Source organism: Talpa occidentalis, unplaced genomic scaffold (assembly GCF_014898055.3).
Source record: "Talpa occidentalis isolate TD23 unplaced genomic scaffold, MPIMG_talOcc4v2.1 talOcc4.2, whole genome shotgun sequence".
NCBI classification, from domain to species: domain Eukaryota; kingdom Metazoa; phylum Chordata; class Mammalia; order Eulipotyphla; family Talpidae; genus Talpa; species Talpa occidentalis.
Genome location: NW_023602073.1, coordinates 64,798,620 through 64,859,283, shown reverse-complemented (window position 1 = coordinate 64,859,283; position 60,664 = coordinate 64,798,620). Strand labels below are relative to the sequence as shown.

Here is a 60,664-nt window from a genome sequence, read left to right as displayed (position 1 = left end):
GAAATGTACAGCTCTGGGAGAAAAGTGGGAGACAAAGTTTTAAATGAGTCCTACCCAATCCGCCGATCAGGAATCCCAAAATGGCGCTCTCAGAGTTCGCCGCCAGCCAGGAGCGGTGAAGCCAGGAGGCGAGCGATCGCGAGCCAGAGAGAGCCCAAGGCCCACGTGTTTGGCTTTTTATATCCAACCTGGCTGCCCAACTCCACCCTCAGGTCCCAGCCACCCTCCCTTGGTGGTGATGGGATTTGTCTTTCCCAGAGTCTTGATGGCTTTAGTCTGGAGTGGGGTGGGGTCCACAAAGCCTGTATGGGATTATCTCAGGACATCATTTCCCCCTAACATAAAGATTGCCATCATTGGTCTCCCCGGTGGCGCAGCGGTTGAGCACTGGACTGCGAAGCTGCCCGCAGCCTCTGCAGCGCCGGTTTGATCCCCGGCCACCCGGTGAGGGTCCCACATGGCGCGCAGACCTCTCCTGCCGCCCGCTGCTCCCCTCAGCAGTGTACTTCAGTCCTTCTGCCTGCTCTGCTCCCCACTCTGGCTCTGGTGAATTCTCTCACCCTCCCGTGCTTCTGACTGTACCCAGTGCTTGTATAAATAAATAAATAAATCTTTAAAAAAAAAAAATTGCCATCATTTTCGTCCTCCCACCACTTGGCACACAGCTTCCTATAAAGCTACAGCCCTAAGCGGAAGTTTGGCAATAGTTTTGTTCAGCTTGCATCTATGTGCAGGGGTAGCCCTGGCTTCAGGCTAAAATCTGGACTAGGGCCTCCGCCTTCTAGGAGGTACTTACATATCTACTTAGATGAGTTAACTCTCTGACAGCTATCTTTCTGGATTTATTGCAAGTTCCAGGAGTTCTGTGACTTCAACATATTCACAGAAGGACTTATTTTGTTTCAGAGTCTAGGTCTCTTTACTTTTTTCTAAGTACCTGTGATTGCGATATGTCTGCTCTGTGTGTGTATGAATGTGTGTGTGTGTAAGTTGTAATCTACCTCTCCATTTTTGTCAGAAATCTACTGAGAGTTTCTTGGATTGATAATAGACCACAATTGTTCTCCGGAATAGGACAGACTGCATCCAGTCATGTGCTGGCCTGTAAATTCTCTCTCTCTCTCTCTCTCTCTCTCTCTCTTTCTCCTCTCTGTTTTCTCACTCCCTGCAAATAAATTCTGATAATTTTGTTTCTCCTATGTGTCTGCTTTTGAGTCATGTGTTGCAGTCCTAGGTGCATGGGTGAGGATCATTCCCTCCTCATTTTGCTCCAATTCAGCATTACTAGTCATCCATATTGACTCTATAAGAAAATGAGATTTGTGTTGGGTAGTTATCTGTGGGATTTGTATTTTCTCTCTCTCTCTCTCTTTAAAGATTTCTTTTTATTTTTTACTTATGCATACAAAAACTGGGTGTAGGCCAGAGGTGGGGGGGGGTGTTGCCTAGAGGATTCACCAGAGACAGAGTGGGGAGCTAAACAGGCTGATCCACTGAAATACACTGTTGAGGGGAGCAGCGGGCGAGACAGGAGAGGTCTGCTGGGCTCTTTGTGTTTGCTTCCTGACTGGGGATCAAACTCATGCTGAAGTGGCTGGTGATATACTTGATAGTGCTGAGACTTTAACCCCAGTGCCACCAGGGAGGGCTGTCTTCTCTTTTTGCCCTGGGGAAGAAAGGAGGTCTTTCCTTTTTCCTAAATCCAAGCTACATAGTGCTCCATGTGCCTCCTCCAGCTTCAGGTTGTTTGGCATGTGTTTCTTGGGGACTGGAAATCTATAAGGACTGATGACCTAACTCCTACGTGAGGAAGTTCTAAAGCAGAAAGCTAGTTGTCTGCCCTAAGATGGCAAGTGAGATTGTAACCATATCCCTGTGATACCCAGAAGCAATGGGACAAAGCAACTTTGTTGGGGTTGAGGCTTGGTGGCCTCAGCCTGCCACCTGCAGGTGTCCTGCCCTCACCCCAGCCAGGCCAGCTCTAGCCATAGCTCTCTGGAGCCAACAGGCCCACAAGCCTGCCCTGATCCTGACCTGAATGCAGGTCTGTCTAGGCAGGGGCTGGGTTTATCCCCCTTTTATATCTGGCTCAGGATCCTAAATGGACAAATCAGAGATGAGCTAAATGGATGAGCTAAACCAATCATGTCTGAGCTCAATCATGTCTAACAATCATGTCTAGCTGTTATTCAACCTTGAGTTAATTTATATGGATTGAAAATGGAAAATGACGTTTGGTGCTAAATGGTCCAATCAGATGCTTGGGATTGAAAATGGTCAATTCAGGCTTATAGAATGGGGGGGGGGGCTAAAGAAGATTTCAGGCATAGCAAGAGCCAACTTAAGTCAGCAGCTGGCCTCTGAAGAGAGAAGGAGTCATGGAGTCAGCAGCCAGCCTCCAAAAAGACAAGTCAGTCAGCAGCCAACTTCTGAAGAGAGAAGAAGCATTTATCAGACCACCTTTGAAGAAGGATCATTCAGCAAATGCCTCCTGAAAGGAGAGAAGGATCAAGTAGTAAACCTCTATGGGTTCACCAGACCTCCTTAGTTGTCTAGACTTCCAGACCTCCATAGACTTTCAGAGACTCAACCACTGCATCTGCCTCCAGTCCTCCCTCTGCCCCTGCAAGGGGCACAGTCTGCTTCTGCCTGGTGTCTCAAAGTGGTATCTGCTATTGGTGTTTGCCAGCAGCTCATAGAGAACTGTCCGCCCCCTCTGGTTCTCTGGCACTGTATCCCAGTGCTATTGAGTCCATTGCTGTCGTGTCTGATATCTGGCTCAGCCTTTAGATTGCAGCTGTGGGCTGCTGCATTAGCACCTCATCTTCCATGAATGGTTTTTTAGGGACTTTTGGACCTTGTGGACACTATCTGGGGTGAGACTGTCAGCCACTTATGGCCTTAGAAACTCTTTCCTTGTCCCCAATCTCTTGTCTGTTAAATAAACCCTGTTATTATTAGACTCTGAGCATGAGTGGTCTTGCAGTTGTGCACATGGGTGAGAACCCATTAACAGCCACCTGTTCCCCCCGCCCACACCTTGTCCCTTGAGTACTGTCTTGGGCACTGTTGTAGTACTGTGGGTTTTTTGTTTGTTTGTGGGTTTGGTTTTTTTTTTTTTTTTTTTTTTTTTTTTTTGCTTTAAAAAGACAGGTTTACTAGGAAAAAGGACAAAGAAAAAAAGAGACACATGTGCAGACACATGGGAACAGTCTTGTGACAAGAACAGCTATAACACTATGTTTTAAGTACTCTTTTTTTTTTTTAGATTTATTTATTTATGTATACAAGAACTGGGGTAGAGGCCAGAGGTGTGGGGGGTGAAAGGATTCACCAGAGACAGTGTCTACAGAGTGCGGAACAGAACAGGCAGATTGACTGAAATACACTGCTGAAGGTAGCAGCAGGCGAGTCAGGAGAGGTCTGCTGCTCCATGTGGGTAGCTCCCTGGCTGGGGATCGAACTTGTGCTATGGTGGCTACAGATTGTTTCATAGGTTGTCTTAACCCCTGCACCACCAGGGAGGCCCATTAAGTACTCTTTTAAAAAAAAAAAAAAGATTTATTTATTTATGCATACAAGAACTGGGGTACAGGCCAGAGGTGAGAGGGGTGAGAGGATTCACCAGAGACAGAGTGGGGAACAGAACAAGAAGAAGGACCAAAGTACACTCCTGAGGGGAACAGCAGGCGAATTAGAGGTCTGCTGCACCATGTGGGTAGCTCCCTGGCCACGGATTGAATTGGTGCTGCAGTGGCTGCGGATAGCTTCATAGGTTGCGCCTCAACCTCTTGCGCCATCAGGGAGGCCCAAGTACTCTTGTACTCTTTATTTATTTTTTTTTTTAAAGATTTATTTATTTATTTATACAAGCACTGGGTACAGTCAGAAGCGCGGGAGGGTGAGAGAACCCACCAGAGCCAGAGCGGGGAGCAGAGCAGGCAGAAGGACCGAAGTACACTGCTGAGGGGAGCAGCGGGCGGCAGGAGAGGTCTGCGCGCCATGTGGGACCCTCCTCCTGTGGCCGGGGAGCAGCCGGGGATCGAACCGGCGCTGCAGAGGCTGCGGGCAGCTTCGCAACCCAGCGCTCAACCGCTGTGCCACCGGGGAGGCCCACTCTTGTACTCTTTTAAAATGATTGACCCGGGGAATGAGTTGCCCTTGCCAGTAGGGCAATAACGCATGAGTTGTCCTATGAACCTAGCAGGAATTCAACCTGGAGTTATTCCCATGATAGATGCCCAGAAAGGAATTACAGGAGAATATTACATTGAGTGACTCTCTAGAAGGCCAAAGACAGAGAGAGAGGGGAGTCAGGCAGTCAATCAGAATTGGGCCATTGTCTATGTTCCAGCAGGAGAAGCATATAAAGAACCCACAAAAGTGGGGTCTCCCTGGTGGCACAAGGGTTAAAGACAGAGTTATCACGCTACCTCCAGCCACTGCAGCATGAGTTTGATCCCCTGCCGGCCAGGGAGCTAGCGCACATGGTACAGCAGACCTCTCCTGTCTCATCCTATGCTCCCCTCAGTAGTGTATTTCAGTAGATCCGCCTGTTCTGCTCCCCACTCTCTCTGGAGAATCCTCTGATCCCGGCACCTCTGGCCTACATCCCAGTTCTTGTATGCACAAATAAACAAATCTTTTAAAAAGTGAAAAAAAAAAAGATTAAAAAAAAGAAACCACAAAAGTGACAGGTGAGAGAGAGTGAACATATTGAGCCCTCCATGTCCATAGGAAACCAACTTTCAAACATAACTACACTGCAGGAAGGAATATACCCTAAACCCCTAACTGATTAATCAGTCTCATAATAAGTCTAGTTACTTCTCCTGTACCAAATCATGGAGAAAGCAGGGTGGAAAAGAGCAGCGGCACAGTGGAAAAGGAGTAAACTAGGGAGCAAAGAGATGTGTAAAAGCCTAGAATTTCTCTCTTCTTCAGGGCAGGCTTCACTTTCTAACACAGGCAAGAACTGGAAAAGGGGAGAATCTTTAGCTTGAAAATGTTTCAAGTTGTAATTGTTACCCTGAACAAGACATTTCACTACTACAAAAAGATGACTTGTGTAACTGAAAAATACTTGAAGGGATCTATAAGAGATTTCATATATCAGGGCTTCCCCGGTGGCGCAGCGGTTGAGCGCTGGGTTGCGAGGCTGCCTGCAGCCTCTGCAGCGCTGGTTCGGTCCCCGGCTGCTCCCCGGCCACTGGAGGAGGGTCTCACATGAGGGTCTCACATGGCGCGCAGACCTCTCCTGCCGCCCGCTGCTCCCCTCAGCAGTGTACTTCGGTCCTTCTGCCTGCTCTGCTCCCCACTCTGACTCTGGTGAATTCTCTCACCCTCCCGCGCTTCTGACTGTACCCAGTGCTTGTATAAATAAATAAATAAATAAATAAATAAATAAATAAATAAATAAATAAATAAATAAATAATATATATTAAAAAAAAAAAAGTGCCTGGATATTTGTCCCTATCTATCCTACCAAGATTTTTTTTTAAAAAAAGAGAGATTTCATATATGACATGGAAAGAACTATTGATATATAATAGGGCAGGTGCTTTGGGGAAGCAGTAGAGTTTTCCAGTTGTATACCATGGTGGCCAGTTCCCTTGATAAAAGTAGTTATTCATTATTAAAGAAGGTTTGGCAGTAAAAAGTTGATATAGCGCCTCCCCGGTGGCACAGCGGTTGAGCGCTGGGTTGCGAAGCTGCCCATAGCCTCTGCAGCGCCGGTTCGATCCCCGGCTGCCGGCAAGGGTTCCACATGGCTTGCAGAGCTCTCCTGCCACCCGCTGCTCCCCTCAGCAGTGTCCCTAGGTCCTTCTGCCTGCTCTGCTCCCCGCTCTGGCTCTGGTGAATTCTCTCACCCTCCCCGCGCTTCTGTCTGTACCCAGTGCTTGTACAAATAAATAAATAAATAAATAAATAAATAAATAAATAAATAAATAAATAAATCTTAAAAAAAAAAAAAAGTTGATACAGTATGTAACTAGCGGTGATTTAAAATGTATTGACACCTGGACCTCCCTGGTGGCATAGGTGATAAAGTCACAAGACCCAAAGTCCGGAATGTGAAATTTAAATGCCCATAGGGAGCAGGGGATAATGTTTGGGAGTGCAGTAAGCTGCATTTAAGCAAAGCTAATAAAAATTGTACTACAGTATGGTGTAAACACATGCCACTATAAACATGAAATTGGATATATTTTATTTTCCCCTCCAGTGGAGTGTTTTTTTAAAAAAAAATTAATTAATTTATTTTTTAAAGATTTATTTATTTATACATACAAGAACAGGGGCACAGGCCAGGGGTGCGAGGGCTGGGGGGATGGTGGCGGGGTGAGAGGATTCACCAGAGACAGAGTTGGGAGCAGAACAGGAGGATTGACTGAAATGAACTGCTGAAGGGAGCAGTGGGCAAGACAGGGGAGGTCTGCCGCGCCATGTGGGTAGCTCCCTGGCTGGGGATGGAACTCTTGTTGCAGTGGCTGTGGGTAGCTTCATAGGTTGCTTCTTAACCCCTTGAACCACCAGGGAGGCCCTGGAGAGAGAGAGAGAGAGAGATACTTTTTTTTAAGATTTTTACAAGAGCTGGGGTATAGGCCAGAGGCTCAGGAGGGTGAGAGAATTCACCAGAGACAGAGTGGGGAGCAGAAGAGCCAGATGGATCGAAAGCACTGCTGAGGGGAACAGCGGGCGAGATAGGAGAGGTCTGCCGCGCCATGTGCATATCTCCCTGACTGGCCAGGAATCTAATCTGTGCTGCAGAGGCTGCAAACAGCTTCACAGCGCTGCACTTAACCCACTGTGACACCAGGGAGGCCCGGCTCTGGATATATTTTACATTTGAAATAGAAATTATAGGGATAAATCAGGAAACAGAAACCTTTTATTTATTTTTCTTTTAAAAAAGATTTATTTATTTATACACACAAGAACTGAGGAACAGGCCAGAGATGGGGGGAGTGAGAGGATTCACCAGAGAGAGTGGGGAGCAGAATAGGCAGATCCACTGAAATACACTGCTGAGGGGAGCAGTGGGTGAGACAGGAGGTCTGCTGTGCCATGTGGGTCACCTCCCTGGCCAGGGATTGAACTGGTGCTGCAATGGCTGCCAATACCTTTGTAGTGCTGACACTTAACCTCTTGCCAGGGAGGCCCCAGAAACCTTTATAATCACACTTGTCTTTGTTCTGTCTTTGCTTTGGAATCAAAAACCATCTTCATACCAATTTCAGGTTTTGTATTTCCAGGTGGTACATGAAAAAATGTCACACCATTTTTTGAGACAGATTTTGGTTTGGCAGACAGGGTAGAGGTCCTGTGGAGAGTGGAAAATTTTTTTTTTTTGTTTGTTTTTTTAAAAATTTTTTTGAAGATTTATTTATTTATTTATACAAGCACTGGGTACAGTCAGAAGCACGGGAAGGTGAGAGAATTCACCAGAGCCAGAGCGGAGAGTAGAACAGGCAGAGTGACAAAGTACACTGCTCAGGGGAGCAGTGGGCAGCAGGAGAGGTCTGCCCGCCATGTGGGACCCTCGCCGGTAGCCGGGATTAAACCAGCGCTGCAGAGGCTGCGGCCAGCTTCGCAGCCCAGAGCTCAACCACTGCGCCACCAGGGGAGGCCCAGAGAGTGGAAAATTATCTGAGGCCCTGTGCCTCAAGGATGAGAGCCTAAAACCCCTGCAGAGTAGGAGAGAGGGATGGTGGTCCTGGGCTCCAAGCTGCCATGTGTTAATCTTCAGGGAGCTATCTCCCTGTAGTGACAGGAAGGGCACAGGGCAGGATCTCTATGATCCTACGCATACGGGTAAAGGAGAGTCCTGGAGCCCTCGGTGGCTTTTCAGGCTTTTATTGCCATTTACCAGGTACACAGCAGGCAGAGGTGCCAGGCGGCCGGGAGGCTGGTAGGCCTCCCAGCCCCCGGCGAATCTTCATTCTTTCTGGGGCTCTCAGGCGTTGTCTTGCGGTAGCATTCTCTCTCTTCTGCTTCTCTTTCATTCTTTTTTTAAAAAAGATTTATTTGTTTATTTATTTATACAAGCACTGGGTAAAGTCAGAAGCACGGGAGGGTGAGAGAATTCACCAGAGCCAGAGCGGGGAGCAGAGCAGGCAGAGGGACCGAGGTACACTGCTGAGGGGGCAGCGGGCGGCAGGAGAGGTCTGCGCGCCATGCGGGACCCTCCTCCGATGGTCGGGGAGCAGCTGGGAATTGAACTGTCGGGGCTGCCCTATAACAGAACCAGCGCTGCAGAGGCTGCGGGCAGCTTCGCAACCCAGCGCTCAACCGCTGCGCCACCTGGGAGGCCCATCTCTTTCATTCTTCTCCTGCTCTTATTCTACTCTTGTTCTCTTCTGGTGCTTCTGATCCGCTCTCTTGCTTGTTTTCCTCTGGTGTTCTGCTGGTATCCTCCTGACTCCACCCTTAAAAGCCCAGTCTCAGCCCAGGTGTACCCACCTATGCATGCCGACACCCTACTCCAGGGACACACCATCAGGCATGCATTCAGGACGGCAGGGATCCGTCATCAATCCTAATGGTGGGAGGGCAGAAAAACCTGACAATCATTTACCCTACACTCCCCATGGTTGCGTGTATTCAACTGATAGAGGCTCGTTTAAGAGGCTTGGTAAGCCTTTTTGCCCCCTCTTCTTCTTTTTTTAAATAATGTTATTTATTTATTTGTGCATACAAGAGCTGGGGTACTGGCCAGAGGTATGGCGGGGTGAGAGGATTCACCAGAGGAGAGCAGGGAACAGAACAGGCAGATCAATGGAAGTACACTCCTGAGCGTAGCAGCAGGGGAGTCAGGAGAGGTCTGCTGCTCCATGTGGGTTCCTCCCTGGCGGTCCAGGGATTGAACTCGCGCTGCAAAGGCTGCAGAGCGCTTTGCAGGCTGCGTCTTAACCCCTTGCCCCACCAAGAAGGCCCTGGGGCCCCTAATCTATGCTTAATAAAATTTCTGTCCATGTCACTTTCTTCTTGGGCCCTAGACAAGAACGCTCACAAGATCCTGCTACTCTACTAATGTGTAAGCTGTTTTTTTTTTTTTTTTTTTAAAGATTTATTTATTTAGGGTCTCCCTGGTGGCGCAGCGGTTGAGCACTGGGTTGCGAAGCTGACCGCAGCCTCTGCAGCATCGGTTTGATCCCCGGCCACCCGGTGAGGGTCCCACATGGCACGCAGACCTCTCCTGCCGCCCGCTGCTCCCCTCAGCAGTGTACTTCGGTCCTTCTGCCTGCTCTGCTCCCCGCTCTGGCTCTGGTGAATTCTCTCACTCTTCCGCGCTTCTGACTGTACCCAATGCTTGTATAAATAAATATTTTTTTTAAGATTTATTTATTTATTTATACAAGCACAGGGGTAACAGGTCAGAGGCGTGGGAGGGCGAGAGAATTCACCAGAGACAGAGCGGGGAGCAGAACAGGCAGAAGGACCAGACCGAAGACACTGCTGAGGGTAGCAGCAAGCGAGACCAGGAAAGGTCTGTCCCGCCATGTGGGTTGCTCCATGTGGGTTGCTCCGTGGCCCGCCGGGATCGAACTGGCACTGCAGAGGCTGCGGACAGCTTCACAGCGCGGCGCTCAACCCGCTGCGCCACAGGGGAGGCCCTAATGTTTAGGTTTTATTTTGAAGAGTTTGGTTAGGGTCAACTTTTTCATGTTTTGGTCACTGTTACTCTTGTGAGTTGTCTTTTCTTGAATTTTCTCAGTATTCAGGGCCCCGGGAATGGGAATGGTAACTTCTATACCACAAGTATAAGGGAAATTTCGGTATAAGGTTGCGAGGGAAGGAGTCAGAATAGCTCATTAGAAAAAACTCTTCTGCTAAACTAAATCTGTTAAGATATGAACCCCTGGCGATGAGTGGTTATCTCTATGATCAAAAGTGTTTTAGGTGAGAGAGAGAGAGAGAGAGAGAGAGAGAGAGAGAGAGAGAGAGACTCTCCCTGATTTCAGGAAAAGTGACTCTCCAGAAATCAGGTGAACTGGAAAGTAAGCTGATGGTTGGTTGTCCTGCGGTTCATGGGAGCCACACTAACGCGGTTGCTGTTGTCAAGGCGCACAATCTCCGAGGCATTAGCACCAAGTAAATTAACGGGTCGGGAGCCCGGGGAAAGGCGAAGATGCTCCCAGCGCCCGGAAGGCGGGCGCTCCCGCGGGGCGGGCGCTCCGGGCAGACCCGGCACGGCTCTAGCTAACCCCTTTCCTTGGGTCTCGGCGGGGGCGCCCACCCAGGACGGAGGTCTCGGGGTCACGTGCACGCCAGCGGAGGGGAAGTGGGCGGCTCGGCGGCCGCCATCTTGCGGGCCTGGGGGCGGGGCGTGCGTCACGCAGGTCGCGCGCTTCATTTCCCTGCCCGTGGCCCAGCCTCGCGCCGGCTTCCGCGCTCCGCCCCGCCGCTGGCCCCGGCGGTGGCTCCCTCAGTGGAGGAGCCGGGAGCCCGGAGGGCGGGGGTGTGTGTCGGCGCGTGCTCGCGCCCTCCAACTGCCAGTCTCCGCCTCGGAGGCGCGCTCGGCCCGGCCCGGGGGCGCCGCGGGGCTCAGGGGAGGGGGCAGGTCTGGGGGCCGGGGCGGCGCGCGGCGGCCGTGGCTGCAGCGGCTGCGGCGGCGCGCTGCGGTCCGGCGTCCAGGGCGCCCCGGGGTCGGAGCTGCCGCCGTGGCCGCCGCTGCCGGAGCAATGTACCGCAGCGGCGCCCGCTCCTCCGTGTCTTCGCACCGGTCTAAAGAGAGCGGCGGGGGCGGCCCGCGCACGGGCCGCAGCTCCGGCACCTCTTCAGGCCCTTCTCGCCGCACCTCGCCGGCGCCCTCTGGCTCCTCCTCGTCTCGGACACCGGCTCGCCGGCCCCGCTCTCCCTCAGGGCACCGTGGCCGCCGGGCCTCGCCGTCCCCGCCGCGGGGTCGCCGCAGCTCCCCGTCTCCGCCCCGCGGCCGCCGGGCCTCGCCGTCCCCGCCGCGGGGTCGTCGTGTCTCCCCGTCCCCGCCGCGGACCCGTCGCGGATCCCCGTCGCCGCCGCGGGGCCGACGACTGTTCCCGCCTGGCCCGGCAGGTTTCCGAGCCGGCAGTCGGGGGGAGTCCCGCGCGGAATTCGCCCGGGACGGCCGCGGAGACCATCCAGGCGACGGCGGCAGCCGGGTAATCCCACCCTCGGCCCGACTCCCTCCTCCTCCGGCCCCCGCGCCCCGGGTTCCCGCCTCCGGAGACGCCCGCAGCCCCGGCGCTCCGCGGCCTCCAGGCCCGGACCCCGGCGCAGGCCCCTCCCCGGGGCGCCCGCTCCCTCGGGAGCCGCGGCTGCGAGTAACGGCCCCGGGCGGGAGAGGCGGCTCCAGGCACGGGCCGCTTCAGCGGAGGGCAGAGAGGGAAAGTTTGCCGGGCGGCGCCGCCCGGACCGTGCGCGCCCGGGGCTTTCTCAGCAGCCGCCGCTTCCTCCGGTCGCGGTTCCGGATGCCCGGGGCTGAGCCTGCCGGCTGGGGGCTTCGAGGCCGCGCCGGCGGAGAGCGAGGGCGGCCGCGGCCGCTCGGGGCGGACGACTGGCGTGAAAGCGGCTGCCGCTCCGAGGGGCGGCGCGCAGAAGCCCGGGCTCCGGAACGGCGACCGGCTCGCATTGAGGCGCGGCGCAGTCGGCGCTGCGCTCGCAAACCCGTTCTCTTTGCACTCCCAGCCCTGTGAGACGAGGCTGGTACCAGCTGAGGAGCCCAGAGGGGCCCGAGCCGCCGGGGGAAGGGCTCGCAGCTAGCAGGGGTGCAGCTGCGCTGGCGCTCGGGTCTGCCTGCTGCCCACGCAGGAGATTGATTTACGCTTCCCTGCCAGAGGGAAGAAGTTGCCTGTGGGCTGGATGCGGCCTCACTTGATGCCAAGTCTAATAGCGGCTCTGGGCAGGGTGTGGTGTTTTGAAATGTGTCGTTCTTTGCAGGGCATCGATCTTTTTTAAACCTGTGTCATCATTTTCCTTTTTCTACTTTTTCTAAACCTGTTGAGTGATTCCCAGCGTATCCCAGTGCTCTGGGTAGTCTTGGTCCTGGGTGAATTGACTCGTCTTTGTTAAAGTTTTCGTAGTTAAACAGGGATACTCTTGAGTGTTTGTCGCTACAGAGGAAGCACTATTAGTCTCCATGACTTCCTGTCCTTCTCCAAGGTACAGTTTCTTGACTGGAACCTTCTCTGTCCTGACTGACATCACCCATTGCTCAGTCAGAAGCAGTGATCATCTGCCGACTTCCAAATCTGATGTGTGAGATTAACTTGATCTCCCTGTGCTCTACCGCCAAAATACTTCCCCGAAACTCTGCATGTCCTTACCCTAGTTTATTACTTCCCACCTGGATCATCACATTATACTCCCTTACATTCCTGTTTTGTTCTCCTCCAGTTTATGTCTATGCAGCAACCAAAGGGACATTTTAAAACCTCCATTTCATATATCTAGTAGACTGACATCTGCCATGTGGTAGGTGCATTCTGGGCAGTGGGAACATAACAGTGAGCAAACCAGACTGCCCCACTGCCCTCATGGAGTTTACATTCTTGCAGTTGGAGTCAGATGACAAGTAAGAGAAGCAAGATGTTCAGTGTAATTAAGTGCTAAAAAAAAAAGTTAATAGTTTTTGATAGGGTAGCCAGTGAAGGTCTCCTTGGAAGTTTGAGTTTTTATGAAGTCCTGAAGGAGATGAGGGTGTGAACAATGCTCATCACATCCAGAGGAAGGCTGTAGTCAGATCACATCATTGCCCTGCTTAAAACCCTCCTGTGGCTTCTTAGTACATTAACAATAAACTCCACATTCCTAGTTGTGACTTCGAGGTACTTTCTACATTTTGCTATAGTCACACAGCCTTCTTTATTACCCAAACAGGCTAAGTTCGTTATAGAGCTTATTTTTACCTGAAACATCCTTGCAAGGCTAACATTCCATCCTCAGGCCTCAGGGTAAATGGTATCACCTCAGAAAAGCTTTCTCTTCACTGTCCTACCTGAAGTAGATCTTTTTTCCACATTTATTTCATGTCACCATGTTTTAATGACTTTATAGTAGGGATTGCTATCAGAAATACTTTTTTAAGACCTGTTTTTGGCTTGCATTTTGGAAGTATACATCACTACTGTTTCCATGCCCAGTACCAACTGATGAGAGAATGAGAGGCCAGTGATTTGGGAGGGTGGGATATATAATAGACTTTCATCAAAAAATGGTAATTTTTCTTAAGTTCTTTAGTTTTTTTTTTTTAAGATTTATTTATTTTTATTTTATTTATTTATACAAGCACTGGGTACAGTCAGAAGCGTGGGAGGGTGAGAGAATTCACCAGAGCCAGAGCGGGGAGCAGAGCAGGCAGAAGGACGGAAGCACACTGCTGAGGGGAGCAGTGGGCTGCAGGAGAGATCTGCGCGCCATGTGGGACCCCCCTCCTGTGGCCGGGGAGCAGCCGGGGATCAAACCAGCGCTGCAGAGGCTGCGGGCAGCTTCGCAACCCAGTGCTCAACTGCTGCACCACCGGGGAGGCCCAAGTTCTTTAGCTTTGTAGTAGTAATATACCATAGGCATTTGTCATCTTGAAGCACAACAGTGACTAGAAAGAAAAACATTTTTAGGTCTAGGAATATCTTGGTCCTGTTGAATGTTACATTTATCTTTTACTTTTGTAGAGACGCTCTCCTGGTCTGCGATCTGACTCTTTGGAACAGAGCTTAAGGATCACTGTTGGAAATGACCACTTCTGTGTTGGCATACCTGAACGGCGGAGGCTAAGTGATCGACTTGGATCACCTGTGGATAATCTGGACGATGTGGACAGGTAGGCTTTACCTTTCACTGAAAAAGGGCACAATGTTGAAATTGTTGAAAATAGAATTGTTGTTTTCTCAATGATGTCTTTGGAAGTTATGCCCTCTGTTCGTAGAAAAGATGATATTGGAAAAGACTTTCTAAGTAAGGAGAGTATATTGATATACCTTCTTTTGCATAAGAATTAGTAGAAGTAAGGGCTTGAGTTTAGAGGATCACTTGGTCTGGATGAAAGGGGAAAGCTGAAGAGACAGAAACAGAGACCTCATGTTAAAAGTAGCTGAGATGGAAAAAAAAATAACTGAGATGATAGATTGATTCTAAACTATAGCTAGGGTTTACGTAACAAAAGATGGGGTAAATGGGAGTCTTTTTTTAGTGGTCTTGTTTTCAGCTTATAAATTCTGAAATAGAGATTCAGAAAGAGCTTAGATAAATCCATGTCTAAATTTTTAATATACGTGTCCTTATTAAAAATACAAACTTTTTTTTTAAGATTTATTTATTTATGCATACAAGAGCTGGGGTACAGGCCAGAGATGCGGGGGGTAAGATAATTCACCAGAGACAGAGTGGGGAACAGAACAGGCAGACCAACTGAAACACACTGCTGAGGGGAGCAGCAGGCGAGACAGGAGAGGTCTGCTTTGCCATATGGGTTGCTCTTTGGCTGGCCGGGGATCAAACTCGTGCTGCAGAGGCTGCTTGCAGATTGCTTCATAGTGCGGTGCTTACCCCCTTGCGCCACCAGGGAGGCCCTAAAAATATACACTTTAATAGAAAGTTAGACATATTTAAAAATGTCAGTTTACAGTACAACTACTGAATGCTGAGAAAGGCCAGATATATTCTATAGCTTATCAAATGTATATTTCATATATTAGAAACTATGGGAAGTCACATTAGTTGTTTTCACCTCACAAATGTGAAAAATAAATACGGATGTATAGGGAATACATGCATCTGAGAGCTGAAATTTGTGTCATGGTCTTGGCGTGGCATTGGGAGTTTACACTAGTGATCACTAGTAACAATGAGTTAATAATGTTATTTCAAAGTGACACTGTCTATGCATACCATAAGCAGGAAGGTGGGGACAGCTGGGCGGGACCAGTACTGCCACTGGTTTATTTACTTGAAAGCTCCAGGCCTTGCTGGTGAATTAAGGCAGGACAGTTTTGTGTCATTGAACACTGACTTATGAAATGAAGATAGGTGGGCTTAAAGATGTGTCACAATATCAGTTAATCAGGCACAGCCTAGCTCTTCTGCCTTTATTTTGGGAGATGATTGAATAGGCAGTCTGAGTATGTGGTGCATGATGTGATTCTCTTCCTTCCTTGATCAGGTTTTGAGGTAACTAGCATTTCCTCTTGTGAGGCCTAGGGTGTCACATCCCCTTTCTCTGTGTGCTTTCAGCAGCCAATTGTCTTTTTTTTTTTATTTATTTATGCATACAAGAGCTTCTGTCTTCTGTGGCCTGGTTTTAGTGCACAAGAATTATCCACACAAACCCTGTGGAGCAAGAAAGCAAGAGGCAAAAAGTCCAAAGGCCTGGCACCTCCTTTTAGAACCTTGATCTCACTTTCTCTAACACAGACTCTTCTTTCTGAAATATATGATTCTAGAAGACTACTGCCCAAACTCCCTATGAGTACAGGCCAGAGGTGCAGGGGGTGAGAGGATTCACCAGAGACAGAGTGGGGAACAGAACAGGCAGATTGACTGGAACACACTGCTGAGAGGAACAGCAGGCCAGGCAGGAGAGGTCTGCTACGCTATATGAGTCAGCTCCCTGGCCAGGACCGAACTTGTGTTGCGGTGGCTGCTGATAGCTTCATAGTGCTGAGACTCAGCCCTTTGTGCCACCAGTGAGGCCCCCCAAATGTCTGTTTTGCATGTGTTCTTCAGATAGCCAATAATCTGGTTATAAGTTACAAAATTAAAGTAATCTTCATAGGGAGTTTGGGGCAGTCGTCTTCTAGAATCATATATTTCAGAAAGAAGAGTCTGTGTTAGAGAAAGTGATATTAAGGTTCTAAAAGGAGGTGCCAGGCCTTTGGACTTTTTGCCTCCTGCTTTCTTGCTCCATAGGGTTTGTGTGGATAATTCTTGTGCACTAAAACCAGGCCACAGGAATGTTGGCTTCTCTGGATGTCTTGTGACAGTGGGTCCAGTCTTAGCTACACCCTTTGTATGTAGGTGTGTGCTTGTTTATCTTTCCCTGGGACCTAGTATCTTTCTCTTCCTTGATTGACTTAGATTTTACATCAGGATTGGGATATCATTGACCTTACCTTGTCACCAGCCTTCTGTGTAGGATTGTAACTTACTCTTTTTAGGAAGGGGGCATGAACAGGTTGTGTGAAAACTCTTGCCTTCTAAAGACTGGTAAATTGGATGTGAATTTGCCTTGTTTATTGAAGTACTCTCTGCACATTACACTTTCATTCATGGAATTCTTACCTTCTAAGTCCTTGCCTTGAGAAAAGGTTGAAGGTGTAGGGCATTTTTCATGTGCAGTTTGCCTTAGGGGAAAGACAGAAGCAAATTCCATTCTTGGGGCATACTGGGGGATCAGAGGAAAGGAACAGGCAAGTTGGGGCTCTTGGCATACTTTTTTTCCTTACTTTAGTCAAACATTTTTTTTTGAAGATTTATTTATGCATACAAGAACTGGGGTACAGGCCAGAGATGTGGAGGGTGAGAGGATTCATCAGAGAGACTGGGGAGCAGAACAGGCAGATCTACTGAAATACACTGCTGAGGGGAATAGTGGGCGAGACAGGAGAGGTCTGCTGCGCCATGTGGGTTGCTCCCTGGCCGGCTGATGAATGAACTTGTGTTGCAGTGGCTGCCAATTACTTGATAGTGCTGTCTTTAACCCCTGTGCCACCAGGGAGGCCCATAAACATTCTTTTTTTAAGATTTATTTTTATTTATACATACAAGAACTGGAGTATAGGCCAGAAGTGTTTGTGAGAGGATTCACCAGAGATAGAGTAGGAAGCAGACCAGGCAGATCCACTGAAATACACTGCTGAGGGGAATGGCAGGGGATGTCTGCTGTGTCATATGGGTTAGCTCCCTGGCTGGGGATGGAACTTGTGCTGCAGTGACTGCAGATAGCTTCATAGTGCTGAGATTTAACCCCTTGCGCCACCAGGGAGGCCCTGCAGCTTTTTTTTTTATTTTTTATTTTTTATTTTATTTTTTTTTTATAGAGGCATGTTTTATTTATTTGTTTGTTTGTTTGTTTGTTTTGTTTATACATGCACTGGGTACAGTCAGAAGCGCGGGAGGGTGAGAGAATTCACCAGAGCCAGAGCGGGGAGCAGAGCAGGCAGAAGGACCGAAGTACACTGCTGAGGGGAGCAGCGGGCGGCAGGAGAGGTCTGCGCGCCATGTGGGACCCTCCTCTGGTGGCCGGGGAGCAGCCAGGGATCGAACCGGCGCCACAGAGGCTGCGGGCAGCTTCGCAACCCAGCGCTCAACCGCTGCGCCACCGGGGAGGCCCTGCAGCTTTTTTTTTTTAAGATTGATTTATTTATGAATACAAGAACTGGCATACAGGCCAGAGGTGTGGGGGTGAGAGGATTCACCAGAGACAAAGTGGGGAACAGAACAGGCAGATGTCCTGAAATACACTGCTGAGGGGAGCAGCAGGCGAGACAGAAGAGGTCTGCTGCACCATGTGGGTCTCCTCCCTGGCCAGGGATTGAACTTGTTCTGTAGTGGCTGCAGATAGCTTCATAGATTGCATCTTAACCCCTTGCGCCATCAGGGAAGCCCCCCTGCAGCTTTTTGACCTGTAATTAATTCATGTGCTTACAATTCTCCTATTTAAAATATATAGTTCAGGAGCTATGGTAGAGCATTTTTTTCTTCTACCATACCCTTAGAAGAGAAACTCTGCACACATCTGTTACTGTCGTCCAATTCCCTGCCTTTAGCTATCACTAAGTACTCTCTATCTGCATAGATTTGCCTGCTCTGAATACTTCATGCCAGTAGACTTATACAATATGTGGACCTTTGTGACATACTCCTTCATTGAGCATCATTAAAAATTCATTCATGTTTATTGCCAGTAATATTTCATGGTATTTGTGTAAGTGATGAATGGATAAATGGGTGTGTTAAATCTCATTTTTGGCTCTGATAAATAAAGTTGCTCTGATCATTGATGTACAAACTGGTGTTGTCATGTGTTTTTTAACTTATTATATTTGTAAACAAAACAGTGGAGAATAGTACAGTGCACTCCATTTACCTTTCACCCATATCCTACAATCATTTTTTAAAAATAAATAGTCTTGGGTCTCCCTTGTGGTGCAAGGGATTAAGTATCAGCACTATGAAGCAATCCGCAGCCACTGCAGCACGGTCTCCAGCCAGGGAACTAACCCTGGTGGCAGAGCAGATCTCTCCTATCTTGCCCACTGCTTCCCTCAGCAGTGTACTTCAGTAGATCTGCCTGCTCTGCTCCCCATTCTCTCTGGAGAATCCTTTCACCCTCCTGCACCTCTGGCCTACAACCAGCACTTGTGTGCATAAATAAATAAATTTTTAGAAAAAAACGTGGTAGACTATTTTAGAAAAGAGTTGAATTTCGCTAAGGCTTTCAAAGAGAGTCTGACACTGGACTATTCTTGGCTCCAGTAGATGGGGCCCTTCTTGGGACTCACTTCTACTGTGGCAAGTTCTCTCTGGGGAAGGAGGGAAGGAGGATGTGAGCTTCTAATTGGAAACATGATTTCTGTCTGTATTTACATGATAGGTCATTTTTTTAGTTTTATATATTTAAGTTTCTATTTTTTTCGTGTGTGTGTTTGTGTTTGTACTTTCCATCTCTTGCTGAAGACTGCAATTCTGAACTGACACTTCTGAGAGCCATCACATTTTTTCTAGCTTCCTGCTATTAGTGCTGGATTAGACCTGGGGCTATCTGTCATTTGGTGGCTGGCATATTAGAGTTCTAGTGGGGAGCTGAAAATGGGAGCATGGGCAAAGGGACTCTTGCCATTGAGCCTGTTTATCCCTACAGGACTATGATCAGAGACTTTGTGGTTGATGCTTATGGAGTGACTGAACTCATCTATTCTTCCCTGCAATCAGCTGTGAGACTCCTACAGAGTAAAATGTTTTACTCTGCCTGTGTTTAATTTCAGAGATTCTTGATTCATTCCTATTCTTTGTTATTTCCTACTCCATCGAGACTTTAAAATCCTCCTGATTCTTGGGGAGAAGAAGAGTAACTTAAATCTGGATTCCCACAGGTGGCATTTATTACAAAGGAGGTGATAAAGTTAATGCTGCCTGGTCTTTCATCAAGCTATTCATCAATGTTGCCCAGGTCTAAAATTGGAAGACAGGCACTGCTGGAGGGTTGTAACAAGAGGCAACTCTTTGATGCTTTGCTAACTTGACTCAGAGGTAGAAAATCAAGGATGAATAAGCAGAGAAAAGCCATTTCTTGGAATCCAGTAAACAAAAGTAGCTCCTGATCATCTATATATCTAACAGGTTTCCTGGTGATACTGGTGCTGCTAGCAGCAAAGAGTTAGAGCTTAGCTAGGGTGGAATTGTAGAGGCTGAGGCTCTTTGTAGCCTGTCAGTGGTGTTTTCACGGCTCCCAGTACTCTGCATCCCCAGTGTCTTGTCAGAGAGATGCGCCTAGGAAGTCCATCTGGGTAGCTTGGTCATAAGTCCCCTTCCTTTTTTCTTCTTTTTAAGATTTATTTGTTTTTACAAGAACTGGGGTACAGGCCAGATCTGCGGGAGGGTGAGAGGATTCACCAGAAACAGATCCGGGAACAGAACAGGCAGACGGACTGAAGACACTGCTGAGGGGAGCAGTGGGTGGGACAGGAGAGGTCTGCGGCGCCATGTGGGTTTCTCCCCGACAGGCTGAGAATCGAACTGGTGCTGCAGAGGCTGCGGACAGCTTCACAGTGCTGCTCTCAACCCACTGTGCCACCAAGGGAGGCCCTATAAGTCCCCTTCTTAGAGACTGAAGCTGCTGTGCACCAGAGAAAGGGACATGCCATGTCTACGCATAGGCTTGTTCTCGGGCTCCATGATCACTGTCTCTTGCCCTAAGACTGTATTGTACGGCTTTGTTGCCAGTTATCAGTCTCTTCGCCTGTCTGGCCTTGCTCCTTCCACATCTGTTATATTCAGTTGTGCTTGTCTCTCCTCAGGGATGACCTGACTGATGATTCTGTCTTCACTCGAAGCTCCCAGTGCCCTCGAGGTCTTGAACGCTATATTTCCCAGGAGGAGGGGCCTCTCAGTCCCTTCTTGGGACAGCCTGATGAGGACTATCGAGCAAGAGAGGCTTTCGTGCATCATTCTGACTATCGTCCCCACATCAGTTGTCACGATGAGCTGCTGCGGGGAGCAGAACGGAGTCGAGACAAACTGAAAGGCTCCTACTGTCTCCGACCTGAGGAAAGGAGCCGGGAGGCCAAGCGGCCCCGTTACGACGACACAGAGAAGATCCACTGCAAGGGAGATGATCACCCCAGCTACCCGCCAGGGATGCGCAACTATAGACAGCGTAGACGAAGCCCGAGCCCTAGGCTTCTGGACCCTGAGTTTCGTGAGCTGGATCTTGCCAGGAGAAAACGAGAGGAAGAGGAGGAACGGAGTAGGAGTCTGAGTCAGGAGCTGGTGGAAGTTGATGGTGGTGGCACTAGCTGCCCCATCCCTGGATTGTCAGGTGTCCTACCTGCCTCGGGGCCAGCATTTTCTTTACACCGGCCTGAGGAAGGCTCTGTGATGCCCAAGAAGTCCATTCTGAAGAAGCGGATTGAAGTGGACGTGGAGCCTACCATGCAGGTCTCTGCTGTATTTCTTCAGGGTCTCTTGGCTAATCCCTCCACTACCTTGAAGCCTGCTTACTGTGCTGGGGTCTGAGTCCCTGAGGCTATGTGGGTAACATGTGCTGCACCAACATTGTCATGCCTATGAGCTGCACCTCCCAGAACTGTCCAGAGCAATCTGTAGGTTCCAAATGCATTAGTAGAGGGCTTCTGTTGTCATGGTTGGGCTCTCTAAGCAGACCTTTTGGCAAGTATGCCTTATAAGTTTTTTCTCTACATTGGCTACTAGTCCTGTAGGAATCTTAGAATGTGGGTGTCTTGGGATGACGCTTATAAGGGCATAGGAAGAGATAATCTGTAATTTCCTTATCTCTTCAGAGAGAGGACAGAATGTATGAGTGGGAGGACGCTGGATCAGAAATGAGGTGTTTCTGACTCTGGACCCACCTCTGCCACTAAATTGCTATGTGATTTTTAGCAAGTCACCTCACCATTCTGGGCCTTGATTTCTTCTTTCCCCATATTTATGAGTGTGCTCCCCAGCAAGAGCACTGTCTGTAGGAACCTAAGGTGTCTGAGTAAGTGCCTCAGGGAACCATGGGAGACGAATCAATTAGTTTTTCAGAACTTCCTGGACCTGCTTCAACCAAAGCAGCTCCACTTTTATTTTATTTTATTTTGTCTTATTTTATTTTTAAGATTTATTTATTTATACATACAAGAACTGGGGTATAGGCCAGAGGCGTGGTGGGTGGGAGGACCCACCAGAGGCAGAGTGGGGAACAGAACAGGCAGATCAGCTGAAGTACACTCCTGAGGGGAGCAGTGGGTGAGTCAGGAGAGGTCTGCTGGTGCCATGTGGGTAGCTCCCTGGCCGGGGATCGAATTCGTACTGCAGTGACTGCGGATTGCTTTATCGGTTGTGTCTTTACCACCCCTTATGCCACCAGGGAGGCCCAGCTCTGCTTTTAATGTGTTCATTTCTTTTTTAAAGATTTATTTTATTTATACAAGAACCGGGGTACAGGCCAGATGCACCGGAGGGTGAGAGGATTCACCAGAGACAGAGTGGGGAACAGAACAGGCAAACTGACGAAACACACTGCTGAGGGGAGCAGCAGGCGAGACTGGAGAGGTGTGCTCGCCATGTGGGTTGCTTCGAGGCCGGCAGGGATTGAACCGTTACTGCAGTGGCTGCGGACAACTTCATAGTGCTGCGCTCAACCACCTGCACCACCAGGGAGGCCCCTTAATGTTTTTCTTTTGGTGATTCATAGAAAAGAAAACAAGCTTGGGGCATCTTTAAAGTACCTTTGTATTCTGTTTCCTTGATAAGGGTTACAATAAATGGACAAAAGTAAGGATTTACCTAGCCTGCCTATTTCCTCTGCTATAGTAGGAACATCTGGAGAGATGAATGCCTAAATCCTAAACCTGACTAAGGATTTGCTGTCCTTTAATCAATTCTTCATTTTCCTACTAATTCCAGAGATTAAGTATTTATCTCATTGGTATTTTTTCTGAGATTCTGTATAAAGGCTAAATTAGTTATGTTTGTCTTTTCAGCTTGAGAGTTTTGCCAGCAGTAACAGTTCCAGGCAGGATCACCCTCTCTACTCTGCACACTCGTCCCTTCCACTAAGTGGTGCTATTGCTGCTTTTGCCTCAGAGATTGAAGACAATAAGGGAACTATGGTAGATACTTCGTTGAAGGAATCTTCATGTAACCCGTACCAGTGGAGTCCCCTCCCTGGGCTGCCCAAAGAGAGTAGTCCTCTGAGAGAAAAGTTTGGAAGTTTTCTGTGCCACAAAGAGAAATTGGATATGAAGGCTGATGGTTCTGAGCGGCACTCAGACTTTTTGCTGCCCCATGAAAGAGCTAGCCAGGATGGCAGTGGATTTTCTCGTATTCTGAGTATGTTGGCAGATACTACCAGTACACAAGAAAAAAGGCGACGTAGTTTTCCAGACATTGAAGATGAGGAGAAATTTCTTTATGGGGATGAAGAAGAGGATTTAAAGGCAGACTCTCCACCAAAGTCCCTTGGGGTCTCTGAGAGTGAAGTTATGAGGCAGAAAACAAGCTGCCTACCCACTCCAGTTCCAGGTATAAAGCTAGAATCTAGAGAAGAGACTAATCCAGAATATGCCAAGATTCATGATTTGCTCAAGACCATAGGGCTGGATATTGGGGTAGCAGAGATTAGTAAACTGGCTGTACGCACCCAAGAACGACTTCATGGCAAGAAGCCATCACGCTCTTCATCTGATCGCCGTTCTTCAGCTGACCATCACTTCTCAGCTGAACGCTGTTCTTCAGTTGACCATCGGTTCTCAGCTGATCGATGCTCCTCCGATCCTCACAGACTGGAGAGCCGGGAGGCACACCATAGCAATACTCATTCCCCCGAAGTGTCCCATTCAAACCCAGTCTCCCCTGTGGATCCTTATCTTCTCACAAAAAAAAGTCCACCATTCCTAAAGTCTGACCATCCAATGGGTATTATTGCAGGACAAGATGTGGTTGGCAGTGGATTTCAGTCATCTGTTGCAGTCAGGTGTATGTTGCCGTCAACTGCATCTACCCCAGTTAGACTTCCACACCCTGCTTCTTTATCTCAGTTTCATGTGCCAAGGGCCTCTCAGTTTGCTGCAGCTCGTATACCTCCAAACTACCAAGGATCTGCCATTCCCTCTGCCTCCTTTGATGCCTACAGGCATTACATGGCATATGCAGCCTCACGGTGGCCCATTTACCCCACCTCTCAACCATCAAACCTCCCTCTCTCTGAACCACACAGGGTGATTCCAGTCACCAAACAAACTACTCGTAGCCGTCCCAATCTCCGTGTGATCCCCACTGTGACTCCTGATAAACCCAAACAGGAGTCTTCAGTGCTAGGAGCAGTTCCTTCTGTCCAAGTGCCTGTCCAAGTGTCTATCCCATCACTCATAAGATATAATCCGGAGAAAATCTCTGATGAGAAGAACCGTGCTTCCCAGAAGCTGAAGGTGAATATTAACTTTTGGTATCTTATCTCTATTATTTTAACGTAAATTTCTATTTATCTTTTATTTTATTTTTTTTTAAAGATTTATTTGTTTATATAAGCACTGGGTACAGTCAGAAGCGCGGGAGGGTGAGAGAATTCACCAGAGCCAGAGCGGGGAGCAGAACAGGCAGAAGGACCAGAGTACACTGCTGAAGGGAGCAGAGGTGAGACAGAAGAGGTCTGCCGGGCCATGTGGGGCCCTTGCGGGCAGCCGGGGATCAATCTGGTGCTGCGGAGGCTGCGGGCAGCTTCGCAGCCCAGCGCTCAACTGCCGCGCCATTGGGGATGCCCCTCTATTTATCTTTTAGAAGGAGCTAAAAGTATGTAAGGCCCTTTTACTTTAAATTATTTGGAGGTTTTTCTCACACGTTTTCTTGTAAGGGCTAAACAAAAATCTTGGTCTTCGTTCCCACTATAATTGCTAAACTCTTGTTTCCTTCATGATCTAGATTAAGGGTCTTAGAACACTATGTGCAGGAACTGAGAGCCTTGAAGTCTTCAATATGACCTCATCACGTGGTGGGGAACCACCCAGATTGCATTGGGTGAGGGCAAATCAGTAAATCTGTTGTATCCCAATGAGTTTTGGATCTTTGTCATAAAGTGATTATGGAGTAAAAACTAATAGCTAGCTCTTGCTTGGTAATTAAAACATGCCAAGAAACAACCTTTGCTTATTCTTATTTATCTTAGCATCCAGGAGTAAAAACATATTTTTTTTGGTAAGATTTATTTATTTATACATATAAGAACTGGGGTACAGGCCAGTAATGCAGGGGATTGAGACGATTCATCAGAGAGTGGGGAACAGAACAGGCAGGCAGACTGAAATACACTGTTGAGGGGAGCAGTGGGCGAGCCAGGAGAGATCTGCTGCACCATGGGGGTAGCTCCCTGGCCAGCCGGGGATTCGAACTCATGCTGCAGAGGCTATGGATAGCTTCACAGTGCTGTGCTTAATCCCTTGCGCCACCAGGGAGGCCCATACTTTTATGACATTTTTTTTTGAAGCAGTTTTTACACATTCTGGGTTTCCATGCCATAGGAAGGGAACAGTGGCTGGGGTAAAGATATAATATTCCTGGATGTTTTAGAGCAGTAGGGGAAAATACAGAATTGAAGATTTTCTTTTTTTTTTTTTTTTTTTTTAAAGATTTATTTATTCATGCATACAAGAACTGGGGTATAGGGCCTCCCCGGTGGCGCAGCGGTTGAGTGCTGGGTTGTGAAGCTGCCCGCAGCCTCTGCAGCGCCGGTTCGATCCCCGGCTGCTCCCCGGCCACCGGAGGAGGGTCCCACATGGCGCGCAGACCTCTCCTGCCGCCCGCTGCTCCCCTCAGCAGTGTGCTTTGGTCCTTCTGCCTGCTCTGCTGCCTGCTCTGCTCCCCGCTCTGGCTCTGGTGAATTCTCTCACCCTCCCGTGCTTCTGACTGTACCCAGTGCTTGTATAAATAAATAAATCTTAAAAAAAAAAAAAAAAAGAACTGGGGTATAGGCCAGAAGTGAGGTGGGTGAGAGGATTCACTAGAGACAGAGGGGGGAACAGAACAGGCAGATCTACTGAAATACACTGCTGAGGGGAGCAGCATTGCTGAGGGTGAGACAGGAGAGGTCTGCTGCACCATGTGGGTTGCTCCCTGGCCAGCCGGGAATCAAACCCGCGCTGTAGAGGCTGCGGACAGCTGCACAGCGCATTGCTCAACCTACTGTGCCACCGGGGAGGCTCAGAATCGATTTTCAAATGAAAAATTAAAAAACATTGTTAATTTCAAAGTTCTGTAATACTCATTTTGTTTAGAAAATAATAGGTATACATTTTGGTTTGCTAATAAAATAATTAGACCTGAGAAAAGGAAGAATTTGAGGGCCAATTTAATTTTTTACTAGTTTAAAATAAATTTAGCTAATTCCTTTGGAAGATAAAAAAACACTTCCTCTTAATTTTCCTTTGTCCTTGGATACCCAGAACATCCATTATTTTATATTATTGAAATCTTTTGGGAAGGAGGAGGATAGTTTTTTTTTTAATAGTAAAGCTTTTTTCTTTTTTTTAAAGATTTATTTATTTATGCATACAAGAGCTGGGGAACAGGCCAGAGGTGTGGGGGGTGATAGGATTCACCAGAGACAGAGTAGGGAACAGAACAGGCAGACGGACCAAAGTAAACTGCTGAGGGTAGCAGCAGGCAAGTCAGGAGAGGTCTGCTGCCCCATGTGGGTTGCTCCCTAGCTGGCCGGGGATCAAACTCGTGCTGCAGAGGCTGCATACAGCTTCATAGTTTGCATCTTAACCCCTTGCTCCACCAGGGAGGCCCAGGGTAGGTTTAATAAAGATTAAACTTAAGACTTCAGAGGCACTATTTAGAGATTTGGTGTTTTTTCTTTACTTTTCCTTTAAGAACTTAGTATTTAACTCAGGGGTAATAATACAGATTTTGCACACCAGATCATTAAAGACAAGCCCCCGCTTGTTTTTTCTATTAAAAAGTAATAATATATTTGAAAGATCATAAGCTTTTTTTTTTTAAAGATTTATTTATTTATACAAGAGCTGGGGTACAGGCCAGAGGTGTGGGGGTGATAGGATTCACCAGAGACAGAGTGGGGAACAGAAAAGGCAGATTGACCGAAGTACACTGCTGAGGGGAGCAGCTGGCAAGATAGGAGAGGCCTGCTGCACCATGTGGGTTGCTCCCTGGCCCGCAGGGGATCGAACTTATGCTGCAGAGGCTGCAGACAACTTCATATGTTGTGTCTTAACCCCTTGCGCCACCAAGGAGGCCTGAAAGATCATAAGCTTTAAGACTATACCTGGATTTTAAGTCTTATTCTGTGATCTTGGATATATTACTTTATCTTTAATAACCTCAGTTTTTTTTTTTTTAAAGATTTATTTATGCATACAAGAGCTGGGGTACAGGCCAGAGATGCAGGGGGTGAGAGGACTCACCAGAGACAGAGTGGGGAGCAGAACAGGCAGACTGACTGAAATACACTGCTGAGGGGAGCAGTGGGTGAGACAGGAGAGATCTGCTGCGCCATGTGGGTTTCTCCCTGGCCTGCCAGGGATCGAACTCATGCTGCAGAGGCTGTGTATTGCCTCATAGTGCGGTGCTTAACCCCCTGCGTCACCAGAGAGGCCCAATAACCTCAGTTTTCTTACTGTAAAATAGAGATATTGTCACAAGGATTAAATAAGGTGATATATATAATGCAACTAATAATATGCATCAGCCATAACATATTAGTTCCGTGTTGATAGTTTCCCTTTGGACACAGAATCACTAGATTTGGTGGCTATCAAAACAATACTTATGTGTATGGGCAAAAAACTTGAGGCTGTATTTGTAACTAATTGTATAACAAGTTTTTTTTTTTAATATTTATTTATTTATTTTATTTATGCAAGCACTGGGTACAGTCAGAAGCGCGGGAGGGTGAGAGAATTCACCAGAAACAGAGTGGAGAGCAGAACAGGCAGACTGTCGGAAGTACACTGCTGAGGGGAGCAGCGGGCACCAGGAGAGGTCTGCGCGCCATGTGGGACCCTCACCTGGTGGCCAGGGAATTGAACCGGCGCTGCAGAGGCTGTGGGCAGCTTCACAACCCAGCGCTCAACTGCTGTGCCACTGGGGAGGCCCAGCTATTATTTTTTTTTTTAAGATTTATTTATTTATGCATACAAGAGCTGGGGTACAGGCCAGAGCTGCGGGCAGTGAGAGGATTCGCCAGAGACAGAGTGGGAAACAGAACAGGCGGACCACCCAAAACACACTGCTGAGTGAAGCAGCATGAGAGACAGGAGAGGTTTGCTGCGCCATGTGGGTTACTCCCTGGCCGGCCGGGGCTCGAACTCGTGTTGCAGAGGCTGTGGATTGCTTCATAGTGCGGTGCTTAACCCCTTGCACCACCAGGGAGGCCCTAACACGTTATTTTAATTTCTGTTCTATAGAAAAGTAAAGCATCCCTACAAAGGGTTTTTTTTTTTTTTTTTTTTTTAAAGATTTTATTTATGCATACAAGAGCTGGGGTGTAGGCCAGAGAGGCGGGGGCAAGGGGGTGGTGAGAGGATTCACCAGAGACAGAGTGGGGAACAGTACAGGTGGATTGACTGACATACACTGCTGAGGGGAGCAGTGGGCAAGACAGGAGAGGTCTGCTGTGCCATGTGGGTCACCTCCCTGGCTGGAGATCAGACTTCTGTAGTAGCTGCAGATTGTTTCGTAGTGCTGACATTTAACCCCTTGTGCTACCAGGGAGGCCCCTGCATCTATGCTCTTTTTTTTTTTTTAAAGATCTATTTATTTATGCATATAAGAACTGGGGTAAAGGCCAGAGGTGTGGGAGGTGAGAGGATTCACCAGAGACAGAGTGGGGGACAGAACCCGCGGACTGGCTGAAATACATCGCTGAGGGGAGAAGGGGCAAGTCAGGAGAGGTTTGCTGCGCCATGTGGTAGCTCCCTGGCCAGGGATCGAACTAGTGCTACAGTGGCTACAGGTAGCATCATAGGTTGCATCTTAACCCATTGCGCCATCAGGGAGGCCCAGCATCTATGCTTTTGACTGCTAAATGTAATCTAATCATCTGATCATGACACTGAATAAATGTCTTTTAAAAAGAGTTGCTATCAATAGCTTTAGGTTAATATTGATAGTAAGGTGCTTCCTGCATAGCATAATACTTTCTGGACAATGTAGCTCTATAAAGAATAATTCTCTTATGGAATTTAGATTGAAATGAACTATTGCCTTGACAAGTCAGAGCCTCTGTTCAGGCATTTGAATCCTTGCATTCAGATATTATCTAGCATGAGGGATTCGGGAAGATAGTAGAAGAAAAGGAAGAATATTAGCAACCGGAGAACTCTTCCTGTTCTATACTTTTCAGGTTATTGAAGAAAGGGAAAAACTAAAGAATGACCGGGAAGCTCGTCAGAAGAAGATGTACTATCTCAGAACTGAGTTGGACCGACTTCATAAGCAACAAGGTATCAGTCACTTCTTTGCAGATATTCTTCACAATTCTTAGCATTTTACTATAAATGGTTTCTGACTTGATGGTTTAACTTAATTTTTCAGCTTTACAGTGGTGCAAAAGCAATATGAATTCTGTGGAAAGTATACTTTGAATTTCGTTCTTTTACTAGGTTAGTGACATGTATGGTATGATACTCATGTGAAACTGGGCAGCAGCAATGAGCTGTGTAGCTCAGTCATGTGATCATAAGGGTAAATAACTGCTATTCTATAGGACTGTTTTTCACTTTCAGTACAGTATTCAATAAAATACATGAGATATTCAACACTTCACTGTAAAATAGACTGATGATTTTACTCAGCTGTCAGGAAATGTGAGTGTTCTGAGCATGTTTAACATAGGGTAGGCTAAGCTATGATTCAGGAGGTTAGGTATATTAATGCATTTTCAAACAGTGATATTTTCAACTTACAATGAGTTTATTGGGATATAAACCTATTGTGAGTCAAGGAGGATCTGTATACTTACACTATCACTTTCCCCCCCCCCTTCCATTATATATTTGTATATATAATTTTTCTTGAACTCTTTGAGAGTAAGTTGTAGGTATGATGACTCTTTACTCGGCAATGGTTCAGTGTGTATCCTAACAACAAATAATTCCACTTGCATAACTGTAATACTCTTATCAAAATTAGGAAATAAACAGTAATACAGTTCTAGATTAATGATCTTAGTCATACTTTACCAGTTGTCCCAATAATGTCTGAAAGCACAGGAAAATGCAGGTTTATGTGTTGCATTAATTTGCCATATTCTTTTAGTTTCTTTTAATATATTATAGTTCCTGAATTGGGGTTCCCTGGTGGCCTAGGGGTTAAGTCTCAGGACTATTACCTAGATGGCCCACTGTGATGGACTGAGTTTGATCCCCGGCCAGGGAGCTAACCTACATATGGTGCAGCAGCCCTCTCCTGTGTTGCCCGCTGTGTATTTCAGTAAATTTGCTGGCTCTGCTCCTCTCTCTGTCTCTGGTGAATCTTCTCATTACCCGTACCTCTGGCCTACATGCCAGTTCTTCTTTGCAAAAATAAATAAAATCTTTAATAATAATAAAAAAGTTCTGAATCTATTTCATGACACTAACAATTTAGAAGAGCAGTCGCAAGGCCTCACTGGTGGCACAAAGGGTTAAGATACAACCCATGAAGCTGTCTGCAGCCACTGCAGCATGAGTTCGATCCCCCGGCCAGCCAGGGAGCAACCCACATGGCGTGGCAGACTTCTCCTGACTTGCCCGCTCCTCCTGTCAGCAGTGTACTTCAGTCAATCTGCCTGTTCTGTTCCCCACTCTATCTCTGGTGAATCCTCTCACCCTTCACACCTCTGACCTGTATACCCCAGTTCTTGTATGGATAAATAAATCAATCTTTAAAAAGAAATAGAAGAGGGCCTTCCCGGTGGCACAGCGGTTGAGCGCTGGGCTGCAAAGCTGCCCACAGCCTCTGCAGCGCTGGTTGGATACCCTGCCGCTGGCGAGGGTCCCACAGGGCACACAGACCTCTCCTGCCGCTCATTGCTTCCCTCAGCAGTGTACTTCGTCAGTCTGCCTGTTCTGCTCCCCAATCTGGCTCTGGTGAATTCTCTCACCCTCCCGCGATTCTGACTATACCCAGTGCTTGTATAAATAAATAAATAAAATCTTTTGAAAAAAAATAAAAAGGAAGAGCAGTGGCATGCTTTATAGAATGCCCTTGAGTTTTGGTTTGTCTTGTGTTTTCTTTAATTTCAAGTTATGTATTTTTGTATAACACAGGCAAAAAGATGGTCATAATATCACAGAAATGATTGAGTTCATATCAGGTGTTGATTTGATTTTACTATAGGTAATGTCAACTTTGATCATTTGGCTAAGGTGGTGCCTGCTGGTTACTCTACTGTAAAGTTATTATTTTACCTTTTTTTAATAGATAGGTATCATAAAGGGGAGATACAGTGAGACTATGTAAATATCTCATCCCTCCTCAAACTTCTGCCTGCTCATTTCAGCATTCATGAATGTATCTTGCCTACATCAGTTGTTAATATGATGGTTGTTAAATAATGATTTTCCAATTTTATTATCACTTTTACCTTGTTGACTTTGTGTAAGGAGGAACTTTCTACCATCTTTTTCTCCCATTTATTTATCTATTTATATTAGTGTGAATTCATGGATTTTTCATTCAGGAGGTTGTATTTTATTGCCATCATTTATTTTCATGAGCAAATTGCCCTAGATTTGATCAGTCCTTCAAAGTTGATTCTTTGTCCTTTTGATATGTCCCCATCTTTCGAGTACTTTCTTTTTGGCATGAAAAGATGTTCCACAATGCCTTTTTTTTTTTTTTTTTAAGATTTATTTAGTTATGCATACAAGAACTAGGATGTAGACCAGAGGTGAGGGGATGGGGGGAAGTGAGAAGATTCACCAGAGACAGTGGGGAGCAGAACAGGTGGATCTACTGAAATATACTGCTGAGGGGAGCAGTGGGAGAGACAGGAGAGGTCTGCTGTGCTGTGTGGGTTGCTCTCTAGCCGGCCGGGGATCGAACTCGTGCTGCGGTAGTTGGTGATAGCTTGATAGCACTGTCTTTAACCCCTGTGCCACCAGGGAGGCCCACATGATGCCTCTATTGATCCCATTCTTCATCTTTCCTCTTAGGAATTCACTTATATAATGAGAAAAGACCATAACAAAGTTAAATCCTTAGCTAATTAACCCTACACATCCTTTTATTCCATAGAAGCTTTACCTAAATTAATCCATGTGGAGGAAGAGTCTTAACTAGCTCTTAGAAATTTATTTGGGAAAAGAGTTTTTGACCTAAAGGCTTAAGAGATTACTATTTATGAATAGTATGCTCTTCTTTGTGTTTTGTTGTTGTTGTTGTTGTCACTTGAATACTCAGGGGAAATGCTGCGTAAGAAACGAAGGGAAAAAGATGGCCACAAAGACCCACTCCTAGTGGAGGTGAGTCGGCTTCAGGACAACATTATGAAGGACATTGCAGAACTTAGACAAGAGGCAGAAGAGGCAGAAAAGAAGCAGTCTGAACTGGACAAAGTAGCTCAGATCTTGGGCATTAACATTTTGGATAAATCACAGAAGTCATCAAATGACAGTAAAGAACCTACAGAGAAGCCTGGGAAAGCAGAAAAATCTAAGAGCCCAGAAAAAGTGTTGTCCTCTTCCAGCAGCAAGGTAAGAACCTTTCCATTTCTGTTATACCTTTTATTCCCATTGATTCTTCTGAAACTTTCTAAATAATCATTTTCTTAGCTTCCTTTTCCAAGTTGTTCTTACTCTTGTTTTCTTTTTTAAAAAATTTATTTATGCATACAAGAACTGGGGTACAGACCAGAGGTGCGGGAAACAGCAGGCAAGACCAGAGAGGTCTGCTGTGCCATGTGGGTAGCTCCCTGGCCAGGGATCAAACTTGTGCTGCAGCAGCTGGTGATAGCTTCATAGTGTTGAGATTTAACCCCTTGCGCCACCAAGGAGGCTCCTTACTCTCTTGGTTTCTTAAGGCAGAGATCAGATTATGGAACTTCCCTTCAGAATTTTAATAGTCCAGGCCTCCCTGGTGGCTCAAGGGGTTAAGCACCACACTGTGAATCAATCTGCAGCCTCTGCAGCACCAGTTCGATCCCCAGCTGGCCAGGGAGCAACCCACATAGCGCAGCAGACCTCTCCTGTCTTGCCTGCTGCTCCACTCCCGTCAGCAGTGTACTTCGGTCAATCTGCCTGTTCTGTTCCCCACTCTGTCTTCTGGTGAATCCTCTCACACCCCGTATTTCTGGCCTGTACCCCAGCTCTTGTATGCATGAATAAATTTAAAAAAAAAAAGAATTTTAAGTCCCCCTTTGTCACATAGTAGAATCTAAAATCCTCAGTGTTCATCCAATGCCCTCCATGTTCCTGTACTACATTTACTCTTTTTTTTTTTTTTTAAAGATTTGTTTATTTATTTATTTATACAAGCACTGGGTACAGTCAGAAGCGCCGGAGGGTGAGAGAATTCACCAGAGCCAGAATGGGGAGCAGAGCAGGTAGACTGAAGTACACTGCTGAGGGGAGCAGCGGGCGGCAGGAGAGGTCTGCGCGCCATGTGGGACCCTCCTCCGGTGGCCGGGGAGCAGCCGGGGATCAAACCGGCGCTGCAGAGGCTACGGGCAGCTTTGCAACCCAGTGCTCAACTGCTGCACCACCAGGGAGGCCCTAAAGATTTATTTTTTTAATTATTTTTTTAAGATTTATTTATTCATGCATACAAGAACTAGGGTATAGGCCAGATGCGCAGAAGGGTGAGAGGATTCACCAGAGACGGAGTGGGGAACAGAATAGGCAGATTGACTGAAATACACTGCTGAGGGAAACAGCGGGAGAGACAGGAGAGGTCTGCTGCACCATATGGGATTCTTATTGGCCAGCCAGGGACCGAACCCATGCTGCAGAGGCTGCGGACAGCTTCACAGCACTGCACTCAACCACCGGCGGCACTGGGGGAGGCCCAGATTTATTAATTTTGGGGGCCTCCCTGGTGGCTCAAGGGGTTAAGCACCGCACTGTGGAGCAGTCCATACCTCTGCAGCACTAGTTCGATCCCCAAGTACCCAGGGAGCAACCCACATGGCGAAGCCGACCTCTCCTGTCTAGCCCGCTGCTCCCCTCAGCAGTGTATTTCAGTCAGTCTGCCTGTTCTGTTCCCCACTCTGTCTCTGGTGAATCCTCTCACCCGCCCCCGCACATCTCTGGCCTGTATCCCAGCTCTTGTATGCATAAATAGATAAATCTTTAAAAAAAATTATTTCTTTTTTGCATAGAAGAACTGGGGTATAGGCCAGAGATGTGGTGTGGGGGAAGGTGGGGGTGGTGAGAAAATTCATCAGAAATAGAGTGGGGAGCAGAACAGGCAGATCTACTGAAATATACTGTTAAGGGGAGCAGCGGGTGAGACAAGTGATGTCTGCTGTGTCATGTGGGTTAGTTCCCTGGCCGGGGATGGAACTCAGGCCATTGTGGTGGAAGCACTGAGACATAACCCCTAGGCCACAAGGGAGGCCCACACTTTGTTTCTTTTTAAAACTTATTTCATCTCTCATATTTAAGACATGATTAAAATCATGGCTATTCTTATGCATGTCTTTTCCACTAATTGAGAACTTGAAAATAAAAAAAGTATAACTTAACCTTTATGATTCCCATGGCATCTATTATGTCTAGCATAGTGGATGTGCAGTTAGTGTTGGGGAATGGGGTGCTGTAGAGAAGAAGATACTCTTCATCAACCAAGCTCAAATTTTTCCATGTCTTCCTGGGAACATAAAGGACTTCCTCAAACAAAAAGGACTACAGTCTTTTTACATTAGGGTCTTTAAATTCAATACCTCTTTTTTTAAAAAAAGATGTATTTATTTATACCTACAAGAACCTGGGTACCGGCCAGAGGTCTCTGGTGAATCCTCTCACCCACCTTACCCCTCCCATGGCCCTGCCCCCCCCACCTCTGGCTTTTTGACATAGTAATTTCTTTAGGATAAATATCAAGGAGTGGAATTGCTTGGTCAAAAGATGTAAAGAATTTTGATGTATACATCATACATTCCTAGATTATACATTCCTAGATTATCTTTTGGAAAGAGGGTGCCAGGTAATACTCTCACGAGTAATGTATGAATGCCTGTCACTTAACCTGCTAGGTGTGATCTCTTTCATGACTTTTTTTTAAAGATTTATTTATTTATGCATACAAGAACTGGAGTACAGGCCAGAGGTGCCGGGGGGGGGGGGCAGGGGGGCTGGTGAGAGGATTCATCAGAGACAGAGTGGGGAACAGAACAGGCAGACTGAAATACACTGCTGAGGGGAGCAGCAAGCGAGACAGAAGAGGTTTGCTAGGCCATGTGGGTGGCTCCCTGGCCAGGGATCGAACTTGTGCTTTAGTGGCTATGGATAACTTCATTGTGCTGCTACTAAACCGCTTGCACCACCAGGGAGGCCCACTAGTGGTGGTCTTTTGGACAGTTAGAAAAATTATATCCATATTCCTTTTAAGTCATCCCATATAGTTGATGTCTGCTTAAATCTATGTGCAGTATCAGTGCTGCTTTCCATGCCTCATTCTCCCTTTCATCAATGCCTCATTCTCCCTTTCCCCTTCCCAGAGGAAGTAATTCCATAATCTTGAGTATTGCAGTTATTTTAGGATATATAAGTATTGCCAGTATGATTTATAAGTGATATGATATATAAGTATTGCCAGTATGATTTAGCTTCCATGATGAGACAGCAGTATGGAGTCTAATTAGTTCTGTTTGAATCTCGCATGCAGACTTCTAATGGGATTTTCTCCAGTTTGTGCAATTTCAGATACTGGAAATATGGCTGCATGGTCCCATTTCTGTTATTGCAGTTGGCTACTTGCTTTTTCTGAGAGATAGCACATCTAGAATTCCTTGAGTTCTCTCTAAATGCATGCTTCCCCCCTCTAGGAATCAAAGGTAAACAGTGAAAATTCCCATACCAAGAGCTCCAAGTGTGCTGAGAGCCCCCGGCCAGCTGCTAAGCAATCTGATCAGCCCATTGCTGCCTATGAGTATTATGATGCTGGTAATCATTGGTGCAAAGACTGCAACACCATCTGTGGGACCATGTTTGACTTCTTCACCCATATGCACAATAAGAAGCACACACAGGTAGGTATTTTGCCTTCAGTTATTTGCCTTTCCCCTCAAACTTCTGTATGCCCATCTGCATTACAAAGCTGGAAAATGAAACATTCTCATATGGGCAGGAGCCCCAATCTGAAGAGCCAAGAGGTATCAACAAAGGAGACATCATCCCTAGGGCTCAGTCCAGGGGACCTGCCTGTAACTAAACACCATGACACGTGTAAGTGAGGCTTCTGCCTCTTTTGATTCCTTGAGTACCTGATTTTTTCGTTTCATTTGTATCCATTGCTAGTACTTGCTCTAACATATGTTTACCTTTTCCACAGGTGATTTCCGTTTAAACAGTTGGCAGAGGGGTGGGGGTGGGAAACTGGGGAGTTCTCCTCCCTGGTTATAGGGGGAAAAAAGAGAAAAGTGGGTCATTAAGTTTTTAGTGCTATTGTGTGAGCGCCTCTGCCTCTTGCAAATAGACACTGGATCCTTACAACAGACCTTGGGCTTCAAAGACCCACAGTGAGGCCAAACAAGATGCTGTAAAACGCACTGACAAGATTACTGTTCCTGCAAAAGGTATGTCTCCTCCTTTTCTCCTTTGTGGTTGCTTTCCTTACATTCAGCCAAGGAAGCGGTGTCCCTGAACTGAATGAGTGCTAGGAAGCAGCATAGAGTGAGACATACCCATTACTTTTTTTTTTTTTTTTTAAAGATTTATTTATTTATGCATGCAAGAGCTGGGGTACAGGCCAGAGATGCAGGGGGTCAGAGGATCCACCAGAGACAGAATGGGGAACAGAACAGGCAGACTGACTGAAATACACTGCTGAGGGGAGCAGCGGGCGAGACAGGAGAGGTCTGCCTCACCATGTGGGTTTCTCCCTGGCCAGCTGGGGATCGAACTCGTGCTGCAGAGGCTGTGATTGCTTCATAGTGCAGTGCTTAACCTCTTGCGCCACCAGGGAGACCCTTATACCCATTACTTTCAACAAAACTGTAAGAATGCCTTCTATATGCAGAGCAATATACTAGGTCATGAAGAAATAAAGAGATCTTTGAGATAAGATTGTTCTTTATCCACAAGGCCAAAAATCTGATAGATGTTAAACATCTGCATATCAGTGAAATATAGCCAAATAACTTTGTTACTGGCTTATGCACCAAAATCTTATTTTTTGAAATCCAGGTAAAAAACAACAGTGAGAGGTATAATTTTACTGCCTTTCAACTGAGAATAATAACATTACTTGAATAATTGTTATTAGAGGGTAAGTTGAGAAGTAGAAAGTCTTTAAACTTGTCTTTAAACTTTTCAATTTCTTACCTTTATAAGTAGTCAGTGCTTCTACATCCTTTATGTCTATAGAAGATATATTCATGTGTAATTAATACCAATATAAGAGATCTCCACACAAATGGTACTGGGCTAGCTATTTGGGAGCATAGTTTTAAATCTTTTAAGATGCTAGTTGGAATTTGAGGAGAATCAGCAACAGAAATGGGTCTGGCTCAGGAAACTTCTGAATTAACCAGGTAGTGTTCCTAAGAGGTAGTAGAGGGTATGTATAAGGTGCTGAGTTCAAGCTTTAAGTTGGAACAACTATGCCATTAGGATTAACCTAAATGCTATTTCTGATTCAAAAGTAGGTAGGTAAGATTCTCTATACCATTAACCATTTTACTGCAAAGGGGAAGTGGGATTTCCTTTGGTTGCTGTCATTCTGGGTAGAATGATTTATTTTTTTTTGACTTTCTTCTATTTCTTCCAGGTTCTGAGTTTCTGATTCCCATCACTGGATTTTACTGCCAGCTCTGTGAGGAATTTTTGGGGGATCCAATTTCTGGAGAGCAACATGTAAAGGGTCACCAACACAATGAGAAATACAAGGTTTGTCTTTGTAGTAACCTGTGGAGTTTCCCCATTTCTGCAGTAAAGTAAGCCTTTTGACTTTGTCAAACAATCTCAGAGCCAGAAAAGTTACTGAACACTTGAAATTCCATATAGGTGCTAGGAAGTTCTCAATCCTAGGGAGGGATGCTGACCTGTTACACATTTATCCTTGAGGAAGATGCTCTTGGGAGTTCTACTAAACGAATTCTGATAGTGATAGGGCTAAGATTTTTTTTAATATTATTTTTTATATAGCATTTGACCAGTTGTTGAGCCTTTACTTTTTCTCTTCTTAGAAATATGTGGATGAAAACCCACTGTATGAGGAGCGGCGGAATCTGGACCGCCAGGCAGGCTTGGCTGTAGTTATAGAGACAGAACGGCGACGGCAGAGTGAGTTAAAGCGCAAACTTAGTGAAAAACCAAAGGAAGAGAAGAAAGACAAAAAGGCAAAGATTGTGAAAGAAATAAAGGAGGATGAGAAGGCCTCTGAGGAATTAGAAGATCAACTTTCTGAGGGTGGAAACTCCCCTGAAAGGACTGAAAATAGAAGGAGGCCTAGCATCAAACTCCAGTTAAAAGACGAGGTAAAGAAAGAATCACCATCATCTTCCTCTTTTGGGAAATTCAGCTGGAAAAAGCCAGAAAGAGAGGAAGAAAAAAGTTCAGTCATGACGTCAAGTATTACTAAGGAAGAGATTCTGGAAAGCAGTAAGGACAAAGAGGATAGCAAAGCTGAAGCTGGGAAGGCAAAACCCATCAAAATCAAGCTCTCTGGAAAAACTGTTGTTGCACATACTAGTCCATGGACACATGTTGTGACAACTTCAACCCAGACTAAGATCCGACCCAATCTGCCTATCCCATCCACAGTACTCCGCAAGTCAGGTTCAGCCACAGTGAGCAAGCCAGCTCCTCTTAATACCTTTCTATCCATCAAGTCCTCTGGAACCACTGCTAAGCCTCTGCCAGTGGTTAAAGAGTCATCAGCTGATCTCCTTTTGCCTCCCGATATCATCTCCAAAGCATTTGGAGGGGAAGAGGTGATTCTGAAAGGGTCTCCAGAGGAAAAAATAATACTGGCTGAAAAGACTGAGCCATCCCATATACCAGAACAGATGCTGCCACCTCCACCACCACCGCCGCCACCGCCACCTCCACCACCCCCAGTTATATCTCACCCAACTGCCCCATCTCCTACTCAAGTAAATGCAGTCTTAGTGCCAGTAAAACCAAACACAGCTGTATCTCACACTCTCAGTCCTGGCTTCCTGGGTCCTAACATTTTGAACCCAGTGTTGCCAGTAGCCATTATGGCCTCAGCACAGCCAGCTGCCATGCCTTCTGATGAGACAGCTCCTGGGGTGAGTGAGAGTGACCGGGACCAGACCCTATTCTCTGTGTTAGTACGTCCTCCACCTCCCCTTTCAAGTGTATTTAGTGAACAAGCCAAAAAATTGGAAAAGCGAAATTCGTGCTTAGCCACAGCCAATGCTAAGGACCTGTATGACATATTCTACAGTAGTCGTGGAAAGGGAACCCCTGAGACTAAGTTGAGTGGTGGTTTGTTGGCCATCGGGGAAAATAGCAGCCTCTCCAAAGCTGAAAGTTCAGACACCTCTTCTACTTCTTTGAAAAGCAGTGCATCACAGGAAGAATTGTCTCCAATTAGAAGGTCAGCTTCTCCTCCGTTAATCAGCAACTCTGAAAAGCCCAATGTAAAAACTCTGGTTTCCCTAGGGAAATGGTCAGTTGTGGACCCCATAGACTCAAAAAGCAGAGGCAGCAGCTATGGTTTCCTACAGCCCCTCACAAGGTTGTGCCAAAGCAGACCTTATGAAACAATTACCCCAAAGACAGACACTTTGGCCATATGGACTGCTAGCTCTTTCCAGAGTAATGCTAATAGGGACATGTCTGCAGAGGGAGAAATTGAACTTGACCTGGAAGAACCAGGGCCACCAGGTGTAGAACCAGTCCCTCAGCTGTCAGATATACACTGTCATCCCATGGAATCTCAGCAGCTGGTAGAAGCCCACCTTATAGAATCTGGTGACCAGGATGAGAAAAGCCAGAAACTCTACCAATCTAAGGACTGTGGAGAAAATGAGGTAGAGACAAACACTGAACTAAAAGAAAGGGGAGCTAAACTTTCTGAGAGGAAGATAGGTATCCACATTGGGCCTAACAGCATAAAGGATTCCAGTTTGAACCATGGTAACAACTACATGTGGAAGGGAAAAGTAGAACAACCTGAGTTACAAGTCATTGATAAAAAGGCTGAACAGTCCAAGAAGTTGATGACAGAAAGTGAAACTCAAAGTAAAGTAATGAGTGAATTGAGTCCACAAGCTCACTCTTCCATAAAGACAAAACTAGAGTCATTTCCATCAGAAGGTAGGTCTTTGCTCCACAACCCAGAAGATAAACCTGTGAAAATTTCTGCCCCAGAATTGCTTCCTCAGTCCCCAGCCCGGTCAGTCCCCAGCCCAGCACAGGAACAAGGAGTTTCAGCTGGTAGTGAAGGATGGATAGAAAATTCAGTTCTAGAATCAGCTTCCACAACCTCTAAGTATAGAAACCTCAAACTCAAGAGAGAAAAATCAGAAGACCTTCAGAGTAAAATGATCTGTGAACTGGCTGTTTGGGATGACAAGTACAAGAAGCCAAAGATCTGGGAAGATCCAGAGGAACGAGAAGCAGAAGCCCTGGAGCTACCAGATGTCCACCCAGAATTGACAGTAAGACTAGAAAGCAAGGTCTTAGAAAACTTAGATGTTACAGATTTAAAAGTAGAAGATCTTGCTGCCCTGGGTGATACGGGTGTTGATTTCTGTAATACTCAAGTAGACACACTACATAGATCCCCACCTGCTGTGTCTCAAAAAGTGTGTGAAGAAAATTCTCTGTCTATAGGATGTAATCCCATCACTCTCACAGACTTTTCTGAGTTTCCATTAGATTCTTCCAAAACCCTGGTGCTCAACTTTGGAGCAGAGGGTGAACAAAACTCATCTAATCCCAGAAGTGGGAGGATCACTTCTAACATTTTGAAAACTGGACTTCCAATAGGAAATGTTGACCTTGGCTTGGGGAACCTGGAGGGGACACATCAAGCCCTTGACCTGTTAGCAGGAGGAATGATGCCCAAGGAAGTAGAAGAAACTTCTCAATTAGAGAAACAAGATTCACTAAGATTGGAATCAGAAACAATTAACTCTGTAGGCCTTGGGCCATCTTCTTGCCTTCCAGACCTTGTTGACTTTGTCACACGGACATCTGGAATTCAGAAAGAGAAGTTATGTTCTCTCTCTGAGTCAGGTGATGCTCCTGTGTGTAGTTCCCTGGAGATGGGACCACTACAGCTAGAAATACCGAATGCATCCATCACAGAGGTAGCAACTCCTCATGTAGTTGAGGACAATGACAACTCTTTGAATTTGGTAAAATCTGTGGCTTCAGGGTCCCCTGCAAGGGAGCAGGTAGTTGGAGGCAATATGATCCTTCAGGAAATAACTGCACAAGTAACTGTAGTTGGTGCCATCCAGGACCACATAGAATCCAGTGTTCATGACTAAGAATATACCCAGAACTACATGTGGATGAATGAAATTGACTTCATAAAGCGGGTGCCCAGATGGTGAAGAACTGGTCTACTGTCTTAATCTGAAACCTACACCAAGAGATACAGTCAGCATCTTAACAGTAAATGTTAATGGAAGCTAAAAAAAATTTACCTCCTTTCCTTTTTTCCTTTCTCCTTAAAATACCAGACAAATCAATCATTACTACTTCTATACATATCTGTAAAAAAAAAAAATGTATTTTCTGTTAATTTTTTTTTCTGCCAATTTTCTCTTACTTTGTCATTAAAATCAAATGTCTATCTGGCTCACCACATAGTGTGCTTTGATTGTATTTTGGCCTTGACTCTGCCATTCTGGAATGTGGGGGAGGGGGAAACAGCTGACTTCTCCAATTGTTATGTTGTATTCCCACCCAATTTTGTGGGCAGCTGATGAATCTCTAGGAGAAACACCAGAAAGTCTGCTGAAATGGAAAACTACTGATGAAGGAAGGTCATCTCTTAGGCTTCCATTTGGATGGGCCTGCCTTAATATTGTTTGAAATGCAGTGTGAGTAGCTCTTTTGTTTACTGTTTCTACTTAAGGTCTGTCAACCTCACTCTGTTGCCTTTGCTTCAGTTGATCCTGCTAACCCACAAATGTGTTTGGAAATCGCCTTGTAAACATGGAAGAAAATCTAGCAGGCTCACTTTTAGAAGACAACAAGTCAGTAAGGCTTATTCATGGCTCAATACCAGGAGCAGATATGCTTTGTAGATCCCTTTTATTTTTGAAATGACCTCCATTCATTGTTCTGTGATCCAGCAACACTTGTGTTATATTGTTTCGCAGCCATTACTAAAGAGGTAGAAGATCTGAAATTTGTCTTGGGATTGAACTTCTCAGTTCCACAACTCATTTGTAATTCTTCCTCTACCTCTCCCTTTCCCAAGCTATTTTTACCATAGTGTGATGTTTTGGGTTGTACATTTTGTTTAAAAGATTAAAGAATTTATGAGTTGACTTGGACAAGTTTAACTTTATTTTTAATGTGTAAATTACTTAGAATAAATACATTAATCTCATGTTTCTGATTTTTTGGTATGAAACTACATACATTTGAACTTAAGAGGAAAACTAGAACAGTGAACTCCCACTCCCCTAATGTCTGTCCCCCCCAGCCTTTCTTCTCCCACTTAATAGAGCTACTTGCCTTCAAGTCAGACTGTTAGGTTAAATAATGCTGTCTGAAAAAAGAAGTGCTGTCTGGATGAACAGTGAGTTGGTGATAGTGGTTTGGTATTGGTATCTTCCTATGTGAAGATTTTTTATAAAACTGTGTTGGTTCTCCCTGTCGTCTTCTGGGAGCTGAACTCCCTCAAGAACACTCTTGTTCTTGCTGAGGGCCCCATTGGGAACCAAGGAAACTTGGTCCTTAGGTTTTCTAATTTCTGTTCTTCTTGACATCACTGTTGTCAGCAATTTATAAACTGGCTCAACAGAGCTTTTAGAGTGTCATTCTCTACCCACTTCTCAAAAATAATGCAAAGTTGCTCATCTTTTTAACTAAGATTTTTTTTTTCTTTGTGTCTTTGTGTGTACAGCTGAAGAAACCCTATGTTGAATATTGGAAGGGTATTTACTTCTTCTAGAACCTTGATTAATGAGTATTTAGTTGTCCCAGCTTCTTTTTTTCATCCAGTTGTGGAAAGGGCACAGCTTTGGAAAAGTTGGATCCTTAAATATTTCTTAACCATTTACCTTGTGATTTTGGGAAAGTTACTTCACCTTTACTGTGCCATGAGGATTTTTTTCTTAAGATGATTATTATTTCCATCTCAGCACCAAATGTGTACAGGGTCAGTAATCTTCCTAGGCCTGCTTTTTAGGATGAAGCCTGAATTCAGTGCATTTATCTGGCTGGAAACCATAGACTGACTTAGAAGATGCCATTTAGGAAACATAAGCTAAAGTTAACTTCAGAGGTATATTTGTTTTTCTATAGAATTACTTTTCCATTCTAAAGCCTGCCTATAGGAATTCAGATTATATAAGAGTTTAAAATGGGAGTTGTTAACTGATTTTCAGACCTGTTCACTTAGTAAGTTTCATCTCCCTTTAGGGAGACTCAGTAGGGTTTAAGGAAAGAGGTGAGGGGTTAATCCTATCCAGATCACATTCCTAATCTTTTGAAGTCACTTGAGAAGGGTAGGAAAAGGAACTGGTAATGTCTAGGAAAGGTAGAGCTTGTTCAAGTAGCTGGGACTAGAGTATTTCGAGACTTTCTGTGCTTTCCTGATGACCAGGCATCATACCAAAGATATCTAACCAATCTTGAGCTATTTTTAGAATTAACACCCACTTTCTACGAGTTGAAACATGGTATTCTTCATACCTTTCTTGAACTAGCAAAGGGAGAACTTTTAGGATTCTGTGGTTTGGGCAGGAAGTGTTGCTGGCTTCCTCCTTGATAGTGGAATCTAACTGTGGAGCCCGTTCAGAGGAGCCTTGTGAACGGATGTTTGGAACTCTAACCCAATTGCCAGAGGTAGGGCCTTTTTTTTTTTTTCATTCAGTATCGTAGTACTGAATAAAATTTTTACCTTCAGAGACAAAGACACAGCAAGGAGTGGGTCAGCTAATGGTGGACCCCCTCAACTGAGAAATGATAGGAAATGATAAAGTCCAGGTTAGCTTTAGGCAAAAACCCTATTTTACCTAATTTATGTAAATAGCACCCTAAAAACTCCCATTGGCCTTTGTGAATGGAGGCGTCTTGATTTATAAGCCACATCTTATAAATCACAGCTAACTTCAGGGCACATAGGACTCAATATCCTTTCTGCTGAGTATTCTCACTTTACTCCATACTACTCTGTCTCTCTAAAAAACCTAAGTCAAAAAGCTAGCTAATGTTTGATTACAAAGCATGCCAAAACCTATATACATTTATCATACTGCTAGGTTCAGAGACAGGTGGAGTGGACATACAGGATACAGGTATTGAATAGGAGGGACATTAAGTATATATTTTTTAAAAAGTGGAGTATGTTCCAAAAGGAGTAAATGAAATGTGTGTACATATTCCTAAACCTTGTTTTTGTGTGTGTGTGTTTTTTTTAAGATTTATTTATGCATAACAAGAGCCAGGGTGTAGGCCAGAGGATGGGGGGAGGGGAGGTGAGAGGATTCATCAGAGACAGTGGGGAGCAGAACAGGCAGATCAACTGAAATAAACTGCTGAGGGGAGCAGCGGGCGAGGCAGGAGAGGTACCATGTTGGTCACCTCCCTGGCTGGGGAGCGAACTTGTGCTGCAGTAGCTGCCAGTTGTTTCATAGTGCTGCCGCTTAGCCACCTGTACCACCAGGGAGGCCCCGTAACCCTTGGTTTTCATTGTCACAAAACTTGTCTAACAAACCAAAGATTTGAACTGGAGCAAAGTTTTCATTTATTAACAGTTTGTGAAAAAATGAAAATAGTTTGGGATTGTGAATATATTTAGTTTTAATTTTGTAATAGTATTTATATAATTTTTAAATAAAAATTACAAACATAGGGCCTCCCTGGTGGCGCAAGGGGTTAAGACGAAACCTATGAGGCTGTCCGCAGCCACTGCAGCATAAGTTTGATTCCCCGGCCAGCCAGGAAGGTGACATACATGGCGCAGCAGATCTCTCCTGACTCGTCTGCTGCACCCTTCGGCAGTGTATTTCAGTCAATCTGTCTGTTCTGCTCCCCACTGTGTCTCTGGTGAATCCTCTCCCTGCATCTCTGGCCTGTAGCCCAGTTCTTGTATGCCTAAATAAATCTTTAAAAAAATTATAAAAATAATTATTTGTTGATAAGCTAAGCAATTGAACCTATTCAATATAATGAAAATCTTTTACCCTTAAAAAAACCCCAGCAACAATCTGATTTAACATCAACCCTTACATACTTGCATTTTTGCCTTTTGCCCTTAATGTGGTTATAATTTTACATTTATGTGTTTGATTAATATAGGTCTCCTTCCTCATCCCAACTATATTGTAAACTTTTCAAAGCAGGAAGTCTTTCTTTACTTACTGGTTTTCCATACTTGTATTCACAGTAAACAGTTGCCTGGCACATAAAGTGCTCAATAAAAATTCCTTAAAAAAATCAACATGGTAATAGTAACTCTTTTTTATGTGCTGATTGTTAATACTTAGCAATTTATAAGTAGGTAAAATTGTATTCTGATTGTATTTGCTGGGTGCTTAGCACCCTAGAAGCTAACTGTCCTCTTGATTCCATCCTGGATCTTTGTATACAAGCACCTTCTATAACAGTGAGTGTATATAAAGGCTGCCAGTGGCCTTTACATTTCAATAGCATTTGGAAGCAGGCCAAGAACAGGATACATTGCCCCTTGCTCCTAAAATAAAAATAGGGTGGAAAGGAATGTAAACTGACTTCAAGTTAATGAAAGATCTTGGGATTCTGATTTTCAGATTGCTCCATTTCTTCCAGCCACGTTTTCTGCTTATTTTGAGGTCAGTCAAACCCCAAATCTCTCTGATTTGGCTGAAGAGATAATCCCTTCGCAGCTCAATATCCTCTTGTCATCTCATTAAAACTTAATCTAAAGCTACCAATTTTTTTTTCCTGAACGTAAACAAAAAATTAACCAGAAAAGGTTGCCTTTGGAAGAGAGGAGGGATGATTTCACTTTATTTTGTATCTTCTGTCTCAATGTTCTGACCATGAAAATGCATTTATTTAACAAATATACACGCAAAATATGTATATTATAAAATGGAATTTTTCTGTCAAGAGATAGACGGTAGAATTACAGGTATTTTTCCCTTCTGTATAATTTTATGTATTAATTTTTTTTAATAGAGGCATGTTTTATTTATTTGTTTGTTTGTTTTGTTTATACATGCACTGGGGTCTTTGCCTTTCAGTGCATCCTGTCTTCACTCCTCTAATGAGTTTTTTTTTTTTTTTTTGGGACCCTTGCTGGCAGCCGGGAACGAACCGGCGCTCCAGCGCTCAACTGTTGCCCCGCCAGGGGAGGCCCCTCTCATTAGTTTTCTATCAGTTCAAATAGGTCCTGTTCTTTTGCCTTAAGATGCCCAACATTCTAGTCACATCAAGTTTAGACAACATACAATCTTCAAGAATTTCCTACCATTCTTTCTCTTTTCCTTTTTCCTTACGTTTATCTCTGTTAAGCTGGTTGTGCATTTCCATTAATACTCATAAGTGTTTTGGCATTAAATTGTATAAATCAAGATATCTGACTTCACAAAACTTAATGCAAGATTTCAACAGATACCATACCACAAAATATTTGTTGCATGCAAAAAGACAATTCATATCTCGATGTGATGTTTTGTTTTAGAATTTTACAAGCTACTGTTCCTTCACTTGTGGAGGATTAGGCAAGAAAAGAGTTTTGTAGGAATTAAGCATGTTTAAAAGGGCGTAAATAAGTTGAAAATAATGACAGTTACATAATGGTAGAAGTTGTAGAGAAAGATAGCAAGAGATTAAATCAACCATATCCTATTTTCTTTGACCTCTCTGAAATCTTATGGTTTACCTACAAAAGAATATTTATAATAACATTGTTACTGACTCTCACCTACCTTCCTTGCTTTTCAGGGCCAACTACAGAATTCTTCAGATTTTCAGAAGGAAGGCCTGCTGAAGCCATCTCTGTCCCAGCAAGTTAAGGATGGAAGACACAGAGACCACAGAAATGGTGATTGCCTTTGGGGTCAGTAGGCAGTCACCACTAGGATCAGACTTGGAAAAGGTGGGTATGGCTGCTAGGGCAGGAACAGTTTTTGAGAAGGTCCTATCATTTAGCTGCCAGGAAATGATATTTATGCATGTGTGTATCTTTGTACCAGTGGTGGAGGAATAAGATATGTCTTATATACATATAAAATATGTTCACACAAAAAAAACAATTTTTATGTCAATAAGGGTTATTTGGCATGGTGGAATTATAGGATAAGCATAGCAAGTGTATGTTTTATTTTTAAATTTTTTTAATTTTTTAATGATTTCTTAAAGAGTTATTTATGCATATGAGAAGTGGGGTCTAGGCTAGAGGTGTGGGGCGGGGAGTGAGAGGATTCACCAGAGATAGAGTGGGGAACAGGACAGGCTGATTGCCTGAAATACACTGCTGAGGAGAGCATTGGATGAGACAGGAGAGGTCTTCAGCAGCCAGAGTTAGCTCCCTGGCTGGGGATCGAACTCGTGCTACAATGGCTGTGGATAGTTTCATAGTATTGCGACTTAACCCCTTGCGCCACTATGGAGACCCCTAATTACTTTTTTTTTTGTGGGACCTTCGCTGGTGGCTGGGGAACGAACCAGCGCTGCAGAGGCTGCGGGCAACCTCGCAGCCCAGCGCTCAACCGCTGCACCACCAGGGGAGGCCCCCTAATTACTATTTTTTAAAGATTTATTTTTATTTATGCATACAGGAATTGATGTGTAGGCCAGAAGCGCAAGGGCAAAGAGGATTCACCAGAGACAGAGTGGGGAGCACAACAGGCAGATCTATGGAAATACACTGCTGAGGGGAACAGCAGGCAAGACAAGAGAGGTCTGCTGTGCCAGTGGGTTAGCTCCCTGGCTGGGAACTGAACTCATGCTGCAGTTACTGGCAATAGCTTGATAGCGCTGAGACTTCAATGCCTGCACCACCAGGCAAGCCCAAAATGTATATTTTAAACTAGCCTTTTCCTATCTCATGTAGTACTGAACAGATTATCTCCTAAATGTCCATCTTTCTGTGCCATGATACATATGTTAAAACTGTAGAGTTCAGATCTTTTTGCCCCTCCTGGACCTTATGCCCAAATGTTCTTGGCAAGTAGAACATTTCCTGTCGTGGTTTCAGCTTTCCTTTCCTATCGTTAACAATCAAGTTTAAGGGCCTCCCCTGGTGGTGCAGGTGGTTGAGCACCGTGCTGTGAAGCTGTCCGCAGCCTCTGCAACACTGGTTCGATCTGGCCGGCCAGCGAGGGTCCCATATGGCGCAGCAGACCTCTCCTGTCGTGCCCGCTGCTCCCCTCAGCAGTGTATTTCATCAGTCTGCCTGTTCTGTTCCCCATTTTGTCTCTGGTGAATCCTCTCGCCCTCCCACGCATCTGTCCTATACCCCGGATCTTGTGTAAATGATTAAATAAATCTTTTTTTAAAAAAAAAAATCAAAGTTAAAAAATGGATGTGTCGGGGGGCCTCCCTGGGGGCACAAGGGGTTAAACACTGTACTATGAAGCAATCCACAGCCTCTACAGCACCAAGTTCGATCCCCTGCCAGCCAGGGAGCAACCCACATGGCCAGGCAGACTCTCCTGTCTCATCCGTTGCTCCCCTCAGCAGTGTGTTTCAGTCAGTCTGCCTGTTCTGTTACCCACTCTGTCTCTGGTGAGTTCTCTCACTCCCCCACCCTACTGCCCCCCATCTCTGGCCTGTACCCTAGCTCTTGTATGCATAAATAAATAAATCTTTTTAAAAAAATGGATATGTCGGGCCTCCTGGTGGCGCAAAGCATTGAGACACAACCTATGAAGCCATCCGCAGCCACTGCAGCATGCGTTCGATCCCCAGCCAGGGAGATGACCCACTTGGCACAGCAGACCTCTCCTATCTCTCCTGCTGCTCCCCTCAGCAGTGTATTTCAGTCAATCTGCCTGTTCTGTTCCCCACTCTGTCTCTGGTGAAGCCTCTCATCCCCCACACCTCTGGCCTGTACCCTGGTTCTTGTATGCATAAATAAATAAATTTAAAAAAAAGGATATGTCTGGGGCCTCCCTGGTGGCGCAAGGAGTTAAGCACCGCACTATGGAGGAATCCGTAGCCTCTGCAGCATGAGTTCTATCCCTGGCCATCCAGGGAGCAACTCACATGGCGCAGCAGACCTCTCCTGTCTTGCCTGCCGCTCCTCTCGGCAGTGTATTTCATTCGGTCCCCCTGTTCTGTTCCCTGCTCTGTCTCTGGTGAATCCTCTCACTCCCCTGCATCTCTGGCCTGTACCCCAGCTCCTGTATATATAAATAAATAAAATCTTTTTAAAAAAATGAGTATGTCAAAAAAAAAAAAAGGCGGAATTTGTCCTTTTAGGACTGAGGTATCAGTAGGCAAAGAAGACTCAAGAAAGGGAACACAATCATAAAGGAGTGTTTGAAAAATCCTGGGATTTCAGACTTCAGGACAGGTGTCCATCAGTTTCCATTCAGTCTGAGTACCCCTTCCTATACACATTGAAATATCTGGTACACAGAAGCATCATTTCAAAATACCAAGGAAATACCTTACTCTAAAATGCCAGTAGGTATTTCTTTGACTCCCTTTCCTACTTTGAGACTATGGGCTCAGGAACACAGGATGAGAATCAGAACCAAATAAAATTTAGCTGACTTTTAAGACTTTAAACTCTGAGATTCGCTTAACTCTGAGCTGCTTCAGATTACCCAGGAAACTATTAGGCTAGTTTTGTTCCTGATTTGTAAATCCAGTCACTTTTAAAGTCCTGGAGATCTGGTTTACTGCCCAAATAAATACATGGTTTTGAACTTTTAAGAATACTCAGAATAAAACAAATACAAAAGAACTGCATAATATATAACCAGTCATCAATAAAAGAAGGAGTAATTATCTCAAGACCTCTTGCTGCTGATTACTCTTTTTTTTTCTTTTTTTTTTTTTGTGGGACCCTCGCCGGTGGCCAGGGATCAAACTGGTGCTGCAGAGGCTGCGGGCAGCCTCGCAACCCAGCGCTCAACCGCTGCACCACCAGGGGAGGCCCAAGGATAGTCATTACTCAGGTATGACCCTGGATGAAGCAGTGGAAAGTAACCCGTTGTTACAGCTGCCCATACTGTCGCCACCAGTTTCTCTCCCTTGCTCCATCTACCACATTCCTTTACTTAGAAACAATCAGAATGTGGGTCACAGCTTTCACTCCTAACCATGACTTACCTACCTACCTGTATCTGGTTTGCTGCTTAGACCTACATTCTCCAGTACGGTGTGTGGTCTACCTCTGAGGTATGCTGTTTCGGGGATGATCTGCAGGAAAGGGAATGTTTTTGAAGTAATTTTATATTTTTCATGATGTGTAATTATATAGTGCTATAATTTACTTTACCAAGATTTTATTAAAGATTTATTTGTATATACAAGAACTGGGGTACAGGCCAGAGGTGTGAGGGTTGAGAGGATTCACCAGAGACAGAATAGGAAACAGAACAGGCAGACTGACTGAGATACACTGCTGAGGGGAGCAGTGTGCGAGACAGGAAAAGTCTGCTGTGCCATGTGTGTAGCTCTCTGGCTGGGGATAGCTTCATAGGCTGTGTCTTAACCCCTTGTGCCACCAGAGAGGCCCTACTTTACCAAGATTTTGTTGGCAATTTTTGCATCTATGTTCATCACAGATATCAGTCTAGTTTTCTTTTTTTTTTTTTTTTAAAGATTTATTTTATTTATACATGCAAGAGCTGGGGTGTAGGCCAGAGATGAGGGGGAGGGCGGGTGAGAGGATTCACCAAAGACAGAGTGGGAAGCAGAACAGGCAGATCTACTGAAATACACTGCTGAGGGGAGCAGCAGGTGAGATAGGAGAGGTCTGTTGGCCATGTGGGTTAGCTCCCTGGCTGGAGATTGAACTCTTGCTGCAGTGGTTGCCAATAGCTTCACAGTGCTTTGTCTCAACCCCTTGCACCACCAGGATGGCCCCCCCCTTCAGTTTTTTAAAACAGTTTGAGAAGGATAAGCATTCATTTTTCTTTGAAAGTTTGGTAGTGAAGCCATTTGGTTCTGGGCTTTTGTTTTTTAGCGAGACTTTGGATTACTTTTTCCATTTTTTAAAGAGATTTATTTTATTTATTTATGCATACAAGATCTGTGGTGTAGGCCAGAAGTGTGGGGGTGGTGAGAGGATTCACCAGAGACAGAATGGGAAGCAGAACAAACTGATTGACTGAAATACACTGCTGAGGAGAGCAACGGACAAGACTGGAGGTCTGCTGTGCCATGTGGGTCAGCTCCCTGCGGGGCGGGGGCGGGGGCGGGGGCGGGATCCAACTTGTGCTGCAGTGGCTGTGGATAGCTTCATGGTGCTGAGACTTAATCCCTTGTGCCACCATGGAGGCCCCTATTGTTTTATTTCTTTCACTGACTTTTGGTGTTGTTTGTTTTTCTTTTTCTTGTCCTTCAGATGTGAGGTTAGAGCGCTTATTTGAGACTTTTTTTTTAATTTATGTGGGCCTATATTGCTATGAACGTCCCTCTTAATACCATTTTGCTGTACCCCATAGGCTCTGATAACTTGTCTCTTTATTGTCATTGGTTTCCAGATAATTTTATATTTCTCCTTTTATTTATTTGATGACCTAAGGCTTATTCAGAAGCATTTTGTTTAATCTCTGCATGTTTGGTTTTCCCCCTAGTTTTATTTTTGGGATTGATTTCTACCTTCACACCATTGTGGTCAGAAAAGATGTTTTATATGATTTTTATCTTCATAAACTTTTTTTAAAAAAGATTTATTTACTTAGGCATACAAGAACTGGGGTATAGGCCAGAGGTGTGGTGGGTAAGAGGATTCATCAGAGACAGAGTGGGGAGCAGAACAGGCAGATAAGCTGAAATACACTGCTGAGGGGAGCAATGGGCGAGTCAAGAGGTCTGCTGCGACTTGTGGATAGCTCCCTGGCTGGGGATCGAACTCATGCTGCAGTGGCTGCGGATAGCTTCATAGGTTGCATCTTAACCCCTTGCACCACCAGGGAGGCCCCAGCAATTTGCAGTTTTGGTGCAGTACCTATTAAAATTCCAATGACATTTTTCAAGGAAATAGAACAAATAATTTATATGAAACCACAAAACACCTTGAATAGCCAAAGCAATCCTGACAAAAGAAAAAAATGGAAGTATCACATCCCAGACTTCAAACTGTATTACAAAATGATAGCAATCAAAACAGTATAATATTGGAACTAAAACAGAAACACAGACCAATGGAATAGAGTAGATACCCCAGAAATAAACCCACACAACTATGGACAGTTAATTTATGATAAAGGAGCCAAGACCATACAATAGAAAAATGAAATCCACTAACAAATGGTGTTAGGAAACTTGGACAGCCACATGCAAAGTAAGAAAGGACGGAGGGAGAAAGGGAAGGAAGGAAAAAGAAAGAAAGAAAGAAAGGAATTAGATCATCATTTCATTCCATACACAAAAATTAATTCAAAATGGAGTAAAGACTTGGATGTAAGATCTGAACCATAAAATGCATAGAAGAAAACAGGCAAAACATTCCTGGGCAATAACCTCAGAGGTGAATTTGGGTACTCAACTCCAATTACAAAGGAAACAAAGCAAAAATGAAAGTGACTAAATTAAACTAAAAAGCTTTTTGTACAGCAAAAGAAGCTATCACAAAAACAAAAAGGCATCCTATGGACTGGGAGGAGATATTTGCTTGTCACATATATGACAAAAAAGAGTTTAATTTCCAAATCAACAAAACAAACCATACCCCTCCCCCCAAAACGTGCAAAAGAACTAAATAGACATTTCTATAAAGACATACAGAACCCACAGACACATGAAAAAAAAAAAGCTCAACATCACTTATTATAAAGGAAATGCAAATTGAAGCCACAATGAGATAATCCCCTCACCCCTGTGAGAATGGTCTATATTAAAAGACTAGAAACAAGTATTGGCAAAAGTATGGAGAAAAAGAACACTCATTCCCTGTTGGTGGAATTATAAATTGGTGCAGCTATATGGAAAACAGTATGGATAGTCCTTAAAAAAATGAAAGTGGAAATACATGATTACAAATACCACTTCTAGGTATTTGTGTGACGATTATGAAAACTCTATGGTTCATAGCTGCATTATGCACTTGAATCCAAGACATGGATTCAACCCAAATGCCCATCAACAAACATCTTGATAAAGAAATTGTGGTATACATACTTAATGGAATACTACTCAGCTATTAAAAATTTTGAAATAGGGGCCTCCCTGGTTGCAGAAGGGGTTAAGTTTCAACACTATGAAGCTATCTGCAGCCACTGCAGCACGAGTTCAATACCCGGCCAGGGAGCTACCCACATGGCACAGCAGACCTCCCCTGTGTGACTTGCTGCTCCCCTCAGCAGTGTATTTCAGTCAGTTCACTTGTTCTGCTCCCCACTCTGTCTCTGGTGATTCCTCTCACCTCTCCATGCCTCTGTACCCCAGCTCTTATATGCATAAATAAATCTTAAGAAAATTAATGAAATAGTGTTTTGAGGGACAATATGATGGATCTTGAAGTGTTTATGCTTAGTGAAATAAGAAAGTGAAAGGCAACTACCAGGTGGTTTCATTCATTTGTGGAATATAAATAACCAAAGAAAACAAACAACAAAACACAACAAAAATAAACTCCATAAAAAATAGGTTGGTTACCAGAAGGTGGGTAACAGGGAGGTAGAAGACGATGGGGGAGAATATGATAGTGTATTTACCTTGGGGCTTTGGTGAAGGGCAATTGAAGCACGTGAACATGTTGAAGTGTTAAGTTGTACTCCTCAAATTACAGTGTTTTGTAATAAATGGCAAATCAATAGATTTAATTAAAAAGATTTAATTAAAAATGTCTTTCCCTTTGGACTTTGTTTGATATGTCAGAGTTCATATATTCAACTCTGTGTCACTTATGATGGGACACTTTCCAAAAAATACGTCACTAGCAGTTTCATTGTTGTGCAAACACATAGAACTTGGCTATGTGGGACCACTGTCGTATATATGATCTGGTGCTGACCAAAATGTTATTAAGCAATGTATGACTATGAAAGATGATATATTTAAGATTACTTTTTCTTATTGCAATGTGATTCATATAACATTCAGTTTCACGTATGACTCACCATTTTAAAGTGTACCGTCGCTGGTTGTGCAACCATCACCACTATCTAATTCCAGAACATTTCTATCAACCCTCCTAAAAAAGCACATATCCAGTAGCACTCACTCTCAGCTAATCCCTACCTGAAAACTGGCAATCACCAATCATTTTGTGTGTGTATGTGTGTGTGTGTGTGTGTGTGTGTGTGTGTGTGTCTATGGTTTTGCCTATAATGGACAGTTCATAGAAAGGGAATCATACAATATGTGACCTTTTATGTTTGGCTACTTAGATTAGTAATTTCAAGGTTCAGCCACATTTTAGCATATATTGTTATTTTAATTCCTTTCTATGGCTAAATAAGCATCCATTGTATGTGTGTGCCAGTTTGTTTATCCATTATTCATTGGTGGATATTTGGGTTGTTTTCAACTTTGGCTATTGTGAATAGTCCTGCTAAGAACATTCATGCATAAGATTTTGAGTACTAGGCCTCCCCTGGTGGTGCAGGCAGTTGAGCACAGTACTATGAAGCTGTCCACAGCCTCTGCAGTGCAGGTTTGAGCCCGGCCAACCAGCGAGATACCCACAAGGTGCAGCAGACCTCTCCTGCCTCACCCGCTGCTCCCCTCAGCAGTGTATTTCAGTCAATCTGCCTGTTCTGTTCCCCACTCTGTCTCTGATGACTCCTCTAACCCTCCCGCGCCTCTGGCCTGTACCCCAGCTCTGTATAAATAAAATAAATCGTTTTTTAAAAAAGAATTTCAGTATCCATTGCAGTTCTTTTCAATGTATACCTAGAAGTAAATTGCTGGGCCATATGGTTATTTTTAATGTTTAACTTTTTGAGGAACTGCCAAACTATTTTCCATAGCACCTGAATCATTTTCTATCCCTCTAGCATGTATGATGTTTCCAATTTCTCCATATCCTTAACAGTTATTAATTTCCTTTTGAAATATAGCCACCCTAGTATTTCGTTGTGGTTTTGATTTGATCTCCCTGGTGATTAATAACATCAAGCCTATTTTAAAGTGTTAGTCATTTATATATATATATATATATATATATATATATTTATATATTTATTTTTTATGGAGAAATGTCTATTCAAATTCTTTGTCTACTTTTTAATTGGGTTGTTTGCCTTTTTTATTGTAGGACTGTAATGATCCTTCATATATTTTTGACATGACCTTTATTAGATATATGATTTACAAGTGCAGTTCACCCTTGAAATACAGGGTTTGAACTGTGAAGACCTACTTTTAAATGGATTTTTTTATAAACAGACAACATAAACTTATGGTATAGTTATGTACAGGACAATATTGTAAAGGCATTTTCTTATGATTTTTTTTTTTTTTATTATTTATTTTATTTTTATTTTTCTATAGAGGCATGTTTTATTTATTTATTTATTTGCTTGTTTGTTTGTTTTGTTTATACATGCACTGGGTACAGTCAGAAGCGCGGGAGGGTGAGAGAATTCACCAGAGCCAGAGCAGGGAGCAGAGCAGGCAGAAGGACCGAAGGACACTGCTGAGGGGAGCAGCGGGCGGCAGGAGAGGTCTGCGCGCCATGTGGGACCCTCCTCCGGTGGCCGGGGAGCAGCCGGGGATCGAACCGGCGCTGCAGAGGCCGCGGGCAGCTTCGCAACCCAGCGCTCAACCGCTGCGCCACCGGGGAGGCCCTCTCATGATTTTCTTAATACCATTTTTTTCTCTAGCTTACTTTATTTTAACAGTATAGTATATAATGCACATAACATTCAAAATATGTTTTAAGAACAATGTCCATATTGCCTTCTGAACCAGCAAACTGCACCAGGAATACACCAGGGCTGCCATCCCAGTAGCTGTCTACCAAGCTGGGGGATAAGTAAGCAAAAAATGCCGCAATGTTTTGTAAATTAGCATCTTTTCACCTTAAGCACTCTACTGGTTGGGTAAGTTTTTTTTTTTTTTTTTTTTAAAGATTTTATTTATACATACAGAGCTGGGGTGTAGGCCAGAGAAGTGGGGGGAGGGAGGATGAGCTGATCCACCAGAGACAGAGTGGGGAGCAGAACAGGTGGATTGACTGAAATACACTGTTGAGGACGAGTACAGTGGACGAGGACGAGTACACAGTGGACGAGACAGGAAAGGTCTGCTGCACCATGTGGATAGCTTCCTTGCCAGGGATTGGACTCATGAAGCAGTGATAGCTTCATACTTCTGAGACTTAACCCCTCACACCACCAGGGAGGCCCAGAATTCTGAAAAAGTTGATTCATTTCTGCCACTTTAATGATAGCTTCAGTGGAGGGCCTGATTCTTGGAACTCTCTGCTTTGCCATTTCTGTGATATCACATTATGTTTAACTTTTTAAGGAACTATCCAACTGTTTTCCAAGTAGCTGCACACACTGTACATTCCTACCAGAAATGTAAGGGCTTTTTCGTCCACATCTTTTCTAATACTTGTTATATCTGCTTTTCTCTTTTATTATAGCCAGGCTGCTAAATATAAAGTCGTATCTGTAGTTTTGCTTTGTATTTCTTTGGTGACTGATGATATCAAGCATCATTTCATATTATTAGCCATTTGTATATATATATTTTTAATTTTCTTTCTTTTTCTTTTATTTATTTGTTTGTTTTGTTTATACATGCACTGGGTACAGTCAGAAGCGCGGGAGAGTGAGAGAATTCACCAGAGCCAGAGCGGGGAGCAGAGCAGGCAGAAGGACCGAAGTACACTGCTGAGGGGAGCAGCGGGCGGCAGGAGAGGTCTGCGCGCCATGTGGGACCCTCCTCCGGGTGGCCGGGGAGCAGCCGGGGATCAAACCGGCGCTGCAGAGGCTGCGGGCAGCTTCGCAACCCAGCACTCAACCGCTGCGCCACCAGGGAGGCCCCATTTGTATATTTTTCATTTTTTTAAGCAATATAAATTACAGAAAGTAAAGTTTTCTTGTTGGAGATATACAAAAGATTGTGTGAGAAAAATGCCAGGGTTATAGATGATAAAGGTTAAGAATAAAATGATAAGGAGGTAAGACTGATTATTTATTAACATACCAAAATGAATGAAACCTTTCAAAAGCGTTATATAGGAGCAAAGTTTTTGATAATTCTTTAAAAGTTACAAGCATGTAATCATATAGTTGAGCAAGTCTAAGAAGACATGAATGGAGTCCATACTGTAATCAAAACTCACTGACACACAATAGCAGCCTTATTTGTAGGGTACTTTACAGTTTATATAACTTTCCCACATTCTCTCATAGCCATATATTTAATGATAGACCTAATTGTCCTACATGCTAATTAAGCTTAATTAGTAAGTTCTTTTGAATGACTGTAATTAGTGCAACTGGTTTGCTGCCAAAGCAAATTTCAGTTCTCCTTTAACTTTATTCGTTATCTAGTATTTATATTCAGGACCAGCATAAATCATATTCCATTTTGTGTCATACACACTGATTCTCCTGTTTATTTAAAAACAAACTCCTGAGTCACCACTTCTACATAGCTGAGCTTCCCTTGCTCTGGACCTTTTCTTGTAAAAACTCTCAACCCCTGTCAGTCTCTCCCTATTCCCTTATCTCTCCCACTAGCCCTCATCTACTCACACTTGAGAGAGACTTGTGTGCAATATTCACCAAAATATATTTATTGAGCACTGTGTGCCAGAGACTGAACAAGGTTCTTTCATTTATTTTTAAAAAGATTTATTTATTTATTTATACAAGCACTGGGTACAGTCAGAAGTGCGGCGGGGCAGGGTGGGGGGGGTGTGAGATGTGAGAGAGTTCACCAGAGCCGAGAGCAAAACAGACAGACTGACGAAGTACACTGCTGAGGGGGGCAGTGGGCGGCAGGAGAGGTCTGTGCGCCATGTGGGACCCCTCGCCAGCGGCTGGGGATTAAACCGGCACTGCAGAGGCTGTGGGCAGCCTCACAACCCAGTGCTCAACCGCTGCGCCACCAGGGGAGGCCCTGAACAAGGTTCTTGAAACATACACAGTAGTTGGCAAAGCCTCTTTGGTCTTTGCCCTCATGTTGCTCAAGACTAATTAGGCAGCAAAGCCTGATCTGGGGTGGGGGAGGTGGGCAGGAAATTAGCAGCCCTATTTTACTCTCTTGCAAAGTACAAACCCAGCGTTTATTATGGGTCTCCATCTGCCTTTTCTCTCATATGATTCAGCACTCAGGGAAAACACAATACATAGATTACACTTTCTCTTCTCCCCAGCACAGGATGCTAGATGTGAGAATGCCTGGGACCAATAACCTGGAATTAAGTAAATGCAGTGAAATAGGAATTGTGAGTTGGAGATATTATTATAGACGCAAGGTCCCAGAGGAGAAATAGCACTTGCAGAGGCTCTGAGGCAGAAAAGAACATGGCAGGTTTATAAAGCTCATTTAGAATAGTTGGAAGGGTTGATGCAACAGGAGAAATGACTAGAAGACTGGAAAGGTGGAGGGTCTTAGAGCCAAGTTAATAACTTCATCTTGAGGGTAATCAGAAGCTATGGAAAGGTTGTGATGACATTTCCCTTCTCTTTGCAACTCAACTCATCTCTTAGGTAGAGATGCTGTGCAGACAACTGTATGTCCTTTCATGCTGAATCACGTGGGTGGATTAGCAGAAATCATGCTTAGGAGCATACAGTAGAGAATATAAGCTTCAGAGTCAGAATGGTTGGGTATGTGTATATGATGTCAAACAAATTCTTTGACCTCTCCAGGCCTTTTCTGTACAACTGATAATTTTGCATTTATAACCCCCATCAGGTAGAGTCAGAAATAACAAGTAGGATGCCTATGGCTGCCACTCTGTTGGTAATAGCTGTCACTTTTTTAGCATTGCTTTCTTGTCAACACAATTTGTTAACACAATCTTGTTAATACAGATTTCAAAGTTCTCTCTTAGAATGGAATGGAATTACATTCCATTACAATCATATTATCAAATTGTGAAGAAATCTTAAAGATCTGACTGTATGTGATGCCTGCATTCCTTCTGAAGACAATCAATTGGTTCGTTGTCTACAGACGCTCACTATGGTCTGAAGCAATCACTCCATGTTTGAGCTCAATTAGAAGGTTTTCTTATTTTCTTAGACTGAATCCAAATCTGCTTTCCTGTGACCTTTAACAAGGGGTCTTGGTGATACCAGAATGCCACCCAGACTTGGTTCCTTTGCCCAACAAAAGGAAATAGAGCTTGAGGAGAAGGAAAGAAGTTTAATTTGTCAACAAATTGAAGAGGGCCGCAGACTAGCGTCTGAAAGACCACTGTCCTGCTCTTGGGGCACTGCACACAGTTATCAAAGCTATCCTTTTGGCCCTCATTTACTGAGCTATCTTTTTTTTAAAATAGCCTTCTTCAGCAATTATTATTATTATTGAGACATTATTCACATAACATAAAATTCACCCTCTTTTTTTTTTTTTGAAGATTTATTTATTTATTTATACAAGCACTGGGTACAGTCAGAAGCGCAGGAAGGTGAGAGAATCCACCAGAACCAGTGCGGGAACAGAACAGGCAGACTGAGGATACACTGCTGAGGGGAGCAGCGGGCGGCAGGAGAGGTCCGCGTGCCATGTGGGACCCTCACTGGCAGCCGGGGATCAAACTGGCGCTGCAGAGGCTGAGGGCAGCTTCGCAGCCCAGCGCTCAACCACTGTACCACTGGGGAGGCCCAAAATTCACCCTCTTAAAGTATTCAATTGATTTTTAGTATATCCACGAAGACTGTGCAACTGTCGCTGAATCTAATTCCAGGTCTCATTCATCTGATACAGAGATACTCCCTGTTGCTGTCCTCCATCCCTAATAACTCTAAGCTACTTCTGTCTTTACAAATTTGCCTATTCTAGACATTTCATAAAAATGGAATAGCCCAATATGTGATGTTTTGTGTCTGACTTTTTTAAAAAAAGATTTATTTATGCGTACAAGAACTGGGGTACAGGCCGGAGGTGTGGGGGAGCGTGAGAGGATTCACCAGAGACAGAGTGGGGAACAGAACAGGCAGATCTACTGAAATACACTGCTGAGGGGAGCAGCAGGCAAGACAGAGGTCTGCTGGGCCATGTGGGTAGCTCCCTGGCCGGCTGGGGATCAAACTTGTGCTGCAGAGGCTGCGGACAACTTCACAGTGTGCTGTGTTTAACACCATGTGCCACCAGGGAGGCCCTGTGTCTGACTTCTTTCATTTACTGTGAATGTGTTTATGGTTCCGCATGTTGTAGCATGCAGCAGTACTTCATTCCTTGTTAGAGCAGAAATAATGTTCTATCATGGGTCTGTCACATTTTGTTTATCCATTTATCATTTGATGGACTTTGGGTTGTTTCTATCTTTTGGATATCATGAACAGTGGTGCTGTTAACATTCATGTGCAGTTTTGTGTGGGCATCTGCTCACTTTCCCTTACATACACAACTAGGAATGCAATTGTGCATCGTAGGGTAACTCTATGTTTAAACGTTTGAGGAATTGCCAGACTTTTGAAAGGGCTGTGTCATTTTACATTCAACATGTATAAGAATAAATACAACAATGTATGGGGGGATCCAATCTTGTCACATCCTCCCTAACACTTGTTATTACTCATCTTTTTTATTATAGCCATCCTGGTGGGTGGAAAGTGGTATTTCATTGTGGTCCCGATTTTCACTTCCCTAATGTCTAATGATGTTGAACATGTTTTCATGTGCTTGTAGGTCATTTATACTGGGGAAATATTCAAATTCTTTGGCTTTTTTTTTTTTTTATGATTGATTATTTATGCATACAAGAACTGGGGTACAGGCCAGAGGTATGGGGTGAGAGGATTCACCAGAGACAGAGTGGGGAGCAAAACAGGCAAACTGACTAAAACACACTGCAGAGGGGAGCAGGGGTGAGACAGGAGAGGTCTGCTGTGCCATGTGGGTAGCT

The 60,664-nt window shown here is 44.8% G+C and overlaps 1 protein-coding gene across 6 annotated transcripts; it reads left to right on the top strand.

Moving 5' to 3' along the window:
- The first annotated feature begins 10,686 nt into the window (after positions 1-10,686).
- ZNF318 (zinc finger protein 318) lies at positions 10,687-55,661 on the top strand. Of its 6 annotated transcripts, XR_008553220.1 has the most exons (11): positions 10,687-11,142; positions 13,651-13,799; positions 19,993-20,632; positions 22,183-23,628; positions 28,560-28,659; positions 31,601-31,893; positions 35,184-35,387; positions 35,834-35,933; positions 37,127-37,245; positions 37,545-41,384; positions 46,447-46,465. XR_008553220.1 is itself a non-coding variant. In XM_037519760.2 (10 exons), the coding sequence occupies exons 1-10, from the start codon at positions 10,687-10,689 to the stop codon at positions 40,824-40,826; spliced, it is 6,789 nt and encodes a 2,262-aa protein (XP_037375657.1). In that variant the 3' UTR covers positions 40,827-44,314. The 6 variants fall into 6 exon arrangements, 5 of the variants coding, with proteins under 5 accessions (XP_037375657.1, XP_037375659.1, XP_037375661.1 ...); XM_037519760.2 differs by lacking the exon at positions 46,447-46,465 and having other exon boundaries at positions 37,545-44,314; XM_037519762.2 differs by lacking the exons at positions 35,834-35,933; positions 37,127-37,245; positions 37,545-41,384 and adding an exon at positions 55,540-55,661 and having other exon boundaries at positions 46,447-46,600.
- The last annotated feature ends 5,003 nt before the right edge of the window (positions 55,662-60,664 follow it).

Bases quoted from the DNA above. Each gene is read 5' to 3' on its own strand.
- ZNF318 (XM_037519760.2), top strand. From the start codon at position 10,687: ATGTACCGCAGCGGCGCCCGCTCCTCCGTGTCTTCGCACCGGTCTAAA. The intron at 20,633-22,182 runs GTCTCTGCTGTA...TTGTCTTTTCAG, and splicing joins ACGTGGAGCCTACCATGCAG to CTTGAGAGTTTTGCCAGCAG. The intron at 28,660-31,600 runs GTATCAGTCACT...TTGAATACTCAG, and splicing joins CCGACTTCATAAGCAACAAG to GGGAAATGCTGCGTAAGAAA.